Below are 72,089 nucleotides of genomic sequence, written 5' to 3'. Positions count from 1 at the left end.
TACATCATCCGTCAAGGATTCAAAATATTTAATAATTGATGGGGAATCATATCCAACATATATTCCTAACCTCTTTTGAGGATCCATCTTAGTACGTTGTGGTGGAGCAATTGGAACATATGTTACACATCCAAAAATTCTCAGATGGGAAATATCTAGCTTATGGCCACAAGCTAATTGTAATAACGAGTACTTATAATAAAATACTGGCCTAATGTGTACAAGTGATACTGCATGCAAAATAGCACGTGCCCATACAGATGTAGGAAGTTTAACTCTCATAAGCAATGGTCTAGCAATTAACTGCAGACATTATATGAATAATTATGCTAAACCATTTTGTGTATAAACATGAGCTACATGATGTTCAACACTTATCCCAATTGACATACAAAAATTATCAAAAGCTTGTGATGTAAATTCACTAGCATTATCAAGACGAATGGTCTTAATTGTATAATCAGAAAATTGTGCTCTTAACTTAATTATTTGAGCAAGTAATCTTGCAAATGCAAGATTTTGACTTGATAATAAGCACACGTGTGACCATATGCTTGTTGCATCTATTAATACCATAAAATATCTAAATGGTTCACTTGGTGGGTTAATAGGTCTACATATATCACATTGAATTCGTTCTAAAAATACAGGTGATTCAGTCCCCACTTTGACTAGTAATAGTCCAAACATCACATGATAATTCATTATATTGAAGAATCTTTTGGCTTTTTAATGGATGTCTATTTGAATTCTCAATAATTCTTCTCATCATTATAGATCTTGGATGACCTAATCGGTCATGTCGAATTGTAAATATTCTGGATTTATGAACTTCAGGTTCATTATTGCATATATTTCAATTACTCATATATGAGTATAATATAATCCAGAAGATAAAATAGACAACTCTTCTAGTATACGTTTTTCATATGAGACAGTAGATATGATATAAAGATACTCCATATTATTTTTTCAATCAATCTCAATATGATAACCATTGCAACATATATCTTTAAAACTAAGTAGATTTCTCTTTGATTGACTAGAGAATAATACATTGTCAATTGTAAATTTTGTTTCTCTAGGCAAAATAATATTTGCTTTTTCATACCCTTCAATTAAGTTTGCAGAACCTGATATTGTATTGACTTTTGCTTCCAACATTGTCAATTTGGAAAAATATTTTCTACTTGTAAGTATTGTATGTGTAGTTGCATTGTCTGCCAGACATGAATCTTCTTTACTCATTTTTTAGTCACCCAACGTATAAAAATGACCTAGGTTTCTTCATTAAGAGAAAATAATTACAATAAGAAAAACAACATCTGAAATATACAAAGGTTAACATCTACCAAGAGAAAAAAACATGGAGATGAAGAAAAAAATAACATTAAGTCTAGATATTTTCAAAGTTAAAGGAAACACTTGATGTTCCATCAATTTTGCTAATTTTCTCTTCAGGAGGTTCAAAGTAGTCCACCACATCCAAATGTGTCATATGGAATGAGTTAAATATATCATTATCCTGGTATGCAAAATTTGCTTTTAACATTTTTGTCTTTTTCCTTCAGGGATGCTTGATAGAGATCAACTAAGTATTTTTGATGTACGACAAGTACGTGACCAATGTCCAATCATTCTGCATTGGAAGCATTTATTTTCAATACTTTTTAACTCTTATCTTGTGGAGTTTTTCCTTTGTGATCATCATTCTGTGTGGTTATTTTGAAATTTGAATGATCAGAACGACCATAATGAAAATAATAATTATTTCTTCCTCTGCCACGACCACGACCTCGATCACGACCACGACCTCGACCACAATTAGTATTAAAATTCACAGCATTCACTTCAGGGAATGGTATCGTCTCGATTGGTCGAAATTCATAATTTTTCATTAATAACTCATTATTTTGTTCGGTCACGAGAAGACATGAAATTAGTTTAGAATATTGTTTAAAACAGAATATTGTTTAAAACCTTTTTCTTGATATTGTTGTGGCAGGAGCATGTTTGAGACATGAAATGTAGAAAATGTCTTCTCTTACATATTAGCATCAATAATTTTCTCTCCGCATAACAACAGTTTCAAATTGATTTTAAATAATGCGGAGTTTTAATCACTTACTGATTTGAAATCTTATAGTCTCAAGTGCATCCACTCATAACGAGCTTTATGAAGAATAATTGTTTTTTGATGATCATACCTCTCTTTCAAAATTTTCATAAGATACAGGGATCTTTTATTGTAAGATACTCTATTTTCAATCCCCCATGGAGATGATGATGAAAGAAAATCATAGTTTTTGCTTTGTCCGGACTAGATACCGTATTTCTTTTTTTAATAGTCTCTCTGAGATTCATAACATCTAGGTGGATTTCAGCATCAAGTACCCATGAAAAATAATTATTGCTGTTAGTATCAAGGGCGAAAATTTCTAATTTTGTGAGATATTTCATGGTAACACTATCATAAAATATTGTATTTATATTAGAAATTTAATAGATATTAAATATGCAAAATAACGTTAAATTTATCAATCATAACGAGGAGGAAGAAACCGACATACCTTTAGCGAGGAAAATGATAGGAGCGTCATACTAATAATGTGTTGTGAATTTGAGGAGTACAACGGCGCACAACGAGACACGGATATGGAGAAAATATAATTTGATAATCTAGGAAGCACAGATACTTCTAATTGGGTAGAGAATCGGTATCAGATACGGATACGTCTAGATACGTGGCAGCTACGTGATTTGGAGTATCTGATTTTTTTATTTTTATTTTTAATTTTCAGATACGCGTATCTACTTCCAGATACGTGAATGGGATACATGGGACAATTTTTTGTTTCAAATTTAAGCCTAACCTACAACCCATTTAATTTTAGTGCATGTTTAGGAGTGATTTTAAAATCATCAAAAATCAAAATTTTCATTTTTAAAATCACTCGAAAACACAATTTTAATTACTCAAAATTAATTTAATTTTCAATTTTACACTTTTAAATGCAATTTTCATATCATCAAAATTAGTTTTGAAGAATTAAACATGTTTCACGGTGATTTTGAAAATGACAAAAGTGATTTCAACAACTTTAAAATTACTTCCAAACATAAAAGTCCACTTAAATTGAGCAATCCAAAACAAAATAAAACAAAATAAATTAAAAATGATAAAACATAAAAAAAATTAAAAAAAACCCGAAGCGTAATTAAATCTTCATTCTTCCCTTCTCTCTCACTATTTAAATCATGATTCACACCTCCTTCATCCTCAACTTCATTATTCAATCTTCATCTTCCACTTCTTTCCTATCATCTACTCTAGTCACTCAACAATCAGTCGACGTTACTGGATTTTTTTTTAAGTTTTCACTCTCTTCTTGAATCTATTGTAATGTAACTTAAAATATGTATTATAGCAATTATATATATATATATATATAATACGTATCTTCAACGTATCCGTATCTTAATTTTTTAGAAATTAACGTATGGCTTTATCATATCATATTCGTATCATGTATCCGTATCTGTATATATGTTTCTTAGTTGGTAATAATATATAATAAAATAAATAAAGGGTTTTTTTTTTAAATATATAAATATGTTTAAAAATATTTACATTTTATAGCAAAAAGTTCCAAAACTTCAAGCACTTTTGGAACTTTTTTGTTATAAAGTATAAATATTTTTTAGATTTTTCTATTTATAAGAATTTTCCATAAATAAATATTAAAATAAATATAATATAATATATAAATATATAAAATAAATAAATAACAAAGAACGAATTTCTCCACTTTCTCCAATCTTTTTGGATTGATCACCGTGTCTTTCGAAACTCACACAATTTAGCAAATACGAGGTGGATTACATACATATGGATAATGATATATACATGTAAAAAATGTAAATGTCGCAAATGCCTTAACTACTGATATACATTTGATAATAATACACATACTTGTCAATCACACACTTATTTATATTGCTAATGAGCTTAATACATTTGACTGAAATATTTAATATACTTAATAACGATGCACTCTACTAATATATTATTAATAAATTTATTCGTTTATATCGGTGATAAACTTGATACACTAATTTATGGGTGAAAAATACGTGGCTCGGAATTCTTTCCTGGAGGGGAAGGCTGACTCGGAAGTCCTTTTTTCCGAAGAAATAAAAAAGACTGGAAGTCCTGAACGCGGTAATGGCGTAATAAAGTGGATTGACTTACAGACACTCTCCCATGGAAATGAAAGCGAAACGAAGGACCAATTCCAAGTAAAATGCCACTGTCTTTGTCTTCAACCATAACCCACAAACCACTTCCCCCAATTAACCATTTCACATTCCTTTCGAATCCATCATCATCATCTTCCTCGAAACTTCCTTTACATTTCCAACCAATCGATCCCCACTTTCTGATTCCTCTTCGTTTCATGATCCACACACAGGCTTCCACTCCGATCTCTTCCCCATCCACGCCATGTCCTGCATATGGAAGTGCGTTTGGACCCCAGCTCATTTTGAAATTTGTTCTTCACTCTGTTCTCCTAAATGTTCCGGTCTCTGTTTTCGCCCACAGCCACGCCCGCCGCCGCCTCTTCCTCTGCCTCAGCTTCCGTCTTCCACCGTCCCCCCCCAACCCCATTCCCGTTCCCCAGGAAGGACGACTTTACTTCTTCTCAGTTTGATCACTACAGCAACTCTGGTCGCCGCCATCTTCCTGGTTTGTCTTCTTTTCAAGAAATTTAGGGAGCATCGTAACTCAAGAAATAATCGCCGCCCGATTCTGTTCGATGTTCGAGGAGAGAATCTGCCCGATAACGATGAAGAAGGACCCGTTCTCGACCACCACGTATGGTACATCAATACCGTCGGTCTTCAGCAATCGGTAATCGATTCAATCACCATGTTCAAGTACAGGAAGAACGAGAAATTAATTGACGGATCAGACTGCTCGATCTGCCTCGGCGAGTTTCAAGATGATGAGAGCCTTCGACTGTTGCCCAAATGCAGCCACGCCTTTCATGTTCCTTGCATCGATACGTGGTTGAGATCGCACAAAAACTGCCCTCTCTGTCGCGCTCCAGTCCTGTCCAATTCCGCCGCCCCAAATTTAGCCCCCATCGAACTGATCACGACCCAGCCGGCGCCGATCGAAGAAACCCAAATGGAAACAGAGGCCATAGAGGAAGAAAACAGAGAAGTTGAAAATAATGGAGAAGTGGGTAGCAGTGGTGGAGAAAATTCTGAAATTCTCATCAAAGGGCTGTCTCGGACTTTAAGCAATTTGACTGAGAATCAAAATGGCGAGGCTGTGGAAGACGAAGGACAGGCAATAAGAAGGTCGGTTTCAATGGATTCAGTTTCTGCAATGGCGATTTATCAAGCCACGGCCAAAATACAAATTCCAGAAGAAGGGTGTTCTTCAAATGGGCCGATAGTGGAAGTGAAGAATTCAAGTTGTTCTAGAAATCTTCCATTTCCAAAGGGGGGAGTTGGAAATCAGAGCTTGTACAATCTGGTGAAGAGCATTTCATTTGGGCGTCCTATGCAGAAAGAGGGGATTTCAATGAAAAGATTCAGTTCGGGAAGAAGGAAGTTACAATGGGCCAGACATTACAGAAGCCAGAGCTCGGTCCTTCCGCTGTGAGAAATGAAGAAATCTTTTCTCTGCCGTTTCAAGAAGTTGCCCTATTCCTGTAGTATGTGTATGAAGCTGCAGCAAACTCTGGGCTGTTCAGTTCGGGGTTTTTAAGGTAGGATACGAATAGAATGAATAAAGAAGAAAGGCTATGATTTGAATTATGGATTATAAAAGATGGGTATTGCTGTTAATTAATAGATCAAATTATGAGGTTAGTGAGTTTGTATCTTTCCTTAATGGATTAATATAGTTTTGTTTGAAGTATATGATGAATGGATATGGTTTTTTGCCAATTGAATATAGCTTTTACTCTACTTTATATTTATTTATATATGTAAGATTTTCGAAGCGTGTTTGTATGCCAACATGGAAGAGGAGGAATGCTAAGTATGTATTTGTATTTGTAATGTATGGTGGTCAAGCAAATGATCTATTTAATTATTTTGGTACTTCTCCAGTCTAGTCAAATGATTTGTTTATTTGAAGTAAATCATACTCTTTCTTTCTTTGGCTGTTTGTGGTGTACTTGTAGATGGTTCTTTGCTTTTAGTAAATTTCTTGGACACAAACATTTGGATTAAAATCTATTGATATGGATCCAATTGCCAAACACAATCCGACTTTCATCCTCATACAAACGAACCATCTAAATTTGTAAATGTTTTAAGGATTATATGAGACATTTGTGTACTAATCTAGCCAAAATGCGTCGTAAACACCTTCCAATCCAAATAAAATAATTTTCTTGTGTCTTACTCTAAAATAGGTAGTAAAGTGAAGTACAGAGTTGAACCACAAGAAGCCACAATGATTCTTTAATTCGAAAGCTTATAGTATAGTAATCAAAGGGGAGATTGTTGATTGAAATTGTTTGCAATGGAAAATAAATTTGCATGAAAATTTACATGGGACTGAGAGAGATTTGTGAAATTAATTAAAAAAGAACTTAGCTCAGGTTTGGTGTTATGTTTTTCCAATTAGTTCAATTGGTCATCGAACTCTAGATCAAATCTCATGCTTAAGCTAGGCCAAATTGATTAGAATCCTAATCAATCCTCCCAATTTCCTTATTAGTCTAATTAAGTTAGGTGAATCCATACTAACCTAAGTGGTCTAATCGCATTAAGCTTTAGAAATTAAGCTAGATGAACAAATTAATTTTCATCATCCAATTAATGTATTCAATACGATTTTAAGTAAAGGTTGGTTAAAGTAATATCCATTGATGGTCGACTCATAACAAGCAAGTTAATCTAACCTTTTGCTTCTAATAAATTTATTACCTTAATCAAGGATAAATCTAAAGCATGGAAAAACAACATTTAAGCATTGGTTATCAATCAATGTCACACCCCCGTTCCAGATTACCCTACCTAATCTAAGATGTGGCATGTCGATAATGGATTCCAAATAAACAGATAGCCAAACCTTTCATTGCATATATCATAAGAAAAATAAGCTATACCAAATCCAATTTTATAAAAAATTCGGCAGAATTTTCCCTAAAAATTGGATAACATACACCTGTAAGAAAATTATACAACACTTTCCAATTATTTGTCTCAATCAACTATCAAGGGTGCCTCATCACACATTCTTCAATATAATCCAGATCACAAGATTTGAAACTTTTCATAAAAATTCAGTAAGAGAAACCATGCAAGTTTAAGTTTACAAAACATTCAAACTAAGGCTAGCCACTCTAATTACAATCCAAAATAATATTGACAAAATACTTGAAATATTGTTAAATCTAGATAAAGCTGGTGGCAGATCTCAACTCTCGTAAGCTGTTGGAACCTCAAATTCTACTTGGTGGAAACTCTAAGAAAAAGAATGAGCTAAAATGCCCTATGAGTGGTAAGATATTTAATAATAATAAAAGTAATAATAATAGTAATAATTTCAAGTAGCTCTTCTCATTCTAAAAGGAACTTCAAAACTTTGTAAGAGAATATAAATTATAAACGATTTAAACTTGAGATAAAAAGTTCATAGAGATATTATATAATATTAGCTCATGTAAACATAAACATACTTGGTAAAAATCATCAACAAATCTGTACCCAAATCTCTAATCATATTGGCATTGAGAAGTTTTGATATGCACAACATAGTCATCTCTAGTCATTTTATGCATCGAGCAGTTTCAAGATACATAGTAGAGCAAATCTCTAATCATACTATGCATCGAGTAATCTCCAGGTACATAGTAGAGCAAATTTCTAGTCATACTATGCATCGAGTAGTCTCCAAGTACATAGCAGAGCAAATCTCTAGTCATACTATGCACCAAGTAATCTCCATGTACATAACAAAATAAATCTCTAGTCATACTATGCATTGAGTAATCTCCAGGTATATAGCAGAGCATATCTCTAGCTATACGTGCACGCAGAGTAGCGCCAAAGGGCAAAACACTCCGTCACACGACCCAAAACCTATGTGTATGTCGAAGTGGATCCTAAAGACTTCATATGTATCATATCCACACTATCGAAATACATTCACATGGGTATATTTGGGGAATCACCATGGTGTTAGTGGTTTGAAAACCATATTCATCTCAATCATTCTAAAAACTATGGGTCTGTTTGGTTTGTAATCCAAATTTTGTTTTATGTTTTCAAATTCGATGAATTCAATGAATATGTATTTGGCAGACATCTCGAATTCTATTTCTGAAAACTGTTTTCGAATTTTGTGATCCAAAATAGTGTAAAATCTGAAAACAACATTTTTTATGTTTTCATTATATTCAAAATTTTAATTTTAAAATTTAAAATGTAGAATTATATATGTCATGTTATAATTCAATTCATTTTTCAAAAAGTTAAAATATTTATTATATAATATATTATTATTAAAAATAAAAGAGAAGAGAAGAGAATGACAACACAGTTACGTGGAAACCCTAGTACAGGGAGAAAAACCAGGATATAGAGATCTTTTCTTATTATTTTAATCTGATATACTGAATATATGGGGACACATTGTATAAATAGACAGTAGGAAACCCTAGGTGTCTACATAATTACATAAATGCCCCTAGGTTAATAACCCTATTTTCAACACTCCTCCTCAAGTTGGAGCATAGATATGGACAAGGCCCAACTTGCTTACACAATAATCAAAGCTCTATCTCAGTAACCTCTTTGTAAGTACATCTACAGCTTGTTGATTTGAAGGAATATAAGGGATGCATATGTTTCCACTGTCCAATCCCTCCTTAATGAAATGTCTATCAATCTCTACGTGTTTAGTTCTGTCATGTTGAACCAGGTTATTTGCAATACTAATAGCAGTTTTGTTGTCACAAAACAATTTCATCGGAAGTTCATTATCTTGCTGGAGATCAGATAACACTTTCTTCAACCAAATTTCTTCACAAATCCTCAGACTCATGGCCCTATACTCAGGCTCAGCACAACTTCTAGCAACAACTTCTTATTTCTTACTTCTCCAAGTGACTAGATTACCCCAGACAAATGTATAGTACCCAACGTCGATTTTCTATCAACAACAGAACCTGCCCAGTCAGAATCAGTGTAGGCTTCAACATATCATTTATCGGTCTTTCTGAACATCAGACCCTTGCCAGGAGTTCCTTTCAAGTACCGGAGGATACGTTCAACTGTTGTCATATGATCCTCACAGGGAGCTTGCATAAACTGACTGATAACACCTACTGCATACGAAATATCTGGCCTTGTATGAGACAAGTAGATCAACTTCCCGACTAACCGCTGATACCTTTCTTTATTAACAAGAATTCTATCATTCTTATCACTGAGCTTCACACTATACTCTACTGGTGTGTCAATAGGTTTACACCCAGTCATGCCTGTTTCCTTTAGTAAGTCCAGAGTGTATTTTCGTTGAGAGACTGATATACATTCTTTTGATCGAGCCATTTCCATTCCCAGAAAGTATTTTAGCTTACCGAGGTCTTTAATTTCAAATTCTTCAGCCATCTTTGTTTTGAGCCTCATGATCTCTGCATCATCATCCCCAGATAAAACAATGTCATCAATGTAGACAATAAGAACATCTATCTTCTCTAATGTCGATCTTTTTGTAAAGAGAGTGTGATCAGAATGCCCCTGAACATACCCCTATGCTTTCACAAAAGTTGTGAATATGTCAAACCAGACCCTTGGAGACTGTTTCAATCCATATAGCGACTTTCTCAATCTACATATCTTGTTTTTGAACTGGCTCTCGAACCTAGAAGGATGACTCATATAGACTTCCTCTTCAAGTTTCCCATTCAAAAAAGCATTTTTAACATCAAGTTGGTGTAGAGACCAATCCTTATTTACAGCAACTGACAAGAGCATTCAGATAATGTTAAGTTTGGTCACAGGAGAAAAAGTTTCAGAGTAATCTACTCCATAGGTCTGAGTAAAGCCTCTTGCAACGAGTCTACCCTTGTACCGGTCAATCGTCCCATCTGACTTGTATTTTATAGTAAACACCCATTTGCATCCAACTGTCTTGTGCCCTTTAGGTAGAGCCACTTGTTCTCAAGTTCCATTCTTCTCGAGAGCTCTCATTTCTTTCATAACAGTAGACCGCCATTCTGGTTTTCTCATTGCAACACTTATGTCATTTGGAACCATCTCAGTGTCCAAACTGGTAGTGAATGCTTTGAACTCGGTTGCCAGATTACTATACGTCATGTAACTATACATAGGGATTTAGTACATGAACGAGTGCCTTTCCTCAGAGCTATAGAAAGATCAAGCGATGCATCAAATTCCTTCAACTTTCCAGGCTCCTCACCATAACCGACTATCTGTGTATTAGAGATTTTAGTAGTATCTTCCACATCATCATTAGCTAGAATCATTTCATTCTCTGCTTTCTCCCCTTCCGCCATTCTTTTAGTATTACTACTTCCTTCTTCCTTATCTTGCCTGCATTCATCAGTCTCCATACACACATCAACATCATTAGTTTCAGGAATGTACGTACCTGGATCTGATGGCGGGTCTGACTCATGCACTGGAGCCGATGGTTCTAGTTTGACAGGTGACATTGCTTCTTTCCTGAGATTCTTCCTATAGTAAGTTTTCCAAGGAACTTGGTTGGTAGGAAGGACCAGATCGTCATGCTCAGAACTAGGTTTAGACGAGATATGAATGGGAGCTGACTCTAAGGGAATAGCATAAGATGACCAGTTAGTCTCTTCATTCATGTTCTCCCTCTGAAGATGACTTAACAGGAAAGAACGGCTGATCCTCGAGGAAGGTGACATCCATGGAGACATAGTATTTACGAGATGATGGATGATAGCACTTATATCCATGTTGATGAAGTGGATATCCAACAAAGACACACTTCTGAGCACGAGGAGTAAATTTTGTACGGTTTGGACCATGGGAGTGAACAAAGGCAACACAACCAAAAACCCGAAGAGGAACATCGAAAATTAAACAAGTGGTTGGGAAGGACTCTTTAAACAATTCTAAAGGAGTATGAAGGTTAAGAATACGAGAGGGCATTGGATTAATGAGATAGGCAATAGTAAGGACCACATCCCCCCCATAGGTATGACGGAAGAGTGGCAGATAACATAAGAGACCGGGCTACTTTTACCAGATGATGATTTTTTCACTTAGCTATTCTATTTTGTTATGGAGTGTAAGCACATGAGCTCTGGTGGAAAATACCCTTAGAGACAAGAAAATCCCTAAAAGAGGTATTAAAGAATTCTTGCCCATTATCACTTCGTAAAATTTCAATCTTTGTTTTGAACTGAGTCTCAACAGTTGTATAAAATTATTGGAAAATGGATGACATGACACCTCAGATTTGTCAGTGAGGAGGAAGACCTAGGTAAGGCGAGTGTGATCGTCTATAAACATGACAAACCACCGTTTACCAGTGGAAGTGGTAACCGATGAGGGACCCCATACATCACTATGAACAAGAGTAAAAAGACTCGAGGGTTTGTAAGGCTGAGACCGGAAAGAAACACGACTTTGCTTGACACGAATACACACATCACAATTCAAAGAGGAAGTATTAACATTACGAAATAAATGCAGAAACAAATACTTCATATATTGAAAATTCGGATGTCCTAAACGGAAATGCCACAACATAAAGTCATTTTCATAAACAGAAAAATGTAACGATATAAACCCAGTTTGATGATCATCTTTAGAGGAAGCTTCTTCAGAAAGGAAGTAAAGTCCTCTATCGTGCCGGGCAGTACCAATCATCATGGATTTCAGATCCTGAAACAAAACGAAATCAGGTGAGAAAATTGCCTTACACTTCAAATCCCTTGAATTTTACTGACATACAACATATTATAAGAGATTTTAGGCATATGTAAAGTATCACGCGAATTAAACCGTCAAACGGGGAGATATGGCCTTTCCTTGCAACAGGGACAAAAGACCCGTCTGCAATGCGAATACGCTCATTTCTAGCACTTAGGTTATACAACATAAACAGTTTTGAAGAACTTGTAAGATGATTTGTGGCCCCTGAGTTCACAATCCATGGTTTTTTACCATTTATACTAATAAGGCCAAATGAAGGGAAATTACCTGATTGTGCAATAGCACTCACCCCAACTATACTCAAGTTGTTCTTACTATCAACGGAAGACTGCTTTTGAGTATGTTCATCTGCTGAGTCACTTATTAGGGCACAACCAGTATTAGATTTGTCATGAGACTGTCGTCGCCTGCTGTTTGGAGGTTTCCTGTGCAATTTCCAACACTGGTCCTTTGTGTGCCAGATCTTCTTACAATGTTCACACACATATGGGGTTTTTTATCGTCATTAGCGCTAGACGACTTTGCAATGAAGGAAGTTGCATCAGTTGTAGTAATGGGATTATTCATGGCACATGACCAATCCTCTTCCAGTCGTATTTCGGAGCAAACTTCTCTGAGTGAAGGAGTAGGGCGCTGGCCCAATATTCGACTACAGACACCATCGAATTTAGGATTTAATCCAGCCAAAAACACATACACACGGTCTGCCTCATCAATTTTCAAGTATTGAGCCCCATCTTGTGCACAGTTCAGACAATCTCTCGACACAGGTCCATCTCTTGCCAAAGCATTGATAATTTGTTAAAGTAAGATGTAACATTCATGGATCCTTGTTTGCATTCATGGACTTACTTGTGAAGCGTATATAGTCGAGAGGCATTTTGTCTCTTTGAGGACAAATCTCATGCAGCCTCCCAGATATCCTTGGCGGTTGCAGCATATAATAATGGTTTGCCTATTTGAGGTTTCATACTATTCATGAGAACAGAGCATAACAGCGAGTCTTCTCCTTTCCAGATTCGTTCTTGTGGATTTCCTAGTGCTAGCTTCGGAATCTCCCCCATCAAGTACCCAAATTTGTGACACCCTTCCAATGGCATTCGGATTGATTGGGACCAGGAGAAATAATTCTGGCCATTTAATTTTTCTCCTACAAGAAATCCTGCAGGTCGAATGGATCTGGTGCGGAAGGGTCGACCGGCGAGAAAACGACCAGCGCGGAAGATTGTGACGGCCTGGAGGATTGCGACGGCGCGGAAGGCAGCGACCAATGGCTTGAAACGGCCGGATCTGTCTGTCCATCAAGAATTCATCTGGGTTCAACACGGAAGAGTTCGATCGACGCTTCTGTCTGGTGCGGTGGCTCTCACTGATGACGGCTCTCCGTCGAGTGTAGCTGGATAGCAGAAAGTAACTCCGGTAGGGCTACTTGAAAACACTCCTTCACGGCCGCTCGAATAGCAATTTAACTCGAAGTTCCATCAACAGAAGATGACTGTGGTTGGTTCTCTTCCATAACGGCTAGGGTTTCGTTGCCTAGCTCTGATACCATGTTAAAAATAAAAGAGAAGAGAAGAGAATGACAACACAGTTACGTGGAAACTCTAGTACAAGGAGAAAAACCACAATATAGAGATATTTTCTTATTATTTTAATCTGATACACTGAATACATAGGGGACACACTGTATAAATAGATAGTAGAAAACCCTAGGGATCTACACAATTACATAAATGCCCCTAGGTTAATAACCCTATTTTCAACAATTATAAATTAGGTTAAATTCCAAATGCAGTCTCTATGGTTAGTATAAAGTTAAAAGTTAATCCATATGGTTTTAAAATTTAGATTTTAATTTCTATAGTTTGATATAATTCATATATAGTCTCTATGGTTTGTTAAATCATTTTAAATAATCCCTACCAAAGGGACTATTTATGAAACTTTTATCAAACCATATGGGGTAAATTCTAATTAATCATAAGGCCTAAATTCTAACTTCTTCCAAACTATAGGGACAAAAAGTTTTCAATTTATCCTATAAATTATATATTATTACAAAACAATACTTTTACAATTTTTTTTTTTTTTTTTTATAAAAACCATGTTCATAAATAAATTATTAATAGTTCATTATCAACTAATATTTAGTAGGTAACTACAACTAGTTTGTAATTGTTTAAATTATAATCTAATTTCTGAATTCTGCTATCAAACACATCTCTGAAAACATGAAATATAACTTCGTTTTTATTTAATCCTTTGTTTTCAAAATTTTAAATTCTCTACCAATCAGACTATATACTAACACATAATTCTCAATCATTCTAAATTTATATCCTTCATTATAAAACAACATTTCTCAAAGTCACAATACTTGGACTAATTTTGCCAAAAGGTTAAATCCAAGAGATTTCTAGAAATATACTTCTTATAAACTTCAATAATAGAAATAAGTCACTGTAGCTAAAATTGTACACAAACATATATCCCTCAAAATTCAATTATATTAAACCAAGATGGCATAACATAAGTTTCTTTCAATAGTAAACAATTAAGAAATGAGGGCAAGTCCCTTGAAATCTTAAGTCAAATCAGTGGTAAGAATATCAATCATAATTTGTTTCAAAAACCCAAAAGAAATGATAAATTGTTAAAATAGTAAAATTTTTAGCGGAATAACCACTCACTGTTATGAAAATTGAGGAGCGCAACTCAATACGAACATTAAAAAAAAAAAAATTTATATCATAATAATAAATAAATAAAAACTAAAATTATAAAATAAAATAACTATAAGTAAAATTATGAAATTGGTGGAACTGAAATTCTCACTAATATTGGTGTGTTCTTAATATCCACAAAATGCCACTATTTATAAATAAAGTGACAAGTAGGATGTGGACTTATATGAACATTAAGTATGAATAATTATATGACGCATGGACAACATAAATGGTCACGCATGGCCTTTAGGATACTAAGCAATAACCATCTATTTTTTTAATTATAATATTCATAATACTCATCACATCATAGACGTGATAATTCCAAGTCTAATTAGTAATCTCCATTACTCCTCCTATAATTAATTTGAACTTAACATTAATAATTCCCTTATTTTCAATCAAAATATCATTCTCATGAATTTCCAATAACCCAAGTTTTTCCTCCACGTGAACTTGTTATTTCTTCTCTTCCATTGTATAATTTCATATACTTTTCGATTATCGCATAACCTCTCTCCCTCTTTACAAGTAATTGTACTTCTAAAAGAAACCAGGTCTCTCACATCACACTTTTATCGTGGATTAATATTTTATGGAAAATGGTCCGAACTCCGAAATAATACTATCAATTTTTTACTTTTTAAAATTAACACGTTTTTTAAAATTTTTTAAACTAGTTTTTTTCGATCCAGTGTAACGAGATTGATACCGAGATTTAGTTAAAAAATTATCTTTTTTAAACTTATTGAATATTTTAGACTTTCTTGATGAAATTTCCGGCAGTATTAACATCGATATTTTTCTGAGTTTTCTAAATATTATATAATATTTTTAAATCTTATACCAAATCTTATATTTTTTTTCCAAATTTTCTCCAGATTCAATTATTTTTACCAAATCTTATATCAAATTTTTACATAATTTTTCAAATCTTTACCTTAATTTTTGTTTCCACAATTTTATGAATTTCCAAATTTCTAAATGAAACTACCAATGGCACTGTGATTTTTCAATTTTGTAAAAGTTTAAATTTTGCAAATAAAAAATTAAGATTTAGGAAGTGTTAGAATCTTGGTCTAAACTATTCAAATTTAATCAAGAAAGCCCAAAACAAGATAAATTAAAAAAAAAATTAAATTTTTAAATAAATCTCAGTGGTCGAGAAAAACTGCTGTAACGAGTTTTTGAAAAAAATGTTAATTTTGAAAGATGAAAATTTGATGAGGTTATTTATCACAATTTACATCTCTTATTTTATTTCTTACTATTCATCTTCTTCTTCTTTTTTTCTACAAACTTTTTTCTCATTTCCTTCTTTTCACCTTTTCTCTTCTTTCATTCAAACACTTGTCTTCTTTTTAGTTTTTCTCATATCAACCTCAAATAATAATTTTTCAAGAATGAAGAACTTCATACAATTAATTGGAAATGAAAATAGAATTCCATAAAACTTAATCTCTCAATTTACATGAAATCCAAACTTGCCCCATTGCTAATCGAAGTTTAGAAGGCAAATGAACCAACCAATTTATCTCGCCAACTTTAAATTCTAAACTTTATACTTGTCACAAATTTTCTGCAACCTTTACGCAAAAACACATCCAACAAAATCTATAAAAAAATTTAGTACCAAGAAATCAAAAAACTCACATTATGTGTCTAGATTTTCCAAAACTTTGAAGAAAAATAGCTTATTGGGCTCGAAAGAAAAACACATGTCAAGTCACTTATGGTCATTTTGGTGAAATGTAAGTATTTTCTAGCAATAGTGTTATAAAGAGAGACTATGCATTTTGTGATTTGGTCTTATACAAACTCTTTGTATGTGATATCCATGCTCACGTGTTTCCACATGAATGATCAGGATCAGATCATTTATAGCACTTTAATACAATTATAACAACTACAAAGCTAGTTGTATCAGTAGTGCTACCAGGATAAATACCCAACCTTACTATAGACAATATAGATTATCACTTAAACTTGATCCATCTGTATGTCTCTACGTACATGTTTAAATCACAATAGATAATTGTTAGCAACCTCTTTCTAGTGTCGTTTAATTCCCTAAAAGAGCCACGAATCAATTTACAATACCAAACTACTCCTATCACTACAAAGACCTAACAATAGTGGTATGTATCAGTCGATCCGCAAGGAAGCGCGATTTGTTTCGTTAAGCCAATTTCATAACTAAAGCAGTAAATGAGGGGTTTAGTGTGAAAGAGATAAACATGTGAAACATAAAATGCAAGGGTAAATGTAATCTAGGATAGGTGTTTATCTAATTTCTAGAGCAAGAGAGAGAATCCTATGCAATTTCTATAATGGAATTCAATAATTAAGCAAACATTCCATTCTAAGCATACACAACAACTAAATCAATTCGATTTAACTAGTCTCTACAAAGACCGTCAACTAATTAAAACCAAATCAATCATACGTCATAAACATTAATTAAGGTTAGAAAGCTAACCCTAACTAAACTATATGATCTTAATTCTACTGGGTTCTCAACGATCATATAGAATTAAAAATCATATGCATGAAGATTGAGGATTCAATTGTGTCGACTAATTGATTGGACAATCTAATTCAATTAATCAATTTGTTCTTTGAACCTAGGTTTAACATGCATTGCTAAGATTCAAGTCTAGCCTATAAATCTAATCATTCACACTCAATCATATGCTACCGGGATAAATTCAAGCATAGATAAACACAAAGAAATGCGCGAGCTCGAAATTAACTAGCAGAGATATGCAATTATGATAATGTCTTTAGTCCAACACATAAACGCAAATCTAAATTACATCAAAATTCAAAAAAGACATAGAGTTGAAGAACATAAAATTCAATAAAAGAAATCTCAAGAAAATTACATTGAACCTCTTACTCAAAGAAATTAGATGGAATCACTTCTTAATTCCTAGATAAATCAAGAAAATCATCCAATCCATCAATTACAACCCAAAATTAAACATAAATCTAACCTATGGATATTGAAAATACAAAGGGAAAGGAAGAAAACCATGCCTCTCTTCGGCCTCTATAAAAATCAGCATCCCCTCTTTACCTAATTAGGAAAGAATCCTTTTATACAACAGACACAATGTTGCAATGCTAGGAAGAGCATCGCAACACTTTTGTCGATAATAGCCCTCGAGTGTTGGAGTGACGTTGCAACTCAGGCGCGATGTTGCCTTGCACGTGCGCGTTGGTGGCGTTCCGTTACAAGTCGTAACATTACAACGCTCTTGAGTAGCATTGCAATGCTACCCTGCATCCATGCCTTTTGCCTTTCAACGTTGCACTGGAGTGTTGAGCGAGGGTTGCGACGCTTCGGTTTAGGGCGTTTTGGTCATTTCTCCTTCTTTGAAACCCGGATGCTCAAATCACCTCCAAATTGCTTCAAATTAACCCCATTTGACTCCAATTGCTCAGCTCTACCTCTTGGGCATTCAATACCTACAAAATAGGATAATAACATTAAAAGGCCATTAAAGAGCCTAAATTAAGCTAGGAATAATAGCTCTTTTTTAGAGCTATCAATAATCTTGAATCTTTGTATAATAGATTATTACATATAAAACTAATCAACCATTGGTTCAAATAACATATAACTACAAACCTTTAGGGTATATATCTCAACAATCTCTCACTTGCACTAAAGCGAGGGAAATATAAGCCTGTGAGACATATATCCTGGGCATACTTTGATGAATACGAGACATACGCAGAGAAATTGGGACCTAATTACACTATAATTGCTTCTAAATTAAAGGAAAATAGCATGTAATTGAAGGAAAAACAGTGAATTAAAAGTATAGAGATGCTATCTTTGAAGCTCCCGAAAGCCGTTTCTCCTTATCGAATCTCGAACCGAACTCTTTTGGACCACTACTAGAGTTGACCTACTATCCTCTGGACTCAGAACCGAGTTGTGGGACCTGGTGGATGAAGAGAACTGAGAGAGAGAAAAGAGAAGAAAATAAGGAATTGAATTTTGAGTAGGTTTGGGTGTTTCCTTTGTTTTTCACAAAGTTGTAATTTTCTAGCCCAAATATCAAAAAACTAATTTCCAAAATGGCAAAAGTATTTTAACTAAATTGAAAAGCCCAATTTATAGAAAAAAAAGCATGCAACAATTGCATGAAAAAACTTCACAAAAACTCAACACCTAGAATCCACTCACTTAGTGGACTTAATGTCTCCACTATAAGCCAACACCTAACCCACTATTTTGTTAGTGAAATTATCCAACAAAAGTTTGGATTTTCCCATTAACTATAGTCAAAGGGCAAAATAGTCATTTGGTCAAAGTTAAACTTTGACCAAAAAGTCAACATTTTGACTTTCAAAGTTTGACTTTTCAAAGTAAAAAACACAACTCTTTGACTTTTTACAACTTTGACCATTTCCATTATTTCCGAGCTTTCGAATATGAACATATTCATATTCTTGATATTTAAATCATATTTAAATATTAAAGTTGTATTTCTAAGCTGAAAAACCCGACCACTATATCACATATACTTGTCAGTTTCTCTCTCTCTACCTAATTCGAACAATTCGAATTATTCTGTCATACTGTTATAAGTTTATTCCATATGAGCTAGTAGGGGAACATAACGGACCTATAGATCATGGGCTCCAACGATCCGAGATTAGCTAGCTAAACTTTTTAGACGGAGCTCATCAACATTCGTTAACTAACTGGTCATTCCACTAAAGTCCTGTAGTTGCACTCCCCTCACTATAGATATATTTGTGTCCATTTGATATAACCATGATTAGTAAGTTAATCCTTCACAGGTTGTTCGTAATCTCGGCTGGGTCATAAAAATCGTTTTACCCCCAAGACTACATCTTATTCCTTAAGTTCCACTGATCCTCTAATGAACAATTGGTTTAAGGTCCAACCTATAAACCGAATCCCTCTCGGGCCAAGGAGAGGGTGGGGCCCCTTGTTCAAGACCTGGATTCAGTACTAAAGGGAACAACCTATCTACTATCCCTATAACGGGTAGGAGTGAATTTCGTCTTGCACCCTATGTTCCCAGCTATCCACCCGATCTTACCCCTGAAATGGGAGGCTTATTGGGCCAGCAATATTGAGCTGCCCTCACCTATGCAGATCTAAGGATAATTCTGAGTGAACAGGAGTTCATAGTTAGCTCAGGATTAAGATTAAGTTACCTAGGCCATCAATTAACGAAATAGTCAGTTTTATACATAAAACAGTATTTAGAATGTAAAAAGTGACTATTTCATGGTTCAATCTTATGTAAACTCTTTACATAGGATGCCCCCACTCACATATCTCTATATGAACGATTCAGGATCACATCGTTTGTACTAACTACAAAGTGGGCCACATCCATAGTGTCCCTAGAATAAGGCGCCCAACCTTATTCATATACTATAGACCATTTTGGCTATATATTTGAACTTGATCCACCTTTATGTCACTACATAAAGTTCAAGCTACATTAAATAGCCTCAGGACCTTAGTTTATTGGATTCAAGATTACAATTTCAATAACAAATTTATCGGAAAAAAAAAACATAATATATTTATTAATTTACAACTACAAGTTTTAGGACATAAAATCCAACATACTCTATACCCTATATGCTCTCCCATTTGCCTTAGCACACTAGAGACATGTCTCATAGTCCCAGACAGTCTAGGGGATCCTCTTACAATTTAGCCTAGAAAATCCCTTTATACAATTCAAATTGTTATGTCAACAAAAACTATCTATTCACCAATAAGATGTTTCTTTTATTTTGTTTTATTCCTATAACTTGGTAGTTACATATGTCTTCAAACTCAATTGAGTAAGTTTTATCTCATAGTAAGTTTTATCTTATAGCTTTCAAATATCTTAGGACATACTTGACTTATGCACATTAAGTAAGTTTTAATTTTCAAAACTCAATGGTCATACCATCAACTTTACCGATTTAACTAACCAATTATATATTAAATGTTAATTAAGTACCATGTAAGCTTTACAGCCCCTTAATATTTGAGGTGTCTTAGGAAACTTTTCCCTTAGACATATCAACTTCATTGTAGAATGGTACATTACCATTCCATCTGAAGTAATTGCATCGAACATTAAACAACTATTTTGTAAACGTAAGATGCATGAAACAAATTTAATATAATGTCCTATACATCTGTACGTGAATTTTTAATATACAAAAATACTTCAAATCAACTATTTGAAATTGGTTAAATAGTCAAACTTTCAAATTGATTTCCACTTCATTCCTAATGAGCAAATATCAATATAAAATAGATAAATACCTATGCTTCATTTTCTTGTCTATACAAGAACATCATCATTGTTCATAGTCATTGGTTATGATACTAATTCAAACCATATTCTCAAGTATCCCAATTGAGAAATTTATTTCTCAAATGAACATCACAAGTTTGCAAAGCTTTTTGCAATTGAATCTTTGAAAATTTTCTTGAAATGGTGTAGATGCATCAAACTCATTTTCATAATATATATATATATATATTCATCTTTACATATCTCATATGCAACAACAAATTAAATCATGCATAAATACTCTATTATAGAAACTAGTTAGAAAATTGACTCACAATCCATTTTCACCCCATAGTTTTAGCATTGGTTTTCACCTAATGCCAAGAGTCTTACTTTGAAGATCCCTATCTCCTAGTACTACATTTTTAAAACTCCTTTTTGTAAATCTATTCATATCCTTTATGATTGCCCCCATCAATGAAAATATATAAAAAATACTGAGATTAAGCACACTACTTTATCTCAAATTTCTGACTTTAACAAAATTTCTCTTTGTCAACTTCCTTCCATTTTTGTCATCCAGTATGATAGCTTTGATTTCCAATAGGCTATAACGAAGGTTGAGTTAAGACATAACTCTCCCACTACTGTAAGATTTATAAGTTTTCATTTTGTCATCTTATATGACAATAAAGACTTCAAGTAAGGCTTTGCAAAGGTTGAGTTATCTCATAACTCTCCCACTACGATGAAGACTTATTTGTTTGACAATCAGAAATTGACATTTAAATGAAAATAAATGGTTAACAACACTTATTAACTATTACGTGGTTTTATTGAAACTAATTCATCAACACAGCTTGACCTTTTTTACAGGTCTGCAATCTTTTACTTTCCAAATGAATCAGTAATTTTCACACAAATACATCATTATACTTTGGAATGTCCAAAAGTTCATTTATTAACTCCTCAAGGACTGCCTACAACTAGGCATAATCTCATCTCTATCAATTAGAGCTTAGTACAACAAATATCTTGTACTAATCATTATGATCTGATCATAGTATCACAATACGCTTGCCTAAATGATTTAAACTTTAGTTTAATTTCTTTTGAACATTTCAAAGAAAATAGGACTTCAGTTGTATTAGAATAAGTTACATTTATTCATAAATACTCATCAATCATATCAATGACTTATTTATGAAGTTAGACTTATGCTTTCAATCACAAGACCACCTGAGTCAAAGAAAGTCCAACATTGGTCAGGCAACCTTATCTAATAAGGTGCTAAGGCTTTTAACAGGTAATTAACTCTAACTCTTAGAGGATTACATGTAAGTGTCATTTAAAAGCCAAAGACATGAATCCCTTTAGGAGAATAGAATCCTTCTTTCTTTTTGGATTTATTAATCCTTACACTCTCTCAGTTTAGTACGTAGATGCTTTAACCTTTAACATAGAAAAATATATTTATTCAAATCTGAACATATTTTCAAAACAACTTTTGAAAGCATGACTTATCACTAAAACTATTCATACTCTATGAAATATTTAGTAATAAAGTTTAGAGAAATTGAATTTATTTTATGGTGATAAAAACACCACATTCAACATAAATAAACAACACTTTAAGGTTTTCCACTACTTTAACTGAGATGAGCTTCCCACTGCTAACTAGTAGAACTTTTCCACTTAATTAAGTATTCCAAGATTTACAATTTAATTGTAATAGAGAAAAATTCTGATAGTGAATCATTATTTAAGTATCAAGATGTGAATTTGTGTTCTCTACCCAGAATTTAGTAAATCAAATTTATTTATTCTTATTTTTTTTCCTTTTGAGGTATTTCTAAAATTCCTCATCATGTGACTTTCCAAACTAATTTGGAAACACTTTCTTTACTAGCTCTAGTCATTTTCTTGGACTTAGATAATACTTAACTTTGGAGGTCATATAGCTTCCATTGACTCAAGCATACAACATGTTTCATCATGACTCTACCTTATAGTCCAGACACATCATATGTTATCTAGACAATAAGAATAGGCTATCATTGTAAAGATAATTCATGAACACTTCATGAATTGACAACATTTTCTTTTGAGAATATTTTCTAAATAAAAGACAAAATTACACTGTCGTTATGTGTTGATGACATTTTTCAAAGTAACATATTTATCAAACTCTTTGACTTATATTGGTAAATAAAAAATTAAAACCTTAAAATAAAATGACATAACTTTGAATCATATAGACATGTTAATTGTCTATATTCAATCTATTATCCATTTTTATTCAATATAGAAATTAAAAGAATGAACCCAATAGATTTAATACGAACCTCATTCATATAAATTCAAAATTTCTATTGCTATGATACTCTAGTGAGTTAGAATAAAAGCCACCTCAGGGTGTATTTTTATTTCTTCACCGATTGAAATGATGTCAACCAAATACTACACTTGAATGATTCTTAGTTCTATAGTATTTAGTTACTATTTTCGATCAAGAAACCATTAACTAACTCAATGTTTTTTTTTTTTGTAAGTATAACCCTTCATTTTAGATCCTATAGTTTCGCCCGAACAAGTCTGCCTCAAGGAAAAATCAATATTTGTGCAATTAACTATAGCAATCTTATCCATTTCTAGAGCTTACCATGATATTAAATCCATGCACAATGCCTTCCTAAGGGAGGCCACACCTAGGGTAACACAAGGCCGGGCATGAAGTTTCACGTCGTCCACCAATGAAGGAGACCGTAGGATATGTTGACACATGTCCTTCTCCTACTTACTATAAATACATTCTCCATTCACCTTAATATTGATCCATACAAACACCTTCCTAAGGGAGACGCTCCTAGGATGCCACGAGGTCGAGCATGAATCTCATAGTGTGAACTATCACGAAGAGCGTAAGTGGAAAAATAACATATCATATACATCTTTTTCCTTCCACTAAGTATTTTACAGACGAGGGTTCATAACTTAGGTAAATTAGGCTAATAAATTTATCTAAGTGAATTGTTAAATTGACTCAATATAACTTATATTTTGGATAGTTAACAATATATGATTCTTGTTTATTAAATACTTTAATAAACCTAATAATTTATTGCATGCTTATAACTTTATTGTCTAATTCACATTCAAAGTCGGTTCCCAAGTAGGGATGTTTCATTTCTGTCAGCTTAAATACCCAAGCCTTAGACAAAACCTTTTTTAGACAAAGGTCCATTATAGATAATTATGTTATAAATTTAATCTTTAATCCAATTTAATCATATTAAACAGAAATTAAAAGATTAAACCTATTTCTAATCATATTAGGAATATTATTAACATAGGTCTAGATGAAATTAATTTTAAACCATTCAAAATTAATTTAACCTATATTTGCATCAACCCTTTAATATGAATTTTAATTCTAATTTTATTAAACTTTTAACACTTATAAAAAATTAATGAAATAATTAAAACCTATACATGTATCTCATGACATACTTTAAAAAATTCTAACAATTATAATATTACTAAAATGGTGTCATGCTCCATGCATCTTCATTTTCATTGCATTATACATAACCTAAAGTAATTAAAAAAAATTATAACATTTATCCATCTATCCATACTATATATTATAACACTTATAATATAAAATGATGCATGGATATATTATAAATACATGCAATCATATAATATAACAATTATATTAGTTATGATACATGTGCATGCTTAATTAAATCATGCAACTATATAATATAATATTTATATTAAAATGATGCATGAAATAATTTTTATCCTATGGTGGAATTCTTATACTATATGACATACACTATGCAATATTATAAATAAACCATACATCACATATATAGTAAATATAAAAAAAATATTGGATCGAAATTGGCATCTTAAACATTAATTAAATTAATATAACACTTATATTAATTTAATTAATGAAAAATAAATAAATAAAATTAATTATTACAAATTAATAAATAAAAATCGAATAAATTCGAAAAAAGTCCCAAAAAAATGCTCCAATTGTTGCACAACAGCCTCGAAGCCACGATCATGAATAGTCCTTGACGTGCACACAAACTTCCAAAGCGTTGCAACGCTCTTTGCCAGCTTTGTGACACTGGCTTTTTGGGTTATTGTAGTGTCATAATGCTTCACACAACGTTGCAACGCTACGGCTGGAGCCTAGCGACGCTGAGCCTTCTGCTTTACAGTGTAGGGTGAGCGTGCTTTCTTCCTTATAGTGTAGGATGAGCGTTGCAATGCTCTAGCCTTATGCTCTATGCAGAAAACTTCCTCTGCTTCGCCCGTTCATTTGATTTAATCTGTTCTTGCTCTAAAATTCTCCAAATCGAAGCTGAAACCTCAACAACATGGACAACAATATAGACTCGATTACAAGAATTAAATGCCCAAAATTACAATGGACCCTTACAAATCGACTCAATAAAGCAGTAAATTTCTATGCCAATTTTGAAAGCATCCAATGTGCAAAAACCTGAACATTCAACATTCAAATTGCATAACATTTACCCACCAATACTCTGAATTAAAGATAAAAAAAAGAAATTTAAAGATTTGAGATGGCTCTGATACCAAATGAAAAGATTGGAATTCCCTAGTGGAAGTAATTGGATGTCGTTGTCTCTTAATTCTGTTTTACAGAACATACAACATATTTCAAAGTAATAAAAACACAAGGATAGAAATACTAATCTAAAGCATGCTTGAACTATGAAAATGGAGAGAGGAGAAGAGGGAAGAGATATCATACTTTTGAAGCACCGTCTTCTTGCTTTCTCTCCACAACACATCTTCTTCTCTCGATCTCACGAACCCAACACCATGAACACAACAAGAAGAAATGGGACAACACCATGAGATCTTCCTCATTATTCTTAGAGACGAGAATCATGCAGAGTTTCATGGCTTGCACCTAATATTGGTAAGAGGGGAGAAAGAGAGCTTGAGAAACCACAAAGAGACTAAGAGGAAGAAAAGATCGTATCTCTCTCTCCTATTTTTTATTTATATTTTTTCACATTTCTTGAGAGGTTGAGGGGGTTGAGGGAGTTATCAAAACAACTCCTTCCGCCTTTTATTTAAAAATATAAAATTCAAATAATTTAAAATTTAATAATATATATATTAACTAACTTAATATATATAAATATTGAACTATATGTTTTATCATATTTGACATACCTATAGTTTATATTATATTACATATAATATAACCTATGGTTTATATATATATAAATCACATTCATATAAATTAATATTTGAATCACATTCAAATAACAACCTCTATCATCAAACTATATAGTTTCAATATGAATCATATTCACATTAATTTTAACATAGAGTTTCTATATTAATCATATGCATATAATTAATATTTGAATCAAATTAAAATATTTATTTCTCATAAAACTATATAAATTTAATATGAATCATATTCATATTAATTTTAATATATAGTTTTTATATGAATCATATTCATATATATAATATTTTAAACATATTCAAATATTTATTTCTCTCATCAAACTATATAAAGTATCAACGTACATTATACTTTATAATGTATCAACATACATTTTACTTTATAACGTATCAACATACATTATTTAATTGTATCTTATACAATTAATTTCCTTTAATTAATTTGAACAATTCAAATTGAACCAAAATTAATTTGATTCTCATTAATCCTTATTGAGCTAATAAAGGGACCTTATGGACCTATAGATTGAAGCACCAATGATACTCGATTAATCAATTAAACTCTGTAATTAAATTAATCGACCTTCATTAACTGTCGACACTCCACTAAAGATCGACAACTATACTATTCACACTATAGATATTTTTTTTTTTATCCATTAGATATAACCAATCAACAACGCGTTGACCCTTCATAAATTGCTCATAAGTAAAGTTGGATCAGATTACTATTTTACCTCTAGAGTTACATTTAAATTCTTAAGTACCACTGATCCCTCTAATGAATAATTAGTCATAGTCCAACTATAATTGAACTCCTCTCAGGCTAGGAGAAGGTGATGCATTTCATTATTCAAGCCCTGGAATCAACCCTTAAGGGAGCAATTTATCTACTTACCCTAACAATAGGGAAGGAGTGAATTCCTTCTTGTGTACCTGTGTTTCCAACTCTCTAATTAGACGAATCCCCAAAGTGATAGACTTATTGAGTTGGCGAATCTTGCTACTCTTACCCATACAAATCGAAGGACCACCCTCATAGGCAGGAGTTCACAACTGACTCAGGATTCAAGTCAAGTCACCTATGGTCATCTTGGTGAAATGTAAGTCTATTCTAGTAACGGTGTTATAAAGAGAGACTATGCATTTCGTGGTTTGGTATTATACAAAATCTTTATATAGAATACCCCCCTCACATATCTTCACATGAATGATCTGAATTAGATCATTTGTAGCACTTTGCAACAATTGTAACAACTACAAAGCAGGCTGTATTAGTAGTATTACCAAGATAAGACACTCAACCTTATCCATATAATACAGACGATTTAGATTATTACTAAAACAAGATCCTCTTGTATGTCTCCATATACATGTTTAAGTCACGTCATATAATCTTGGATCTTTGTATAATGGATTATAGCATATAAAACTAATCAACCATTGATTCAAATAACATGTAACTACGAGGCTTTAGGGTATACATCCCAACATCTAACAAGCTCCATAATGGTTCTGGTGAGCCTTTCAGCAACAACATTTTGTTGTGGGGTATATCTCACAGTCTAGTGTCTTGTAATGCCATTTTCTCTAAAAATTTTGTTAAACTCTTCTCCACAAAACTCCAAATCATTATCAGTTCTAAGAAATTTAATTTCTCTTGAGGATTGCTTTTCAATCATAAGTTTCCATTATTTAAATTTTTCTAGAACAAGATCTTTAGTGTTTAGGAAAAATATCCAACTTTTCTAGAAAAATCATCAGTAAAAGTTAGGAAATACCTTGAATCACTCAATGAGGGAGTTGGTGATGGTCTCCATAAGTCAGAATTTATATAGTCAAGTATTCCCTTGGTTGTATCTTGGTCTTTTGTGAAACTTTGTCTTACAGTCTTGCCAAGAATACATTGTTCACAGAACCTCAGATCTTCACTAACATTTTTATGCAGAACCCCTTGTTTAGAGAGAATTTATGAACCTTTTTGGTTGATGTGAGACAATCTTTTGTGCCATAAGTCTTTTTCTGTAGGATTTACATTTGTATCAACTAGGGCAGTGTGAGACATTTCCACACCATTAATGATGTAAACACCTTTCCTTTCTCTCTAGTTAGAAAAACTTTGGAGTCTTTTATTATTTGAAAAGTGTCCCTTATTCCTTTGTTTTCACAACTTATAGCATTTAGCATACCCAATGAGAGTAGATTTCTTTTCAAGGCAGGAACATGTCTTACATTTCTTATGAGCTTTTCTGATGCATCCTTCATTTTGAGAAAAATGGATCCAATGCCTATGATCTTGCAAGCATTGTTGTTCCTATGTAGATAGATCCTCCATTATAAGGCTTGTATGCTGTAAATCAGCCCTTAGAGGGTGTCATATAGAATGAATACCCTGAGTCTAAGACCCAATCTTGAACTCTTTCCTCAATATTCTGAGTTTATCTCTGATTTGAGGTTGCAAGTATTGAGGTTGATGCCCTAAATCTTGTGTTCTTGTAGTTTATAATTGGATTTGTACAAACAATTTATTTAACTAATAAAATAAGAGGTATTTTATTTGACATTTAGTTGTATTAACCCAAAAATCAATAAACTAAGATCCAAGGTTATCTATTGTAACTTAAACACGTGTGTAGAGATATACAAGTGGATCATATTTAAGTGATAACCTGAACGATTTGTAGTAGTTGGATAATGATGGGTACCTTGCCTTGGTGACATTACGAATACGACTCGCTTTATTGTCGTTACAATCGCTGTAAACTACTACAAATGATCTTATCCTAATCATTCATGTGGCGACATATGAGTGGGGGTATTCTATACGAAGAGTTTGTATAAGATCAAACCACAAATCAATAGTCTTTATATAACACCATTGTTAGAAGAAACTTATATTTCACTAGGATGACCATAGGCGACTTGACCTGAATCCTGAGTGAGTTGTGAACTCCTATCTATGAAGGTGGTCTTTTGATCTACATGGGTAAGAGTGGCCAATTTTCTCGACTCAACATGTCTAGCATTTTAGGGATTCGTCTAATTGGGGAGCTGAGAACGCAGCTACACTAGAAGGAATTTACTCATTCCTTAGTGTTAGGATAAGTAGAGAAATTTCTCCCTTATTGTAGCTTAAACATGTATAAGACTGGATACATTATCCTGATGTCACTACGAGTATGGCTAAAAAATGTGCGGGGTGTTATATTCTTCCCTCCTCAAAGAACTTTCGTCCTTGAAAGTTCATTCTTGAAAAAGCTCTGGGTACTGGGCCTTCATCTCATCCTCTCGCTCCCAGGTAGCTTCCCTGAACTGGTGATTCTGCCATAAGACTTATACAAAAGTAATTTCCCAGCAGCGCAACGTTTTTACCTCTCTTGCAAGGATCTCTATAGGCTTCTCCTCGTAGCTCAAATTGTATTCAACTATAAGGGCTCGTAGTTAAATACATGGAACGAGTCTGTCAAATACTTCCTTAACATTGAAACATGGAAGACATTATGAACTGAAGACAGTGCTGGGGGTAATGCCAACCGATAAGCTATGGGGCCAACTCGTTCCAGGACCTCGAAAGGTCCAATGAATCTCGGACTTAACTTTCCCTTCCTGCCAAACCTCAGAATACCTTTCATGGGTGCCACTTTTAAGAACACTTTCACACTAGTCTCAAATTCCAGGTCCTTACGTCTTACATCGGCATAACTCTTCTGTCTGCTCTAAGCTGTTTGCATACGAGCCCTGATCTTTTGTATTGCCTCATTCGTGGTCTGCACCAATTCAGGTCCTAACAATTTCCTCTCTCCTACTTCTTTCCAACACACAAGGGACTTGCAACTCTTCCCATATAGAGCCTCAAAGGGTGACATCCCAATAGTGGACTAGTAGCTGTTATTATAAGCAAACTCCATTAAGTGCAAGTAAGCATCTTAGCTTCCTGAAAATTCTATGGCACAAGCACGCAACATGTCTTCCAGTATCTGATTCAATCTCTCTGTCTGCCCATCAGTTTGAGGGTGGAAAGCTGTATTGAAGTCTAACGGGTCCCCAAAGCTGCCTAGAGAATTTTCCAGAAGTTAGACGTGAAACGAGGGTCTCTGTCCGACACGATAGACACGGGCACTCCATGCAATCTCACCACCTCCTTCATGTATATCTGTGCCCACTTATTCACTGAAAAAGTGGGCTTCCCAGGTATGAAATGTACTAATCATAAGTCTGTCTACAACGACCCATATCACAGTGAAAACTTTGACTGTCCGAGGCAACCCCACGATGAAGTCCATAGACACATGCTCTCATTTCCATTTTGGTACAATCAATGGTTGTAACAAGTCTACTGGCTTCTACCTTGGGGCTTTCACTTGCTGGCATACCAAGCACTTACTGACAAAATTTGCAACCTCTTTTTTCATATCATTCCACTAGTAATAACGTTTCAGGTCTTGATACATCTTGGTACTGCCGGGGTGAATCGAAAATAAGGAACTATGAACCTTTGACAACAACTCATCTTTAATATCACTAACTGCTGGCACGCACAAACGCCCTTGATAAAGAAGGCCACCTTTCGCTGAAACTGAGAATTCGCCATCCTGGCCTGACTCCATCCTATAAACTCTCTCTTCCAGGTAAGAGTCGTCTCGCTGTGCATCAATAATCTTCTGCCTTAGACTCGGTCGCACCGACAACTATGCTAACTGTGCAGTAACCTTTCCCACGGCCACTGCAATCTCTGCCCTCTCCAGTTCCCTGCACAAGTGAGCCTGTCTGGTATTGAGGGCTGCTGAATGGGCCACCTTTATGCTTAGAGTATCTACCACTACATTTACTTTTCTCAGATGGTACGAAATTTCACAGTCATAATCCTTCACCAGTTCCCACCACTTTCTTTGCCTCATGTTTAATTCTTTCTGAGTGAAAAAGTACTTCAAATTCTTGTGGTCGGTGAAGATCTGTATCTTCTCTCCATATAAGCAATGTCTCCAGATCTTGTGAGCAAAAACCACTGCTGCTAACTTCAAGTCGTGTGTGGGATAATTCTGTTCATGCTTCTTTAGCTGACGTGAAGCGTAAGCAACTACTCTACCCTGCCGCATCAATACGCATCCCAACCCCTTCTTGGATGCATCACTATAAATGACAAAACCACCTGATCCATTCTGGTACTGTAATAACTGGGGCTGAAACCAGCCTCTGCTTGAAGTCCTGGAAACTGTTTTCACAAGCCTCATTCCAAACAAATGGTGCTCCCTTTTGGGTCAACTGAGTTAATGGGGTGGCTATGCGAGAGAAGTCCTTTATAAATTGTCTATAGTAGCTTGCTAACCTCAGGAAACTGCGCATCTCACTGACTGTGGTTGGACGAGCCTAACTCGTAACTACCTCAACCTTTGCAGGATCCACAGAGACATCTTCCTTCGATACTACATACCCTAGGAAGGACACTTGCTTCAACCAAAATTCACATTTAGAAAAATTAGCTTATAGCTTATTGGCCCTCAACGTCTCCAAAACTTTCCGCAAATACTCCTCATGCTCGGCCTCTATCTTGGAATAAATCAAGATGTCATCAATAAAAACAATCACAAAGGTGTCAAGGAATTTCTTGAACACCCTATTCATCAAATCCATGAACATTGCTGGTGCATTCGTTAGACCGAACGACATCACTATGAACTCATAATGTCCATACCTCAAACGAAAAGTTGTTTTGGGTATGTCACTGTTCTTTATTCTCAGTTGGTGGTATCCTGACCGGAGATCAATCTTAGAGAATACCGTAGCTCCCTGCAACTGGTTAAACAAATCATCGATCTTGGAAAGAGGATACTTGTTCTTGACGGTCACCTTGTTCAGCTCTCTGTAATCAATGCATAGACGTAACGATCCATCATTCTTTTTCACAAACAAAACACCCCATGGTGACACGCTAGGGTGTATGAAACCCTTGTCCAACAACTCCGGCAATTGGACCTTCAGTTCCTTTAACTTTGTCGGGGCCATGTATGGAGCCTTCGAAATAGGGGTTGTGCCTGGCTCCAATTTAATGGAAAAATCTATCTACCGCTGCGGGGGGCAGTCCGAGAAGATCTTCTGGAAAAACGTCTAGAAAATCCCTCACTACTGGCTCCAAAGTCAAGGTGACTTCATTCTCTCTAGTGTCCACTACACTGGCCACAAAGCCCAGGCTCCTTGGTCGAATAGTCTACTGGCCTTCAATGCGGAAATCACTTTGGGTAGGACTATGGTCCCAACCCCGTTAAACTTAAAACTGGCTCTGGTAGGAGGGTTAAAGATGACCTCCTTACGGGAGCAATCTATGCTGGCATGATTAGCAGCTAACCAATCCATGCCCAATATCACATCAAAATCGCGCATATCTAAAATTATCAAGGTTACATCTAATGCATGATTGGCTACCTCTAACTGACATGCTTTTATCTTTTCTATAGCTAACATGATCTATCTTGATGGAGTGGAAATGGACAATGCAAATGGCAAAGGTTCTGAGTCTAACATGGCATGCCTCACAAATACATCAGATATAAACGAGTGCGAAGAGCCAGAGTCAAATAAAACAAGAGCATGGCGTCCCAAAATGGGCAGTGTACCTGTCACCACGATACTTGACTTCTCGGCCTCACGCCGAGTGGTAGAAAACACCCTATCCTGCTGTTGCTGGCGGCTCAGGCCTCCTTGGAACGAACTTACGGGCTAGCCCTTATGATTAGACGCATTCCTCCTCGGGCACCTATCTTGACATATGCCCCTTCTGGCCACATCAAAAATAGATCCTAGAGCCGGCTAAACAACGTCTCCAGTGTTTCTTACCACAAATGGTACATATCGGCCTATCTTCTCTGCCAGTCACAGCCTAGAAACCCTGTTGTCCCCACTGACGTGAAGCATTCACTGTGTTCTAGTTCCTCTGCTGATGTTCAGAAGCCCTGTGTTCAGCCTTCCTTTTCTGACCTACGGAGGTCCCAATCCTAAGCGACCTCCTGTATTTCTCTCCCACCTGGGAGTCAGCATCAATCCTCACGGCGGCCCGTAGTGCCACAGCATACGTCTTGAGATCCAAGGCATGCACCATCCCTCGCAGTCCACTCCTCAAGCCCTGGATGAATCTCTCTCACTGCCTCGGTGGCTATTAGTTCAGGAGTATAGCGAGACAGCTTATCGAATTATTGCTCGTATTCCTCCACCGACATAACCTCCTGCCTCAAGTTCAAGAATTCTACCTGTTTATTGTATCGGGTGTTGGCCGAGAAATACTTCTCATAAAAGCGTTCCTTGAAATGCTCCCAGGTTGCAAGTTCACCACCAGTATCAATCATCTTTTCTACTGAACACCATCAGATTTCTGCGTTACCAGTCAACATAAAGGCTGTACATTGAAGCTTGTGCCCTTTCGGGCACCTCATAAAATGGAATATTGTCTCAATAGATGACAGCCACATCTCTGCATTGATGGGGTCCCCCAACGATCCATCAAAGGGGCGAGGGTCATACTTCTGGAAATCCCTCAAGTGTTTAGCCTCAAGAGACAAGCCATGCATGTCTCTGTCCTGCGGTTGGGTTTGTCGTAATACTTGGGTGGCACCGGTTCCTCCTGAGCCTGGGTTTGGGCAGTTTGTCCTTCCATCGTGCTACAGATCAGTTCCTGCAGCTTTTCCATTAGAGCAGATGCAACAGCTTCACTAATTCTGGCTTCCTTCGCCTTTTCATCAACTTGGGTCACAGGCAGATTTGGAGCTGCCGGAATAGTCTGGCTACTCTCAGCTCTCTCTGCTTGCATTTCTTCTCTAGTTGTCTTTCTTGTTCTAGGTTTAGGTGTCATGTCTTGTCATAAATTCGTATGTTAACTAACTATTTTTGGGTCTTTCTCAGACATCATGCATTTAAAACACTACATCACTGTTCTCATATATGCATTGAAACTTTCATTAGTAGAACGTACTTGACGATGACGAGGGATCCATTACTGGGCCACAGGGACTATTAGACTTATGTAGTAAGTCAGTCTACAGAACCTAAAATATGGGCTCTGATACCAACTGTAACGACCCGACCCCCTAGGACTTAAGTTAGGCCGTTACTAAAATACATGCATGCATGGAACTTAAAACGACACTCCTTTATGATGAAATAAATGTTAAATAGATAAGGGAAGTTAGAAGTCCTTTATTAAATGTAAATGTTAAAAATAATAGTGGAATACCCATAAATCATAAAGGTTGATAAATAAATATGAAAAAAACAATTCTTAATAATAAGTTTCAAACATCAAACTAAACATTAAGAGAAGCATGAAAAGAACTCTAAATCTCATGATGCGGAAGCGTAAAAACTAGTCCTAATGGCTCGATCACGAATTCTGCTTGTCTATCGCTGGTGCATCTCTACCCTTACTTGAAACAACAACATGAGAAAGAATTAGTATAAAATACTCAGTAAGTAACCCCACTACTAGAGTCAGGCTGGGCATCTATGTCCTCTAGATACCCACCTCTGGCACATATACACATGAAACAAGAAGGAGATTGAGTCCTATCCTACTGTAGTTAAGTATGCCCACTACCTCTGGTGAATCTCGAAGGAGACACAAACTGGTGAATCCCAAACGAAACACAAACTGGTGAATCCGGAAGGAAACACAAATTGATGAATCCCAAAGGAAACACGAACTGATGAATCCCAAAGGAAACACAAACTGGTGAATCCCGAAGGAAACACAAACTGATGAATCCTAAAGGAAACACAAACTAGTGAATCCCGAAGGAAACACCAACTGGTGAATCCCGAAGGAAACACAAAATCTAATGGCCGTCTAACTAATCAGTAAGGACATTCACATAGTCTCAACATCAAAATCATCACTGTACGAATCTATGACATACATATAATCCTCACACTATGGCTCTATCACATACACATATACCTCAACATCATGGTTCTGCAATATACATATATACCTCAGATCAAATACAATCATATGGAAGTACATACCATCTCATACTAGCATTCAAGTGTCTATGTGCATATTTAAATAATTCAGATCTCATGCCAGATCATACTTTGATTCAGATCAACCTATCAATTTATCATGCTAACATTCTGCCATAACATACATTTATCATACTAGCGTACAACAAAAGCTTGGCCCGTAGGAAGTTTCAGTGGTAAGATTACTTGCCTTAATCGAAAATCCACAGATAAAATCAGACAACCAAATGATGACAGCGGTTTGAAGTAACGACCCTAACATACAAATACAACCATTAAATTTCAGTCCAACAATAATTGTGAAACCTCATATTCAAATCCAAAATATCCAAAAGCTTACCCCAAGAAACTTAATCAACAACCACTCCCAAGATTTCAACTCCAAAATCTTCTCCTAACAGATTCTAATTCCAACAAACAACGATTTAGGACCTTCAAAACATGAATTAAATGATTATTTAATCCAATAATCAATGGGTGTCAAAATCCTTCAAGAAATCCATCTCACAACATTGACCTTGCCTAAATCTAAGATCTGTTCAAAACCAAGAGTCGGCAGCGAAAATTGGCGAAGGGAGTTGAATGGCGGCCCCGTGACAAAAACTCGAGTAGTCCATTGGACAAATCTAAGGTGGTAGACCGGCGGCGCGAGGGTTTGCAGGGCTGGATGGAGGAGTGGCGCGCGACTGCGAACGGACGACTCCTCCAGCTAGGAGAGATCGGCGCGACTCAGACGGATGGCTCCTCCGGTTCAGGCTCGAAGAAGGCGACGGTGCGACTCAGACGCTGGACTGAGGAGGGTATGGGGGAGGTTGCACGGCGAGGTCTGTGGTGGCCGAAGGGAGAATCGTCAGCGAGTGATGAGTAATTGGTGTTTGGGCAGTGAGGGAGGCGACGAAAACTGGTTCAAAGATGAGGGTAGGGGTTTCTTTTGCGAGAGGAAGAAGGAGAAATGCTTGATTTTAAAAAGAATAATAATAATTATTATTATAATAACTAAAAAGGAAATAGTATAATTATATTTAATTCATTTCCTTATTCCACTTTATACTATTAAATTCTTTTCCTTTTCAAAAGAAAATTAATTCCTACCATTAATTTTCAAATTGAATTTCAAAATTGAATAAACGCCAGCACTTAAATTCCTACACTTATACTTGAAGTCCAAAATTCTAAAAAATGTCCTCCAACTAATTACAATTACTGAAATTCCAAATAATAAAGTTACTGAAATTACATTATTACTAAAAAATGTGCAGGGTGTTACATAGTTCATGCGGCAACTTCTTGCCCGTGAAATGACGATGTGGGTTAGAACTGGGCACACTGTCTCGGTTCTTGCAAGCAATGGGAGGTCTCTAGTTAACTTTATAGAATAAATTCATTTTACTAGAAAATATGTATGTAATTCCTGGTTTAAAAAGGAATCTAATTTCTGTAAAGTGTTTACTTGAACAATCTTATTGTATCAACTTCCATGTAAATAAAGTGTTTATTTCGAAAAATGGCATTAATATTTGTTCTGCTAAACTGAAAAGCAATCTTTATGTGTTAAGACTGTTAGCAACTAAAGCCCTCCATAATACTGAAATGTTTATAATTGTTGTAACTCAACATAAAAGACTTAAAATTTCTCCTAAAGAAAATGCCCAACTTTAGTACCTAAGATTAGGACACATCAATCTCAATAAAATTGAAAGATTGGTGAAGAATGGACTTCTAAGCGAATTAGAAAAAAATTCGTTACCTGTGTGTGAGTCATGCCTTGAAGGCAAAATGACTAAAAGACCATTTACTAGAAAAGGTCACAGGGCAAAAGAACCTTTAGAGCTGGTACATTTAGACCTCTGTGGTCTGATGAATGTTAAAGCAATGAGAGGTTTTGAATATTTCATCACTTTTATTGATGATTATTCAAGATATGGGTATGTTTATTTAATGCAACATAAGTTTGAATCTTTTTAAAAGTTCAAAAAATTCAAGGCTAAAGTTGAAAATGCATTAAATAGAACTATTAAGACATTTCGATTTGATCGAGGTGGAGAGTTTATGGATCTGACATTCCAAAAGTATTTGATAGAACATGGAATTGTATCCCAACTTTCAGCACCTGGTACACCTTAGTAGAATGATGTATCCGAAAGGAGAAATCGAACCCTGTTGAACATGGTTCGGTTTATGATGAGTTACGCCTCGCTTAACTTTGGAGTTCTTATGATTGAGTCACCGAAAAGAAAGGTGCACCTTGTTGGTATAGGTAGTAACTTTCAATTCTTTTAAGCCTTTCTTAACCATACTTTCATGTTCTCAGGATCTCTCTCATTCAGATGTGATATCGGTTCATTCATATACCCCTCCTGAACTTGGGTCGTTACATATACTTTGTATTTTAGTTTGACTTTTACATTGTACACCCCATTAGCTTTAAGTCAAGTGGGAGATTGTTGGGGTTGATGCCTTAAATCTCGTAGGGTCCTATAGTTTGTAATTGTATTGTACAAACATTTTATTTATTTAATAAAATATGTGATATTTTATTTCAAAATTAGTTGCATAAATCACAAACCAATAAACTAACATCCAAGCTAAAATTGTAGCTTAAACATGTATGTAGAGACATAGAGGTGGATCATGTTTAAGTGATAACCTAAATGGTCTGTAGTAGATGGATAAGGCTGAATACCTTATTCTGGTGACATTACAAGTATGATCCGCTTTGTAGATGTTACAATTGTTGGAAAGTGCTACAAATGATCTAATCTTGATCATTCATATGGAGATATGTGAGCACAGATATTCTATATAAAAGAGCTTGTATAAGACCAGACCACAAAATGTTTAGTCTCATTATATAACGTCGTTCATAATAGAGACTTACATTTCACCAGAATGACTATAGGTAATATGACTTAAATACTGAGTGAGTTGTGAACTCTTGCCTATGAAGGCGGTACTTTGATTTGTATGGGTGAGAGTGGCCAGATTGTCGCCTCAACAAGTCTACCATTTTTTAGATTCATCTGATTGGGAAGTTGGGAACACAGTTATACAAGAAGAAATTCACTCATTTCTCAACGTCGGGGCAAATAGATAAATTTCTTCCTTAAGGGCTGATTCCAAGGCTTGAAAAATGTGGCGTCATACCCTTTCCTGACCTGAGAAGTGTTTGGTCGTAGTTGGACTATGATTTATTGTTCATTAAATGGATTAGTGACACTTAAGGAGTTAGATGTAACTACAGGGGCAAAATGATAATTTAGGTCCAGCTATACTTGAAGGGTCATTTTTTTTAGTACGTCAAATAATCATCCTTATTTATTGAATAAATATATCCTAATATGTTAGAGTGATTGATGTCATTTGACTTTTAAAAATTACTTTTTTTTTTTTATCAAACTATGAGATAATTTTAAAATTAAGATTTCATTAATAGCAACAAACAACACACGTAAATAATTTTAAAATAATCAATATTTTCAAAATAAATAAATTATAAATGATTTTTTTAGTCAAATTTGTGGCTAATAAAAAAAATTGCTAAGATAAATTGATATGATTTCCAATTAAAAAAATTTGAATTTTCAACATTTTCTATAAAATTCATAAAAACGTGTATTGGTTGTGATTCCTTAATGGTAATTATAAATCAAAGAAGTTAACAATAAATCTTTACTAAAATAAAACCTTAATGACTAAAAGTGATTTTTAAGTCTTAGTATTTTCTCAAGAAAGAAGTGAAACTCTTAAATTCAGCTCTCACAGTGGATTGGTGACAGTAAATGTGAAAAGCAGAAGTTGTAAGAATTAGAAAGGTGATAGAAAAGTGAGAAGAACTATTTTGATTTGATAAGAAGAAGATGACGACGACGACGGAATCTGGGCGAATAAAAAATTGGAAGAAAATGGCAATCCTCACCACCACTAAGCTAAAACCTTTTGCGCGTTCTGGCTTCTACACGACCATATGAACATATTTCTACTGTTACTCTTTTCCATTTCTTTGTACTCTAAAAAATTGTTCTTTTCTTCCCATTTGATTTTAATGGGTTTGCTTCTGTCTCCATCATTCACTAGATATTATCTAAGCATTAATTTAATGCAATGAGATTGGTGAACCCTTCTCGGTCTTTATGCTAATTCGCCCATCTCAATTTGGTATTTTCTGAGAGATACGGAAAGAATCGCCGAGATTCTTCTACTCAATGGTGCTTTGGATCGGAGCAACCCCTTCTTTCTTACCTGCGTATTCTTAACTCTCCTACCAATCTCTTCCAAATGGTCACTATATTTTCGGGTTTCTGATGTTTTCTTTGCTGGCATTGCTTAATGGAACTTGTTTTCACCAAATGGGTGTCCGGGTTTTTCCTCTGCTGTTGTCTTATCTCCTCTCAAGCATATTCAGGTAGGCCCCCAATGATTTTAATTTATCCAGTTTCGGCTCAGTGCTCTAACATGGTTATTCATCATTTTATCTTTGATTCAAGTGGAGGGAATTCTTGGAGATGATAAAATCAGAGGAGTGAACTTGGGAGGATGGTTGGTCATTGAAGGTTGGATTAAGCCTTCACTTTTTGAAGGCATTCCCAATGGGGACATGCTAGTGAGTTTCACTTTTCTTTTTGGTCATGTTTTGTTCTGTTGCATCGTTGGATGCAATCCAAGTCTTCAAGATAGCTCAGTTGGTAGGCTTGTGGTATTATACAGGATGGAGCTGTTGTTCAATTGAGGTCAGTAACATTGCAGAAGTTTGTTAGCGCTGAGAATGGAGGAGGAACAGGTGTTACAGTCGATAGAGATGCAGCATCTTCATGGGAAACCTTCAGGGTCAGATGCACAATCAGATTGTTCTATCTAATTCAAACTCAATATTAGTATTTGACAAGAGAACTGCGTTAGTTGTTAGTTATATCTTATTAATATAGGCTAATTATAAATGTAGTTCTTGAATTTTGATAAATGTAGGTGTGAATTTAATCCCTATATATTTTGAGAAGTTTCAAATTTTGAAGTGTGATTCTAGGAATTTTCTGTCAAAATGAATAAAAAAGAGGGTCTTCTTCGGCCTGAGACTTGTTGATCATGAGAGATATTGAGTTCACTTGAGAAAGATGGGACTATTATATCGATGAATAATTTTAAAGAAGTTGTCTTAAATTGGGAAAGGTTGAAGATTGTTAACCAACACTAGTTTTCAATTTTTATGTCGGTGCAATTCCAAGCCACCTTATATCTAGCCTTTGGAACTAGTTCATCTCTAACAACTGCCAAAAAACAAGGTGGGTTGGGGTTTCTTTCTCAATCTTAATGATGTTAACTAAATGGTGAATGATGTGACATGTCTTTTGGTTGATTTAGATAGGTGAGAGCTAATATTTAGATGAATCATTTCCTAGAGCCCGTGGCAGAGAGTACATTAAGTGGAGCTAGAAAAGGTTGTTATATATGGAATGGAATTTGGGCATCCAACCACCTTGCCTGTTGCTTCTAATCCTCAATATTCAACAACCAATTTCTTGACTCCTATGTTTAAGATGCTTAAAATTTTTTTTACATAGAATCAATTCAACAAAACCTGAACCAAACTATGTTTGTTTAATACAAGAAATTCCTTTTCCTTTGTGACCTGCAAGTGTTATCCCTTTTTTCTTTCTTGCAGTTATGGAGAGTCTCTGCATCAGAATTTCAGTTCCGTACTTTCCTTGGGCAGTTTCTAACATGTGATGGGCTGGGATGCTCGGCAGCAGCTCAATCACCCAGGAACGCTGCAACTTTTGTTGTTGAAAGGAACGGCAATAGAGTGCACCTAAAACTTAAGAGTGGAGTCTATCTACAGGTATCATATATCATATCTATACTTTATTTTAGGTTTAAGTATGAACATGTTTATTGTAGTTTCTGTGTATATTTCTGTGTGGTTTCCATGATTTTCAGAATAAAAGAATTGCAAAAGTAGTGATTAGTGAAGCAACTAGCAAGGCTTTATAACGAGCCACTCAGCTTCCACAACTCATGAAAAGATATACTTCACTTTCAATTCTTGTCAATAATTTTACTTTATATTTTAGTACTCTACATCTTGCCTAATTGCCTGCTTGTACCTAATCTGAGATTCTAATAGTTCAACTGGATTGCATATGCTCTACTTTTAGGCTATGATAACAAATCAGCTGACAGCTGACTATCCAGGGAAGCCAGGATGGGATGACAATGCTGCCACTTTTGAAATGATTGTTTCAAACAACCTGCATGGAGATTACCAACTTGCAAATGGCTATGGAAAGGATGAGGCAACTCGTGTTTATCAGGTAAATTCTATTGTTTGTAGCAATCTTAAGGTCTGTTAAACTTTTATTTTTGTTTGGGATTATGACTTTAGCAATAATAACGTGACATGATCTACAAACAGTATGTATGGAAAAATACTTGACCGTACCTAATAGAAGCTCCTGGGTATTATTCTCAATCATTATAAACTTCTTCATGCCAGCTTTCCAATAGATTGATCCCCATATATGGTCTTTCCTTCTCGTTGATGTAACTGCAGAGACATAGAAACAATTTCATCACTATAGACGACTTTAAATTTTTGTATAGACATGGAATAAACACAGTGAGAATTCCTGTTGGTTGGTGGATTGCTTTTGATCCTGATCCTCCTGCACCATTTATTGGTGGATCTTTGGAAGCGCTAGATAATGCATTCTCATGGGCACAGTAGGTCTTGTTTTCTAATTACTCTTTTCAGACTGTTTATTTTTCAGATCCACATTCTCTACTTAATTGTGCTGCCTGAAACCTGCGGTGCAGAGCCTATAACCTAATGTGCATAATTGACCTTCATGCTGCTCCTGGCTCCCAAAATGGGATGGAACATAGCGCAAGTAATGATGGTACAATAGGATGGCCCAATTCTCCTGCTTACATTTCTAAAACATTGGATGTAATAGACTTCTTAGCTTCAAGGTATTTTTCTGTCCTACTTTGAATTCTTTGGCACACTGATCCTTGTTACAATCTATCTGCTCATTTTACCCATACCTCCAATTCATACTTGAGAGTTCCCCCTCCACGTTATGCCTTTATCTCGAATGAGGTTCTTTCAAAAACCTATTGCAATGCTCTGCAGCAAATTCAACATAGTTTGACTTTGGTATGGTTCTCTCCTACATAATTAAGAAGACTTTTTTTTCTTTGTAGGTATGGAAAACATCCAGCCTTGCTTGGAATCGAACTCCTAAATGAACCGTCAGCAGATTTAGTTCCATTTGACACTGTGGTATCATATTACAAACAAGGATACAATATAGTCCGTAAATACTCTCCAACAGCTTATGTAATAATTTGCCAAAGAATTGGCAAAGCAGATCCTATGGAACTTTATCAGGCTAACATAGGATCTCATAATTTAGTGGTTGATTTGCATTACTACAATCTCTTTGATCCTTTCTTTGATCACTTGAGCCCCTCGGAAAACATAGAAATCATATACAAGAACAGGCAAACTCAAATACAGGCCTTAAACAGCGCAAACGGTCCCCTCATCTTCATTGGTAAGCCTCAGACCTCAGTCTCTTTACTTTTCATTTGTTTCTGATATCAACTTCCAAGATTTAATCTGAATGAAAGTATTTTTAATTTTTCACAACTTTTTTGAGTTTTTTGCTTTGTATATTACATTTTTCCCCCTAATGTACCATGATTTTCCTTTAGTTCCGATGTCAAATTTAGCACTTATTTTTAAGTACTTAGAAAGTCAATCCAAATGTACTGTTTAAGGTACGAAAGTAGATTAGGAGTCAAGAATAGTGATTTGTAAGAGATGAATATGATTAACAGGAGAATGGGCAAATGAGTGGAATGTGACAAACGCGTCTCAGGCTGATTATCAAAACTTTGGGAGGGCCCAGCTAGAGGTTTATAATGCAGCTTCTTTTGGATGGACTTATTGGACTCTCAAGAATGACAGGAAGCACTGGGATTTTGAATGGAACATCAAGAACAATTATCTTCAATTTGGTAGGTGATAACCAAGAATCTTTGTTTCAACTTTGATTGACAAATAAACACACCTGTGTTATATCCGGTCGCTCGATACTGTTCCCCATCCTGCATTTTGCTGCTTTTGAGTTACATCAATCATGTAATATGTCTAAATGGTGCAGGTGATTCACCCAACAGGGTTATTTTCAACTGTTGCTTGTTGGTTGCATTAGCATGTGGCTGGTTCCCTCACCTCCTGTTTTTGCTCTGAAATAAAACCATTGAATTGCAATTGCAGTCTTCAGGATCACACATTACCATTCATATCTTTTCTTTTTTTTCCAGAAGGAACATTTAAGTTCGCCTTTTTGCTTGCTTTATTTTATTTCTTCTTTTCCCACGTTGAAACCGACGGTCAATTGATTTAATATTGTAACAATGCATTCATTTTTTCTCCCCTTTTTTCCTTTTGATTCCTTTCTGATACATATGAACATGGAAATGGGCCTTCACTTGATATTCTGTTGCTTGATAAAACTTTGGAATAAGGACAAGAATTGATAAGTATGAAAAATTTCCCCAATGGCCCTATGATTCTCGGATTATATAGTTGATTTGTTACTGCTCAATAAATTAGTAAAGCAAGTAAAATGAACATAAATAAGCATGGAATATATTACCCTCTTTTGATTTAAATTCATACTTATTTTCAGTTCATGTAAATAGTCCATTTCTAGAGACTCTCCTTATCGTCACTTTTTGATGAATTCTCCTCGAATCTCCCTTCGACAGATTTATTAAAAAATTAGAGTGATTCTCAATTCATGGAAACTCACACCAAAAGATGAGAATAATTTCTATTAATTTATTTGCTTGGTATATTTATTCTCACCAAAATAAGAAAATATAATCCATCTTTTTGGTAGGTTCCAACACTTTTTTAAAATAAAGTAGTTTCTCTATATCTATTTTTTTGGTGAGTTCCACATCAATTAATTTTTTATTCTCATTGTACTCAATTTTTTTTATTCTCATTGAAATACAGCCGAACACTTGCTCCGAAATAATTTTAGTAAAGTCGAATTTATAATTTTTTTGTTCTACTAGTTTTCATTTTTATTGAGTAAACAATATTAGATTAATAAAAGTGTAAGTAATCATTCTAGCAATTGCAGCATCATTACAAGTCAAAGTACATTGACCAACAAACAATATTCAATATTTAAATATTACCTTCGTAGAAAACTAGATTAAAAGGGAAAATATGTATGGAACAACCATTACTATTCATTATATATTATAAATATCATAAAAATAGATGTTCAATGCTTAGTGTCTTAAAAGTCACATGTCATTTTTTATATTGTTTATTTACTTTGTAATAATTCATGTTTGGTGTCCATGTAAGTTCACATCCTACTTGTCACTTTGTCTATAAATAGTGGAATTTTGAAGTGGATTTCTCACCAATTATTTGTCATGGGTACTCGATGCCGAAATTCACCTGGATGCTATGAACTTAAGAGAAACAATTAAAGAAGGAAATACAACATCCAGGACAAAACAAATATTATGATTTTCCTTCGTCATCATCTTCACAAGGGATTAAAAATGAAATATCTTACAATAAAAGATCTCCATATCTTGTGAAAATTTTTTAAAGAAAGGTATGATCATCAAAAGACAGTTATTCTTCCTAAAACCCATTATGAGTGGATGCATTTGAGGCTACAAGATTTTAAATCAGTAAGTGACTACAATTCCGTATGATTTAAAATCAGTTCAAAATTGTTGTTATGCGAAGAAAAAATTATTGAAGCTGATATGTTAGAGAAGATATTTTTTACGTTTCATGTCTCAAATATGCTCTTGCAGTAGCAATATCGAGCGAAAGGTTTTAAACAATATTCTGAACTAATTTCATGTCCTCGAACAAAATAACAAGTTATTGATGAAGAACCACGAATCTCGACCAACTAAAACAACACTATTCCTTGAAATGCATGGTGTGAATGTTAATAATCGTGGTCGAGGTCATGGTCGTGGTTGTAATCGAGGTCATGTGGTAGAGGAAGAAATAATTATTATTTTCGTGGTGGTCGTTCTAATCATTTAAATTTAAAAAAAAAAACCACACAAAATGATGATCATAAAAGAAAAGCTCCACAAAATAAAAGTTCAAAGAGTGTTAAAATAAATGCTTCCGATGTAGAAGGATTGGGCATTGGTCATGTACCTGTTGTACGTCAAAACACTTAGTTGACCTCTATCCAGCCTCCCTAAAGGAAAAGGAGAAAAGCAAATTTTGCATACTAGGATAATGACATATTTGACCCATCTCACATGAAAAATTTGTATGTGGCAAACTTTTTTGAAACTCCTGAAGAGAAAATTGACACAGTTGGTAGAACATCAAGTATTGCTTTTGACTTTGAGAATATCTAGACTTAATGTTGATGTTTTCTTTTATTTAATTTTTTTATAGTAACTTTTGCATATTTTATGTGTTTTTTTTCTTATTGTAAATATTTTCTTGTAGTGAAGAAACATGGATCATTTCCATATGTTGGGTGTTTAAAAAATGAGCAAAGAAGATCTATGTCTGGCAGACAGTGCAACTACACACAGAATACTTACAAATAAAAAATATTTTTTCAAATTGACAATGTTGAAAGCAAAAGTAAATACAATATCAGGTTCTGCAAACCTGATCAAAGGTTCTGGAAAAGCAAATATTATTTTGCCTAAAGGAACAAAATTTACAATTGACAATGCATTGTTCTCTAGGCAATCAAAGAGAAATCTTTTAAGTTTTAAAGATATACATTGCAATGGTTATCATATTGAGACTTATCGTAAGAATAATGTGGAATATCTATATATTATCTCTACTGTCTCAAATGAAAAATGTATATTGGAAAAATTGTCTGCTTTATCTTCTGGATTGTATTATACTTATATACAAGTAATTGAAACATATGAAACAATGAACTTGAAATTCATGAATCCAGACATATTTATAATTTGGCATGACTGATTGGGTCATCCAAGATTCATAATGATGAGGAGAATAATTGAGAATTCAAATGAACACTCATTGAAGAACCAGAAGATTCTTTAATCTAATGAATTATCATGTGATGCTTGCTCTCAAGGAAAATTAATAATTAGACCAGCACTAGTTAAAGTGGGGACTGAATCACCTGCATTTTTAGAACGAATTCGTGGTGATATATATGGATCTATTAACCCACCAAGTGGATCATTTAGATATTTTATGGTATTAATAGATGCATCCAATAGATGGTCACATGTGTGCTTATTATCAAGTCGAAATCTTGCAAGATTACTTGCTCAAATAATTAAGTTAAGAGTATAATTTCCTGATTATACAATTAAGACCATTCGTTTTGATAATGCTATTGAATTTACATCTCAAGTTTTTTATAATTATTGTATGTCAATTGGGATAAGTGTTGAACATCCTGTAACCCATGTTCATACACAAAATGGTTTAGTAGAATCATTCATAAAACGTTTGCAATTAATTGTAAGACCATTCTTATGAGAGTTAAGCTTCCTTCATCTGTATGGGGACATGCTATTTTACATGCAGTGTCACTTGTACATATTAGACCAGTAGTTTATCATAAGTACTCACCATTACAATTAGCTTATGGTCATGATCCAAATATTTCCTATTTGAGAATTTTTGGGTATGCAGTATATGCTCCAATTGCTCCACCACAACGCACTAAGATGGGTCCCCAAAGGAGGTTAGGAATATATATTGGATATAATTCCCCATAAATTATTAAATATCTTAAACTCTTGACGGGTGATGTATTTACTGCACGATTTGCTGATTGTCATTTTAATGAGACATATTTTCCAACATTAAGGGAGGAATTAAGAAATTGGAAAAAGAAATTACCTGGAATGTATCGTTATTATCTCATTTAGATTCCCATACAGATCATTATGAACTTGAAGTTCAGAAAATAATTCATTTGCAAAATATAGAAAATCAATTACCAGATGTATTTATAGATGCAAATAAAGTAACTAAATCACATATACCAACTGGAAATGTTTCATTAAAAATTGAATCCCCAATACAACAAGTTGTCGCTAATGAGTCTAGCCAGAAGCGTGGTAGACCAGTAGGTTCTAAAGATAAAATTTCTCAAAAATGAAAAATAATTAATAGTAAAAAAATACTTGGTTGAGAATGTAAATACTCAAGAAGAAATCCTCAACATGACTAGTGAGAAAGTGAAATACTTAAAGATAATAATGAGATTTCAATAAACTATGTTATGACAGGAAAAAGATGGAATCGAACTAATGTAGTTATTGACAACATTTTTGCATATAATGTTGCTCTTGATATTATATCTGAAAATGAGGATCCTGAACCAAAATCTGTTGAAGAATGTCGACATATAAAAAATTGGCTTCAATGGAAAGAAACAATCGAGGCAGAATTAAATTTACTTTCAAAATGGCGGATTTTTGGACCAGTAGTTCGAACACCAGAAGGTATCAAACCTGTGGGGTACAAATGGGTTTATTGAGAAAAAGAAATGAAAATAATGAAGTCACAAGATATAAAACAAGACTAGTGCACAAGGTTTTTCACAAAGACCTGTTATTGATTATGAGGAGACATATTCTCTAGTGGTGGATGCAATTACACTAAGATATTTAATTGGCTTGACTGTGCATAAAAGTTTGGATATGCATCTTATGGATGTAGTCATAACATATTTATATGGTTCTCTTGATAATGATATTTATATGAGAATCTCAAAAGGATTTAAGGTATTTGAAACATATACATCAAATTCCCAGGAATGGTATTCAATAAAGTTACAGAGATCATTATATAATTGATCAGGACAGATGTGGTACAATCGCTTGAGTGGATATTTATTGAAAAAATGATATCAAAATATTCCAATATGTTCGTGTGTTTTTATAAAGATATCACAATCAAGATTTGTTATTATAACTATATATGTTAATGACTTGAATCTAATTGAAACTCTTGAAGAACTTTCAAAGGAAATAGAATATCTTAAGAAAAAATTTGAGATGAAAGATCTTGGAAAAACAAAATTTTGTCTTGGTTTGCAAATTGAGCATTTAGTAGATGGAATATTCATTCATTAGTCAACTTATACAGGAAAAATTTTGCAAATATTTTATATGGACAAAGCACATCCATTAAATATTCCAATGAAAATCCGTTCAATGAATATAAATAAAGATATGTTTCAACCTCGAGAAAATAATGAATAACTTCTTGATCCTAAAGTACTATATCTTAGTGCAATTGGTGCACTTATGTATCTTGCTAATAATACAAGACCAGATATTGTATTTTTAGTAAATTTATTAGCTAGATATAGTTATTCTCCTACAAAAAGACATTGGAATGGAATTAAGCATAAACTCTGTTATCTCCGAGGAACAATCGATATGGGCTTGTTTTATTCAAATAAATCAAATTTTGATCTAGTTGGTTATGCAGATTATGGATATTTATCTGGTCCACACAAAGCTAGATCTCAAACAAGTTATCTGTTCACATGTGGAAGAATTACTATATCATGGCGATCGGTGAAACAGACCATAACGGTCACTTCCTCAAATCATATTGAATTTTTTGCAATTCATGAGGCTAGTTGAGAATGTATATGACTAAGGTCAATAACTCAGTACATTCGTGAAAGATGTGGTTTGTCTTCTAATAATAATCTTCTAACAATATTATACGAAGACAACACAGCTTGCATAGCTCAAATCAAAGGAGGATATATTAAAGGAGATAGAACAAAACATATTTCACCGAAGCTTTTCTACACTCAGGATCCTAAAGAAAATGACGACATCACGATACAACAAATTCGTTCAAAGGATAACCTAACAGGTTTATTTACAAAGGCATACCAATCGAAACTTTTGAAAATTGGTACACAACATTGGAATGCGGCGACTCAGAGATCTTAAGTGATGTTTTAGTGATGGGAGTAAATATATTGTATTCTTTTAGAAGTATGTATTATATGAAATATGTATTTTTTTTCCCTTCATTAGGGTTTTTTCCCATTGAGTTTTTCTTAGTAAGATTTTTACGAGACATATTTTATATATGAGCATCTAAGAGAGAGTATTATAAATATCATAAAAATAGATGCCCAATGCTGAGTGGTCTAAAAGCTATGTGTCATTTTTCATATTGTCCACGTACCTTATAATAATTCATGGTTGGTGTCCATAAGTCCACATTCTACTTGCCACTTTGCCTATAAATAGTGGCATTTGGTGGATCTCAAAAGAATGCACATTGGTGAGAAATCCACTTCAAAATTCAATTAATTTTTATATTATCTAATTTTATAATTTTAGTTATTTTATTTTACATTATATTATATTATATTTATTATTATTATATAAATATTATATTATATTTTCTTTATATTCGTGTTTTCGTCGCATTAGATATTATTTTGACACAACATCAGCATGTCACTGAAATTGTAGATAATGATGGAGGTGATCAGACCCCACATGTCTACAAGCCTTCAAAATAATAATAATAAAAAATCTTTGTCGCATCTCATTATCAAATATATCACCTACGCTACTATACAAAATAACAAAATTGAAACAAACTTTATTTTTACGAATAATTGTTCCACTTCTTTTTTTATTTCCCCTTTTATAAACAAACTTGTAAAAGAAAAACAGGGGAAGAAAAATAAGAAAAAGATGGGGAGAAATGGATTAAAAAGGAAAAAGAAACTTTCCACGTTTGATTGTGGAACACCACAGCGGCCTAATGTCTGGAATTTTGCTATGTGAAGACATGAGGAATCAGAAACAGCTCATGCACCCACATACCCCATTTTGGGCTATGGGCCCTACGTTTTTTACCCTTTTTATTATTTAAAAAAAAAAAAAAAAAAAAAATTGAAAAGGTCCCAAACGGCATCGTTTTGTCAACTTCACTAGTGAAAGATTAGGTTAATTGGTCGTGTGTCGTGTCCGGTTGCCATAGGCCCGCAAAATCGATCGCAATCTAAGAAAACCCGTTTTCAATTCAATTCAATTCATGCATGCACCACTTCATTACGACATGACGTTTTAACTTTGCCTTCCCTCAACCTTCATTTCATTTTCTTCTCTACCACTATTTTATTGTTAATTATTTCTAATTTCTACATCTATCATTCTTATGATTGATTAATTTTAGCCTATCACCTATCACAACTTATGTTTTTTATTTGCCACAAATGTGCTTTTATAATATCTATTATTAACTTTGATGTTAAAAATCGATTCTTCCACTTTATTATTGTAAAAAAAAAAAAAAAAAAACCATATGTTTTTGTTAAGAATGTTGGATTCATTATTACTATGATTTCCAAATTTGAGATTCACTTAATTCATTTCAACTTCTATTCACGTTAAATAGTAATGATTCAAAATATCTCATTTTACACTATTTTAGAAATCGACGTAAGGATATACACACTGTCTTAGAGAGACTCGATGAAATAGACATATCTATAAGCAAATTCATTTTATATAGTTTTTCTTATCAAACTAGAAGTTACCAACATCATCATGATAGAGGTTGTATAATGCAAGAGAAGAATCATGAGTGAAATGCATCAAGGAGTTGAAAATAAGCTTACATCTAGAGATTCTCGAATAAGTCAATCTTCCAAATGGACTAATCGTATTCTAAGGTGCAGTATTGAAGCAATTAACCTATTGGTAGTGGCTTTTTTTTTTGGCTAAAACTTTCAAGCTTTTGTTGTAATTACTAGGGTTAAAGTTTCTATTGGATCCCAATTTAAAATTTTCTACTAACACCTAACCTTTTGGGAGGGGAAAAATGTAAGATCTCCAATAAAAATTGTTGTTTTTAAAAAGTAGTGTTGTGAAATCGGTTAGATATATATATTGAATGAGCTAGCTATATAATAACAAAAACCAGCTAGGTGGATGGTGAACTAATTTTAATCAGCCTCCTACTTGTCCCTAGCTACACGAACTCCCTAGCTACTTGGTCTAAGATAATTATATTAATCCTAGGCCTTGTGTGCTTCAATTCATTGTTAAATTGGTTCATATTGTACTTTCAAATAGTCAACCTCACACAGTTACTGTTTTTTTTTTTTTTTCCTTCTTTTTTTTTAAGAACTCCAAAGCTCCATATATAGTTGATAAAATTATCAGTTGAGTGTTATGAACTTTAAGAGGTTCTACCTAAAAAAAAGTTTCTAAATATATGTACCCTTAAACTTTTACGAGTATTTGGATGACTACAGTAAATATTATTTCAAAACTCTTAATTAGCTACAGTCAACACTAAAATCTCATTTACTACAGTATTTACTATTTGCCATAGTTTTTACTATTTTACGTTAATCAATTTTTTATTCTTTACTATAGTGTTTACTATTTCTTTCTAAAACTAAAATAATTTATACCTCAAATACATACTATTATAACCAAAACTAAAATAATCTACACCCCATATACAAACTATTATAACCCAACTATATAATAATTTAGGACTATAATAGTCAACTTTTTGCCCCAAACGCCCTTAAAGTTGTATGTAAATATTATTATAAGTATTATATGTCTTAACAAAAGTTTGGTATTTAATGGGTATATTGTTAACTCCATCAATTTAATATTTATTTATCTTGCTAAATATATTATCTAAAAAATTAAAAAGCAAAATGACTTTAGGCACAAATCAAGCTGGTGGTATTATTCGAAGTATAGGACTAAACAAATACAACTCCCAAACTTCTAATTTAACCTTTTAAAATATTAGTATTTTTATATGAAACATTAAGAAACTTAGTCAAATGCTTCAAATTATTTATATGACCAAATAATAGAAAAGTAGGCATAATTTAACCATACATTTTTTTAGACATTGATATAAAACATTATTCCCCAAATAAATTATTACTCGTGGTTCACTTACTAAAAACTCTCTTATTATCTTTATAGTTCCAAGGTAATTCAGTTGTTTAAGGTTGATTTCACTTGAAAGACCTCAAAATTATTAGAAATAATTATATATTGAAAAATCCAATTTAAGAAAAGATAAAAGACAAGAAAACCATAAGAGATAATTATGAGAGTTACATTTTAGTACAAAAATCACAGGTATGTAGAGAATTGAGCCTCCAACTTTCATGGAAAAAGTCAATTAATCATTGAGTTAAACTCGTTTCGACGAAATTCACATATTTTGATTTCATATAAACATCCCAAAACATAAATACACAAATATATATATATATATATGTAATGTTCATCAAAACAACAATTCCAAGCTGGTGGTAATACAGGGCCAATATAAGCATCAGCAAAAAGCTGAAAAAGCCCTGCCCAAAAAAACACAGCTCAAAAAAAAGAAAAAAGGAAATTAATTTATTTGGAGCGGAAAAAGAAAATACTGAGTTCTTGACCAATGCTTCCATTTGGGTCTCTCAAATGAAAGGACTCAGAATCTCCCGACGCCCCACAAACTCTATCGAAATTCCCTCTCAAATACATCAAATAATCATCTTCACCTTCCATAATTCCGGCGCCTTCCGCCACCGTCCCCAACCGCCGCAGCGTCTCCACCTCCGCCGCCGAAGCCCGTCGCCTCAAGCCATACCCAACTTTCCTCCCATTGAAATACATACTCCACGCCGGCGAAGACAGAACCGACCGCCCCCCGGAATTCGCGGCGGCAGTGGAAGTGGATTCGAGTGCGATTCTGAGGACGCCGCCTCCCATTTCCCTGGCGAGAATGGCGGTGGGGACCGCCAATTCGAGGAGGAGAATTGGGTTGGTTGACTTGGAGCTTGTTTGAATACAGAAGTTAACTTTTCCTCGCCGGTAACCGAAGATGGTGCCGGTGACGGAATTGGCGGCGGAGGAGGAGATGGAGGGGGGGAACATGGGTTTTGAGGAATATATGGGTTGTTGTTCTTGATCTTCAGAGAAGGCGCAATTACAAGTGGGGATGAGGAATTCGATTAGAGATCGGAAGAGCTGCCATGAACGGACTTGTTTCTGGCAGTCCACGGCGGCGACGTTGACGGCGGGGTAAGTGGCCATATATATAAAAATATATGGTGGAAAAACGTTTTAAGTAATCAGAGAGGAAAAAAGAAGAAAGATATAGATACAAGTTTTGAGGGTATAGTGTGGGAGTGAGGGTTTAAAAATATATATATAGTGAAAGGAAAGGCATAAATGAAAAGGGAAAGTTTTATTTTTCATTATTATTCAACATTTTTCTCTCAAATTGGATGATGCCCCACGTTCACATCGACCTTTTCTGCAAAATCCAAGGATTAATGCCTCGACGTCTAAATTTTGGGTCAGAAAAAGCTACCTTTTTCCCTTCCTTTATGTATAAAATAAAAAAACATATTTGTTATTTTGGAGGATTTAATTATTTTGTTGTTTAATTTTTAAGTTAAACTATAGTAAATTGTCCTTAACTTTATACTTCATTTGAAAAATATAAATAAACTTTCGAAATTTTCTATAATAGAGTTTTAGAGAAAAGTTTGAAAAATAAAGGCTTACATTTTGTTAAGAACAATATTACATCATTCCTTAAAACATTAAAACAGCAAACAAACACATCAAAATTTCGTAATCTAGTGCGGTAAAATACTACTTGCATCTGGGACAGTGTGCCCAAGAAAGATAACTTCACTAATATTAATATTAAGTAATTACAATGTTGTACTTATCTATAAAAACAACACAATTATAGTAACATCCATAAAACTTAATCACTCAAATGATCTACTAGGCTTCCCCTAGATGTGAGACTTTCTCTCATTGAAGGCTCCATCTAAGTGTGAGTATTAGTTAAAGATTATTTAGGCTCCCCAGAATGTGAGACCTCTCACAAAAACTTTTATCTTTCCCTCTCAAATGAAGACTTGAATAACTTAGGCTCCCCTAAGCTTGAGGATCCATTCTCAAGATGTTAAGGAACAAATCGATATGGCTCGAAGTAAACCTCCAAACTTACAGTAGCACAACCTTCGTCTCTTCAAAGATCGACACACATTTGTGAAAAATTCTTACAAGACAATGACACTCATAATTCTCATGAAACGACCAACATTTGATCACTAATAAAAATTCCTTAAATATGCATAGTTGAAAACCAAGAGTGCTACCTTAGTTCCCAAAACAAATGCGGTCACGAAAAGTAGGAAATCTGCAAAATAGAACTACCAACAAATTTTTTCAAATAATGAAAATATATTTGGTAGGATTAACATTTCTAGAGTCAATCATATGCCTGATATAATAGATGCAAAGACAATCTGAGTAACATCTACCAGACTTAAACAAATATTGCCAATTACACAACATCTCTAACAAAGTTTTAAAATACTCTTGTTGTTAGTTTTGGAGAGAAATGATAGTTAGTATTTTATTTTAAAAATACCTGTAAATTTTCAAAACTTTCAACAATATTATTAAACTTACTTTTTTTAAAACAAAAAAGATATTTACCTTAATCAAAGGGATAGTTTTAGAGACCGAAGAATAAATGAAAGAGGAATAACTGTGTATGGAAGAAAAGAGGAAAAAATAGGAAAAATAAGAAAGTTTTAGACACATTGAAGCATATGAGAGAGAGAGAAAATAGGAGAGGAATATGATAAGTGTAGTTAAATATTTCCGTCCATATATAAATGGTAACAACATTTGTATTAAGTATTAATATAACTTTGAAAGTTAAATATATTTTGAAAATGAGATACTAACCGTTTCAATCTATATATTAATGAAAATACCTTCTTTTTTTTTTTTTTTTTTTAAGTTTGAGTGCATTATTAATACATTTAAAAGTTTGGAATATTTTTAAAATAAAATATTTAACGATTTCCATTTAAACTAATAGTAATGATACATTGTATTTTTTTAAATTTTAAGAATATTATTGAAATCCTTAAGGAGTATTTGTTTTAAGGATTTGGAATGTGGGTTAGGCATCTAAAGCTCAACCATTGTTTTGGGCAAAGGTCTAGGACACTCTTTTTTATTGGTTTGAATAGTAAACATTATTCAAACCCATATGTTACTTTTTTTTAAAAAAAAAAAAAATTAATTTAGAAAGTTTATCGGCCAACTTTCGGACACTCGTGATCGCCTCCGACCAACGCCGATTGCCACTCCGATAATCGTTGTGGGCCAATCTCCAATCGCCACTTCTAGCAACTCCGCCAGCAAACTTCTGACCACCAATCCCAGTGACTGTCGCCAACCAACCTCCGATCTCCACCGGTTAACATTGAAAAACTTTAATAAAAACACTTTTAGTATATAATAATCCAAACAAATTTGCATAAAAAATACTTTTAAGAAAGAGTTGCAAAACACATTTATGTTTTTATTTTAAGAAGTTTTTATCAAAAGTGTTTAGAGAAAATAAATTTTTGAAAAATATTTTTTTCTAAGTCATTCCAAACAAGGCCTTAGTTTAATTACAATAATATTTTTAAAATATATTTTCTCTTTCTTCTAATTTTTTTCTTTTGAAAAATTTTAATTATCATTATTATTATAGATTATATTTTTTAATTCTCGCTCTTCTCTTCTTTGTTTAAAATTAATATTTCCTTTATTTTATGAGATTTTATTTATTTTTTTCTATTTTTCCTAGCTAAAAATCAATTACCTATCATTTCAAGTATAAGTCAAATATGTTGGTAATATAGTGAAAATGTAAATATATATCGCATATATATTGGTTTATTTTTTTAATGTATTTATAAATATATTGAAAAATGTAAATATACATTGAATATATTGTTCTAAGACAATATATTGTACAAATTATATTGTTCATGCACTTATCAAATATATACTGATTTAATTCCAGAAAATTCAAATATATAGTGTCATATATATCAACTAAACTTTCATTACATGCTTCTTTTGGTATTATTATTATTATTTATAAAAATTGAATAGTAAGAGAGCTAAAAAAGTAAGTCATGCTAGATTTTTGTATAAAATAATAGTCCATTAGACTGCAATTGTGTATTAGGTATAGTTATTTAGACTATATGTGTAGATAACTCAAATTTAATTTAATTTAATACATTTTCATTTTTTTTCCCATTTGTCGATTTAATTAACTCGAGAACTTAGAATCATTGTTTAAACTTAAAGTATTAAAATTTTGTAAACAACTTAGCGGCCAAATAAAAATTAAAATTCAAACTTTATGATTTTGTTATTTTTGAAATCGAAGTTGATTGAAAAAAAAAACTATAATTTTTCAAGAATTGAATTTAAGATTAAAATACTAATTTATTTCGATTTGGAATTAGCATATTATAGTTAAAAAAAATCATTTTCAAGTTAGTTAAATTGGCAAAAATCTATGAAATTTTATTTTAAAATATAGTAAAATTAAAACATCAAATTATTAAAATAATAAATTAAATAAAATTATAATTTTAGTCAAATATCTATTTTAAAATTTAAAAGATATATATATTCTTTTTAATTTTTTAATTCACTTTAAATTTAACTATATCAAAATTTAAACTAATCTAAAATCTAATAACGGATTAAATATATATATATATAAGATTTAAAAATCTGCATTTGGAAGTCTCGCTCCAAACACAATTTTCTTAAATCCAAACTATTTAAATCTCTCTGCCTAATCTGAATTTAACATTTTGAAATTTAAGATTTTAAACTTGCGCTTCAAACGTCATCGCAATTTTTTATTATTATTATTTAGACGAAACTTAATTTGGAATGATGAGTCAAATTTTAATGGTTTTGATGAACCCACGTTGGAACCCTCATAGGCGGCCACATTTTAAAAATCAAAGGTTGTCATTTGATTTAATTTACTCAATTACTCTATTTTTATTGGTTGTCCAAAAAGATGCAAGTAATATCAAATGTTACGCTGCATATCAAATGGATATATATATGATTTGATATTTTGTTTCCAAGTGGATAAATAAATATGTCTCGCTTAGACGGTAACCCTAAAAACATCATCATTTGCTTTTGACTTCCTTTTCTAAAACTCATAATTATTTTATAATCATTTTCTCTTAAGCTTTTCTTTAATACTGGGAAACAAAAAGTAATTCATGTTCCTACTTTTCTCGAGCAATTATTTTTATATATATTTGTGTATTTGTTTTATGATGTCACTCTTCCAAGAAAACAATGCTTTTAATGAAATACAGTTCAGATTACTATCAAAAAGTCAATAATTAGGCAAACATGAGGGTGATTCAGTAGTTAATTATGACATTAATGATATTCTTTATCATAAAAAATATGGATTCTTACAAAAGTAAGTAATTAATAGTGGACCATATTGATTAAAATATAGTTCAAATTAAAAGAACTAAAACAAAAATTATTAGAAAGGGTTTGGAACAAAACTAAACCCAAACACAATTCTATATATTAAAATATAAGATAGAATACAAAATACAGCCTAAATTTGTAATATTGCTTCCATTAAAGATCTATTATGAGATTCCTCATCTTAAAAAACAATAATAATAAAAAAAGAAAATTGTAGGGATGAGAATTCCGTACAAGAAGAACCTTATCATGTAATGATTAGTAATTTTGGAAGACATTGATACATGTAAACCATACAATTCCAAATTAAAAAAATACAACCATTCAACTACTCTTTTCTCTAATGAGTGACAAGTCTACTTTATTTTTTAGATAATAAAATAAATGTAAACCCAAAAAGAAAAAAAACAAAAAAAGAAAAAGAAAAGAAAGAAATAGAAAATGTGGGTCTGAGCAGACACCCACATACCAAGCACTAGATTTTCTTGCTTTGTTGTTTATGGAAATAAAATATGAGAGACAGAGAGTATTTTTGGAGGGACTTGAAGGCAAAAGCCTGCTGCCAGGGAGCAAGATAATTCAAATTCCCTTCCTTTCACTTTTATGCCTTTTTTTTTTTTTTTTCCACTAGTCTCTTGAAAATGACCATATCAATCTCACATAGTGAAATATCCCCCATTTTTCCTTTTTTTCTTAACACCACACTCTTATCGTCTTCGATACGACGATATGATGTCGGGTTTCATGTATAGATATATGTATATATTTAACTACTATTAAATATGCTTACATATTTGATTCACCAATTTCGTAAGTTGATATTGACCCACCAGTTTCTTTGAAGGATTTGTTTAGGAAGTTTATGGTGTTTTGGGGAATAGTGATTTGAAACAGGAATAGGCTTTTTTTTTTTTTTTTTCCATATACTTTTCTTCCCCACATTTGAAAAAGAAAATAATGTTTAATGATGCTTTTTGGAATATAAAATGGGAACTTTTTGGTAGAGTTATTGAACAAGAAAGGGACGAAATAGAAAGTGCGTGGCTAAGACAAAACTCAGTGCGCCATCTCACACTTTGGGTATTCCACCATTTTCTCTTCTTCATTTTCCACATACAATTTCATCTTAAAATAAAAACGTTTTCTATTTTATTTTATTTTTTCTTCTTGTCTGTTTAAGTGTTTGATTTATGTGTGGTGGAACATTATTGGTTATATTTTCCACCACTACCAAATATAAAATAGTCGGTACAACATAACTCTAGATTTGTCCATTAATTAGCATATTTCATAATTAATATTTCACATTTACAACCAAATTAACAAGGTCTCATAAAGTCTTATTTAACATCCTCTAAATCTAATACCATTCATAAATAGATACATCAAACAATAACCTTACACCATTGGCGAAAAGTCTATATGATTTCAATCTTGTTCAACTGTGTAATGCAAGTTAGTATGAAACGCTCACTTATTAGATAGAGAATAGGAGACTAAAGGAATAAATTGTCGATAAGGTTTTCCACAATCCCCTAAAGTCAATGAGTTGGTGTATACTCAATGGGCCACGCCTCTAATTGAAAATTAATGGGTCTTAATTAGACGAATAGAAATATGACTAATAAGAAAAATAATATTTTTCAAACTTTCATTTTGAAGAATAGCAAAATGTTTTTAGGTTAGGAAAAATAACCAAACAAATTTGAATTTAATAAATTACTAATTATTATATTACAAAAATACCCAAAATAGTATCTTCATTTAATTTATTCCAAAATATATATTGTTTAAAATCGTAACAACCTATATCTATTTTAAAAAAATAAGATTTAATCTAGCTTCTAAAAACTTAATATATGATTCAATCTCTTACATCTAAACATTTCAAATAAATGGCTGATCTAACAATACAAAAAATATGACGATTGACATCATAAAATAAATTACAATGTAGTATTTCAAGATTAAAACATAAAAATTGCAAATTAATATTGGTTGGTAGAAAAAAATTAATTAATGTAAATCTTAGGGATCTTATTTTTTCTGCTTGAGAGCTACACAACAAAAGTTGGTGAAAACATGATATATGCTACAACATGATATTTTTATATATATATTCATCTAAACATAGAATCTACATAATAAAAAAAAAGTAAAGGAAAAAAGTGAAACAAGATGAAGAAATGTGATTTTAAAAATTGTTAAATTCAAAAGAATGGGGTTGTTTCAAATCTTTGAATATATTCAATTACATTGAAATTAAATATAGTGTTTAAGGGCATTTTTAAAAGAAAGTCATCATCATGTGCAAATGATGTTTATTAAAATTGTACTGTAATTGATGATTATTTGAAAATTATGTGATGTTCATTAGTTAATTACATTGTAATTTTAATATGTTGTTGAAGAAAAATTGCTCAACCACAAAAGAAGCCTAACCACAAAAGAAAGAAGCAAATAATGACTACTTACGGAATAGTTGATAATTATGTTAAATAAGGCAATGAAATTTTTGAAAATAAAAAAATATTTAACTGTTAATTATAAAACAAATATATAAAAAAATATTTAAAAATATTTATATTTTATAGCAAAAAGTTTCAAAAGTGCTTAAAAAATATTTAAAAATATTTACACTTTACAGCAAAAAGTTTCAAAAGTACAAATACTTTTGAAACTTTTTGCTGTAAATATTTTTGGGATTTTTCTATTTATAAGAATCTTCCTTAATTATTTCTCTTCATCTTCATCTTTCGATTTCAAATTCACAATCTCTGTTTTGCCTTGTCAAGCCTCCATCATGTTATGTCCCTTCGAAGAGCTTGTCTAGCAAAGACATGTTGTTTTCTCTAAATTTCTCCATGATCAAAATGACGAGTTCAAAGTGATACGATGCCCATATGACTGAAGAATCACAACAACCATAACTTCAATCATAATTTGTAGAAGTTGATTAAGAAGGACAAATACCACCATGCAGATTTTTTTTGGTGTTTAAAAATAAAGAAAAAACTAATAACATATTGAGTATTAATGAAATCGACAGAGTTTTTTATCATTAGGAAGAGAAAAATGAAACTCTTAATAAACTCTAAACGTACCCTTTGTATCTTCCACCAAATAGATTTGCAATTTGTTGATAGATACGTAGTATAGCAACTTATCTCTCCAAGAAACAAAGTAAAATAAATATCAATATTGGTATCAAATTCTACCCTGTTTGATGTGTACTCATAACCATGAATCTATCTAATTTATGAGTTCTTTGTAGCTATCGTTTTGTAGATGACTTCGACTGAGTTTTTTTCCTTAGATTTTGACATGAGTCTTCTCCAAAATTTCTAATTAGTATGGTTACCAAGCATCCCTATCGACCAACACATAACTAGGCCGACAGTATAATTTTTTTTTAATAAAAAAAGAATGAATACTAGATCTAGTTTTGATATTTGAAAAAGAAGATTGCATCTATTATTTTAATTTTAAAACGATATTGGGAGATAATTTAAGAAAAAATCGGCATCTATGCCAAAAGATCGACATGACTAAATTAGTTACATTGAATATTTGGTTGAGGCCATTTTGAATAATATGAAAGATCAACATCACGTGCAACCAAGAGGTTTACTATAACTTTAGTTCTTCCAATATATTCAAAGGAAAGTTAAAATAATGTTATATGCCCCAATTTCCTATAGAAATACTTATAATTAACGAATTAATTTAGTTAATTCCAATAAAATTAATTCAAGTTTTTGTTTGAACTAATGAGTTCCAAACTAACAGAACCATCCACTTCATATCTTATATGTTGATGCAAGTTGTGTTGACTAGATGCATTTTAAATTTATAAAATAATTCCTTGATTAAAAATAAATCATATGATTGAAATTTTTTACATAGTTGTAATTTATTATGTTGTAAAAGAGAAAGGACGTTTGTATGAGAAAGCGACAAATGTTAAACAATCAGCTACACTACCATGGCAGACAAAGTTTGATATGTATGAAATTACTGATAAGGACTGGCTTTTCCAAAAAAATATATGATAATTTAATTTTAAATTGTTAACAAAATTTAAAGATATTAAATAATTGTTTATTTTCCCCGCTATGTTTTAAATAGATTAGAACGAACCAACGGTCTTGTCAATGTGCAAAAAGGGCTACAAACGGGCCGGCCGCAGCAGTTTGGTCGGGCCGTCCACTTGTGAAATAATGCCCCTTTTCATCCAAGTTAGCCCAATCTCTTCCTGCTACAAACAAGGTCCACTTCTCCCAATAATCTTTTGGGCTTTATACATAAAAAGCCTTCAAAACAGGGGCATTATATAATAAATATTAGTTTTTATATAAGAAGGAAAAACTAATTACAAATATAGAGTTTTTATAATGCAATTTTAGGTCCAGCTGTCTGAAAAGACAAAAATGGATATCATGGTCTAGCCCATTTTGAAGAGAAGCCATATTTCGATAATCATCCTTTTTCCACGTGCATGGTCCATTTTCAAGCCCTACCATCCTTTGTAATTGGGGAAGGCAAATGACAGTAAGCGATACTTCTTTGTCCATTCATTTCACTCTAAAATTCAAAAGGTACGTCTCTTCTTCTTCGTTTCTTCGTCTCTTCTTCCTCGTTTTTCGTATCTTCATCACTAATAACAAAACTTTGAAACCATAGTGTCACATCCCCTCAGAAACCCTTTCTATCTTAGGAGAAGATGTGAAGACAACTGATGGCAACCTTCTTATAACACTAACCGCTCATCTTTATCCCTCTATCTGCTCAATAGAAACTTAAGCACCTGATAAGCAATTAAAACATTATTTCCTTAAACAAACTAACTAAACAGATTCAACAGATGCCAAATTCATACGTATAAACAGTAATATACTTAACTACAAACTGTGCTCTCATCTAAAAACTAGTCTAGGTCCCTATTATGTACATGAAGGACAATCGTTACAAAACAACTTAACAACCTATATTAATTTCACTTCAACCCTTGATTATTAAGTGACCGACTCGTAGAACAGCTATCCTCTAAGATGTTGACCATTACTTGGGGAAAAGAAAACATTGGAAAGGGTTAGCTACTAGCCTAGTGAGTGACTACATTAAAACATAATTATTGAGCATGTAAAAGAAAACACGAAAAACATTCAAATCCTGAAACTCAAGCATCAACATTTCAATGAAAATTCCCTTAACTAAACCTTAGTTGGGATAAAACCCTTTTGCTTAATCTCTCAACATCAATCCTTAGCTGATGTCAAGTAATCCCAATACAATCAACATCGATAGTATTGAAAGAATCGATGAAGGTTCGCAGTGGAAGGGGATCGTCCCTATTTTACAATTTTCACATAATCACAAATTTACAGAACAATCAAATTATGCATTATAATAAAATTACAGCATACTTTTAAGAATAATTAGGAAAAAAGCAAACATACCCTTGAAGATAAAAAAAAATCTTCATGAATTTCTTCAAACTAGACACGGACACTTCGTACCAAAAATCAACAATCCAAAATGGCTATGGCTACCACCACAAACGAAACCTCCTGTATTCTCTTGGGATTGAGAATTTAGCAGGAGTAGTGGGTTCTGCTTCTTTTGAAAGAGGGAAAAATTGAGAGGAGGAGGAAGAAGAAGATTTCTTCTATGTGAATTCCAACGAGAGAAAAGACACAGAAAGCTTTCTCTGTCAATTTAATTCCTCTTTACCATTTATGGTATTTAACATAAATAATATTTATATTAAATTTAATTATATGAAATTCATTCATATAATTAGTATTTGAATCATATTCAAATATTTAATTTCTCTCAAAGTAACCTTTATGTTATAATGTATCGAATACATTATAGTAACTATATCATATATAATTAATTCCCTCAATTAATTTGAACAATTTAAATTAATCCAAAATTAATTCTCAATAATCTCTGCTGAGCTACATAGGGGACCTTATGGACCTGTAGATTAAAGCTCCAATGGTACTTGGATAATTAATTAAACTCTTTAATTAAATTACCTAACATTCATTAATCGCGATTACTCTACTAAAAATCGACAACTGAACTCTTCGCGCTACAGATATATTTCTATGTCCATTGGATATAACCAATCAACAGTGCGATGACCCTTCACAAATTGAGTAAGTACAGTTAGGCCAAAATTACCGTTTTGCCTCTGTAATTACATCTAACTCCTTAAGTACCATTAATCCCTCTAATGAACAATAAGTCATAGTTCAACTATGACCAAATTCCTCCTAGGCCAAGAGAGGGTATGACGCCACATTGTTCAAGCCTGGAATCAGTCTTTAAGGGTGCAATTTATCTACTTACCCCGATATCAGGGATTGAATGAATTCCATCTTGTATAGCTGTGTTCCCAGCTGAAGGAACTCTAACAGGGAGAGAACCTTGAGCGGAACCGGATCGACCAAATTCCATTTCATTGAATACAAAGTTTTACAGTAAACAAGTAATAAGATATGCATTTAAATCTAAATTACAACATGCTTTAGTAAGGGTTTCAAGAAACCTCACCTTTGAAGACCTTTCTTCACGTTTTCCCTCGAACAAGTCATGCACTTCTTGAAGACCTTTTTCAAGATTAACCTCGAACAAAATTGGACACTACCACAATAGTTAACTTGGTATTCTCAGGGTGAGAACCCAGGTATGGTGGGCTCTGACTATTTTGATTAAGAGGAAAAACTTAATGTAGAGGAAGAAGATTGAGAACTCTAAAAAAGCCCAAGACAAAACTCATAGAACACTTCTGTATTTTTCTTTCTCAATCGTCCAACCAACAACTTAAAAGAAGATGAAGAAAAAATTTTCTTTTATTCTCCTTGCCATAAAAAATAGCCACCATCCACTTACATGGGTGGAGAGAAAAGAATGGGAAGGGAGCTGTAATTCCTTTCCTTATTATTATTATTATTATTTTATGTTATATCAAATATAACATATAACCTATAGTTTTAATATTGTATCACATACAACATAAACTATAGTTTCTTTTATCTTTAATATGACATTTAATATAAATCTTATTTATATTAAATTTAACAACTATGAATCCAATTCATAGAAACTATATTTGAATCTCATTATTTCCAACCATTAAGCTATAATGTATCAAATACATTATGACAATTATATCACATATAATTGAAACAACTTAATTATATTATATATAATTAAATCGCTCTATTAATTTTAATAATTCAAATTAATCCAAAAACTGATTCTCAACTAAATCCTATTGAGCTACTAAGGGGACCTTAAAGACCTGTAACTTGAAGCTCCAACAGTACATGAATAATTAAAGAGTTTAATTAATTATTCACCATTCGTTAACTATGGGCACTCCACTAAAGACTGACAGCTGCACTCTTCGCACTACAAATATATTTATGTATCCATTGGATATAACCAATCAATAGTACGATGACCTTTAAAAAATTTCTCGTAAGTATAGTTGGGCCAAATTACCGTTTTGCCCCTATAGTTATATCTAACTCCTTAAGTACCATTGATCCTTCTAATGAACAATTGATCATAGTCCAACTATGACTAAACCACTCTCGAGCCAGGAGAGGGTGTGGCGCCACATTGTTCAAGACTTGGAATCAGCCCTTAAGGGTATCTACTTACCCCTGCCTTAAGGAAGGAGTGAATTCCATTTTGTGTAGCTTTGTTCCCAGCTCTCAATTAGACGAATCCCCAAAATGGTAGGCTTGTTGAGTCAACGATCTAGCCACTCTCAGCTATACAAATCAAAGGACCGCCCTCATGAGTAGGAGTTCACAACTCACTCAAAATTCAGGTCATGTTACCTATGGTCATTCTGGTGAAATGTAAGTCTATCTTATGAATGGTGTTATATAATTAGACTAAACATTTCGTAGTCCAGTCTTATACAAACTCTTTTGTATAGAATATCCCTGCTCACAAGTCTATACATGAATGATCAGATCAAATCATTTGTAGCACTTTCCAACAATTGTAACACCTATAAAGCGGGTCATACTTATAGTATCACTAGGATAAGATACCCAACTTTATCCATCTACTACAGACCATTTAGGTTATCATTTAAACATGATCCACCCGTATGTCTCTACATATATGTTTAAGTTACAAAGATAACCTTGAATGTTAGTTTTGGTTTGTAGTCAATACAACTAAAATATCATATAGTTTATAGACAATGAATAAAATATCAAATATTTTATTAAATATATGATGGATTTGTTCAACAATGTTTACAAACTATAGAACCCTATGAGATTTAGGGCATCAACCCCAACACCAGCTCCCAATCAGACGAATCTCGAAAATGGTAGACATATTGAGTCGGCGATCTGACCACTCTCACTCATGGAAATCAAAGGACCACCTTCATAGGCAGAAGTTCACAACTCACTCAGGATTCAAGTCACGTCACCTATGGTCATTGATAACTTGTAGAAATACAAGTTATTTATACCCTTTTTATTTAGATTATACGGTGAAAAGAAGAAAAAGTTGCGTTGACCGTATAGAAATCGGCTTAGAAATGCAAAAATTGTAAAGTGTCGTAAGCACACCCGCTAACCCCATTGTGATGGTAAAATGGAATGTCTAAGTCTTTGTTTTGTAGGAAACAGGTCACCGCATGCGATAATCGCTCAAGGACAAAAATGAACAATGCATTCATACTACATGCGGCAATCGATCAAGAACGAAAAAAAGAACAACGCAATTACAACGCATGCGACGATCGATCATGGACGCAAATGACCAACGCATTTCCATCGCATGTAGCAATCGATAAAAGATCAAAGCAATTACATTGCATGTGGCGATCGATCGTAGATGTAAAGAGCAACGCATTTGCAAGGACTTCTGAAATTTTACAGCTTTTCTGTTGTACGATTCTAAAAAATTAAATGTGGAGTAGAGTGGATGTTTCCACTAAGCCATGGCATGAATTATCAGCTTTTCAGAGCGGGACGACTGATGCAGAAGGGCCAAGGTCTATAAATAGCTACATGGAATTCAAAGAAAGGAGGCTGGTCTGAAGAGACAACTTAGAGAAAATCTGGGGAGAAAGACGAGACAAGACCGAAAGGTAAGTCTCTGGAGCAAGCAATTATTTCCATTCCCGAAGAAGAAGCTCTGTGAAAAAGGTCACTTCTACCTGGAAAACAAGCCTGAGAGGGAAGTTTTCCACTCCATTCCTACCACATGCCGACAAGCAAATTGTCTCCGATCGGGATCCGTGTCAAGACATTGACACTCTTTCCGTATTTGTTCTCATTTTCTATTCATCTATTGTGTTCATCTCTAATCTTTCATTCACTATCGTATTCATCATCATCTCTCTGTTCTTCACCATACATTCATCATTCATTTCTTTCATCATGTGTAACTAATCCACTAGGGTAAGGGGGAAGGGTTAAGCAAGTAAGTTAATCCTTGTTGAAGAAATCGGCTGAGTTTGGCTAAAGCATGCTCAACGACATCTTCACCTGTGAGAGCAGAAGTGAAGATGTTATTCCACCTCTCAAAAGAAGGTGGAGGAGAATGCAAGATTCAAAATTAAGCCGGTCATGCTACAAATGATTCAAAATGTGGGGCAGTTTGGAGGTCTACAAGGAGAGGACCCGCATGCCCATTTGACCCGCTTCGTTGAAATGTGTAATACATTCTCCATTCCTGGCGTGACACTTGAAGAAATAAGATTATATCTCTTCCTGTATACACTTTGGGATGAGGCAAAGAGGTGGGCTCGTTCATTGGAGCCAAATGAAATCAACTCTTGGGATCAGTTGGTTGAGCGATTTATGAAGAAATTTTTCCCATCCACAATCAATGCAAGAAGACGAAGAGACGTGTTAAATTTCGAGCAAATGGAGAACGAGACTTTGAGCACCGGATGGGTGCGATTCAGAAGATTGGTGAAGAACTGTCCGCATATCGGGATTCCCGATTGCATTCTTATGGAAACCTTTTATAATGGCTTGGACAGATCGACGCAAGTTGTTGCTGATGCCTCCGCGGCAGGAGGATTTATGGACAAAACGTACACTGAAGCCAAGGTCATCTTAGATTGCATTTCGCAAAATACAGATGACTGGGTAGATGATGGGTATGGAGGAAGAGGCCCGAAGCAAAGAAAAATAGAAAATGCCATTGTACCTATTGATACAATGACCACATTGGCCGCCCAAATGACCGCAGTCACCTCGCTCCTCCAAACGATGGCGAAAATCAAGGAACCCTCTCCCAAGGTGCAGTGCAAGCCAATGCGCTAACACAAGTGGCAACGATAAGTTGTGTACAATGCAGAGGGGGTCATTAAGTAGAAATGTGCCCATTAAACCCATAGATAGTGTACTCAATTCAGAACAACCCGTATAGCAACACGTATAACCCAGATTGGCGGAATCGCCCCAACCTCAGTTGGGGAGGGAACAACGACCAGGGAGGCCAAAGGAATCTATTGAATAATTAGTTTAGGAATCGAGAAATCCACCGGCTTTTCATCAAGGTCTGAATCAGAGTTAGTACCAAAATAGGCAATCGCACAACCAACCTTTCTCATCTAACACCTTAACGAATTCATCATCCTTGGAAGCTCTGCTCAAGCAGTATGTAGAAAACATTGATGCGATCATGCAATCACAAGCATCTTCCATAAGAAATTTGGAGGTCTAGGTCGGGCAACTGGCAGTCGAGCTTAGAAACAGAACACCTAGAATGCTACCCAGCAACTCAGAAGCCCTTAGATCGAATGGGAAGGAACAATGTCAGTATTGACATTGGGCAGGCAACGCAGTTCCAAATGAAGAAATGGCTAGCAACGCAGTTCCAAATGAAAGATTTAGGAAATGCGTAGTATGTTCTCGGGATTTAGATTATTCGGAACCGCAAGAACAGAACACTAGCCATGTCTCAAGCAACTTATATAGACAAAATGTTGTCAGTTTGTTACCTTACAAATATGGAATTCATTTGTCAAAGGATCAATGTCCTAAGACACCTTAAGAGGTTGAGGATATGAGACGCATTCCCTATACTTCCACAGTAGGGAGCCTGATGTATGCAATGTTATGTACTAGACTTGACATATGCTACGCAGTAGGGATAGTCAGTAGGTATTAGTCCAATCATGGATATGATCATTGGTCTGTTGTTAAAAATATCCTTAAGTATCTTAGGAGAATAAGGAACTACATGCTCATGTATGGTACTAAGGATTTGATCCTTACTGGATACACTGACTCTGATTTTCAAACTGATAAAGATGCTAGAAAGTCTACATCAGGATCAGTGTTCATTCTGAATGGAGGAGCAGTAGTGTGGAGAAGTGTGAAGTAAAACTGTATTGCGGACTCTACAATGGAAGCTGAATACGTAGCTGCTTGCGAAGCAGCAAAGAAAGCAGTATGGTTGAGGAAATTCTTGATAGATTTGGAAGTCATTCCAAATATGCATCTGCTTATCACCCTATATTGTGATAATAGTGGTGTAGTTGCAAATTCAAGAGAACCAAGAAGCCACAAGCACGACAAGCATATTGAGCGAAAAATACCATCTAATCCGGGAGATTGTACATCGTGGAGACGTTGTAGTAACCCAGATATCTTCTTAACAAAACATTGTTGATCCTTTTACAAAGGCCCTCACTGCTAAAGTGTTTGAAGGTCACCTACAGAGTCTAGGTCTACGAAGTTTGTAAACTAGGACAAGTGGGAGAACTTTTGGGTATATGCCTTAGTTTATTGTATTCATATGTTTATTGTACTCATATGTTTCTCACTTAAATTCAACATTGTAATACTCCACTAGGAGTTTTAGTCCAAGTGGGAGTTTGTTGGATTTTATATCCTAAAACCTGTAGTTTGTAAATTAATAAATATATTATGTTTTGTTTTTCGATAAAGTTGTTATGGAAATAGTAATCTTGAATCCAATAAACTAAGGTCCTGAGGCTATTTAATATAGTTTGAACTTTATGTAGTAACATAAAGGTGGATCAAGTTCAAATATATAGCCAAAATGGTCTATATTATATGAATAAGGTTGGACGCCTAATTCTGGGGACATTATGGATGTGGCCCACTTTGTAGTTAATACAAACGATGTGATCCTAAATTTTTCATATAGAGATATGTGAGTGGGGGCATCATATGAAATGAGTTTGCATAAGATTGAACCATGAAATAGTCACTTTTTACGTTCTAAATGCTGTTTTATGTATAAAACTGACTATTTCATTAATTGATGACTTAGGTAACTTAGTCTTAATCCTGAGCTAGCTATGAACTCCTGTTTACTCGGAATTATCCTTAGATCTACATAGGTGAGGGCAGCTCATCATCGTTGGCCCAATAAGCCTCCCATTTCAGGGGTAAGATTGGGTGGATAGTTGGGAACATAGGGTGCAAGACGAAATTCACTTCTACCTGTTATAGGAATAGTAGATAGGTTGTTCCCTTTAGTACTGAATCTAGGTCTTGAACAAGGGGTCCTACCCTCTTCTTAGCCCGAGAGGGATTCGGTTTATAAGTTGGATCTTAAACCAATTGTTCATTAGAGGATGAGTGGAACTTAAGGAACAAGATGTAGTCTTGTGGATAAAACGGTTTTTATGACCCAGCCAAGATTACGAATAACCTGTGAAGGATTAGCTTACTAATCATGGTTATATCAGATGGATACAAATATATCTATAATGAGGGGAGTGCAACTACGGAACTATAATGGAATAACCCGTTAGTTAACGAATGTTGATTAGCTCCGTCTAAAGAGTTTAGCTAGCTAATCTCGGATCGTTGGAGCCTATGATCTATAGGTCCATTAGGTTCCCCTACTAGCTCATATGGAATAAACTTAGAACAGAATGATAGAATGATTCGAATTGTTCGAATTAGGTGAAGAGAGAGAAACCGACAAGTATTTGTGATATAGTGGTCGGGTTTTCAGTTTAATATTTAGGTAGGAGTGAATTTCGTCTACTATCCCTAAAAGTAGGTAGGAGTGAATTTCGTCTTGCACCCTATGTCCCCAGCTATCTACTTAATCTTACCCCTGAATTTGGAGGCTTATTGAGCTGGCGCTGTTGAGCCAACCCTCACCCATGCAAATCTAATGATAATCCCGAATAAATAGGAGTTCATAGTTAGCTTAGGATTAAGGTAAAATTACTTAGGTCATCAGTTTGAAATAGTCAGTCTTAAATAATAAATAGCGTTATAAAGTAAGAGTGACTTATTTCTTGTTCCGATCTTATGCAAACTCATTGCATAGGATGCCCCCGCTCCTTATGTCAATACATGAACGAATCAGGGTCACTTTGTTTGTAGCATTTTACAAACTGTAACAACTACAAAATGGGCCGCGTCCGATGGTGTTACCAGAATAGGGTACCTAGCCTTATTCGTAGACTATAGACTATTTTGGCTATTTACTGAACTTGATCCACTCTTATGTCTCCACATAAAGTTCAAGTATTCATATAATAACCATGGATTTTTAGTTTATTAGATTTATTCTTTACAAGTGCAATTTACATATTCAACAATAGCTTTATTGAATAACCGTCAATAACATCTTTATTTATAATAGAATACGTTTAATATTACAAACTGCGAGTTTTAGGTCATACAACCCAACACGATGCTAGTCATTCCACTACTCAACTCTGTGCTATAAGAAGATGGTTCAATCCAAGACTTTTCAAGTCTCCCAACTGATTCAGTAATCTAACCAACGAGGTCACTCAGATTCTAAAACTCAGTTCTAGCTTTGTGTCCGGAATAGAAGCTATCCTACTAGAAACTCAAGGGTTCTTGATAACTATAGGGATGTTCTTGCACAAATTCACCAGAGCTATTAGAAAGTTCCCTAACCCGATCTTCCAAAAAAATATCTAAACTGGTAGAAGAAGAATGCATCGGTAATAGAGTTTGGCTAGGCGTTGAAGGATCTCGTTTTAAAGAGAAACTATGAGCGGAAGCGGATCGTCCAAATTCCATTTCAATTGAAACAAATATTTACAGTAAACAGAACAAATTATGCATCAAAACATAAATTACAACATGCTTTTGAATAAGAAAACAAAGTTTAGAGACTATACCTTTGAAGAACTCTTCTTCGCATTAATCCCATGAACTTGCAAAAACACTTCATCCAGCAACTAAACTCGTTGAACAACAATCAAACTCGAACCAAATGAAGAAGTGATAGTGATGACTTGGAAAAATGGAGATGGAGTGTGGATGCTTGATGATGTGCTACAAGCTCATGTTTCTCATGCATATTTTCTGCGATACTACTTCTAGATATATGCGTTATTAACTATATGCTTGTAGTATGCTATGGAGTAATGCGTTGTCATAAGTTTCCTTGCACTGAAACCAAGTATAATTCCAACGCA

At 33.7% G+C, this 72,089-nt stretch overlaps 3 protein-coding genes and 1 long non-coding RNA gene across 5 annotated transcripts; 2 read left to right on the top strand and 2 right to left on the bottom strand.

The window, feature by feature from the left end:
• Nucleotides 1–4,070: 4,070 nt before the first annotated feature.
• LOC120074220 (uncharacterized) lies at nucleotides 4,071–5,961 on the top strand. The gene has a single exon (XM_039027274.2). The coding sequence runs from the start codon at nucleotides 4,505–4,507 to the stop codon at nucleotides 5,672–5,674; it is 1,170 nt and encodes a 389-aa protein (XP_038883202.1). The 5' UTR covers nucleotides 4,071–4,504; the 3' UTR covers nucleotides 5,675–5,961.
• Nucleotides 5,962–24,839: 18,878 nt separating this feature from the next.
• On the bottom strand, nucleotides 24,840–41,807 carry LOC120072559 (uncharacterized). Its single transcript, XR_005480526.2, has 3 exons — nucleotides 41,676–41,807; nucleotides 25,785–25,946; nucleotides 24,840–25,367 (listed from the first exon to the last, which is right to left on the bottom strand). It is a non-coding gene; the product is annotated as an uncharacterized LOC120072559 (long non-coding RNA).
• LOC120072558 (putative glucan 1,3-beta-glucosidase A) lies at nucleotides 38,977–43,680 on the top strand. Of its 2 annotated transcripts, none has more exons than XM_039024950.2 (10): nucleotides 38,977–39,644; nucleotides 39,727–39,842; nucleotides 39,947–40,066; nucleotides 40,899–41,075; nucleotides 41,392–41,547; nucleotides 41,787–41,956; nucleotides 42,050–42,205; nucleotides 42,440–42,792; nucleotides 43,079–43,258; nucleotides 43,405–43,680. In XM_039024950.2, exons 1-10 carry the CDS (start codon nucleotides 39,569–39,571, stop codon nucleotides 43,491–43,493), a joined length of 1,593 nt encoding a protein of 530 aa, XP_038880878.1. In that variant the 5' UTR covers nucleotides 38,977–39,568; the 3' UTR covers nucleotides 43,494–43,680. The 2 variants fall into 2 exon arrangements, with proteins under 2 accessions (XP_038880878.1, XP_038880877.1); XM_039024949.2 differs by having other exon boundaries at nucleotides 39,199–39,644; nucleotides 39,929–40,066.
• Nucleotides 43,681–52,538: 8,858 nt separating this feature from the next.
• Nucleotides 52,539–53,468, bottom strand: LOC120074134 (MIZU-KUSSEI-like protein (Protein of unknown function, DUF617)). Its single transcript, XM_039027150.2, has one exon. It carries the CDS (start codon nucleotides 53,369–53,371, stop codon nucleotides 52,694–52,696), a length of 678 nt encoding a protein of 225 aa, XP_038883078.1. The 5' UTR covers nucleotides 53,372–53,468; the 3' UTR covers nucleotides 52,539–52,693.
• Between the last annotated feature and the right edge of the window lie 18,621 nt (nucleotides 53,469–72,089).

The sequence above is a fragment of the Benincasa hispida genome, chromosome 3, assembly GCF_027475165.1.
Source record: "Benincasa hispida cultivar pf3 chromosome 3, pf3_genome.v1.1, whole genome shotgun sequence".
Taxonomy (NCBI): domain Eukaryota; kingdom Viridiplantae; phylum Streptophyta; class Magnoliopsida; order Cucurbitales; family Cucurbitaceae; genus Benincasa; species Benincasa hispida.
Note: the sequence above shows the minus strand (reverse complement) of the source record. Positions and strands in the feature narration are given on the sequence as shown.

Excerpts from the sequence above, each read along its gene's own strand:
- LOC120074220 (XM_039027274.2), top strand. The coding sequence starts at position 4,505 with ATGTCCTGCATATGGAAGTGCGTTTGGACCCCAGCTCATTTTGAAATT.
- LOC120072558 (XM_039024949.2), top strand. The coding sequence starts at position 39,569 with ATGGAACTTGTTTTCACCAAATGGGTGTCCGGGTTTTTCCTCTGCTGT. Across the intron at positions 41,076-41,391 it reads AGAGTGGAGTCTATCTACAG|GCTATGATAACAAATCAGCT; the intron begins GTATCATATATC and ends CTCTACTTTTAG. Across the intron at positions 43,259-43,404 it reads GAACAATTATCTTCAATTTG|GTGATTCACCCAACAGGGTT; the intron begins GTAGGTGATAAC and ends TAAATGGTGCAG.
- LOC120074134 (XM_039027150.2), bottom strand. The coding sequence starts at position 53,371 with ATGGCCACTTACCCCGCCGTCAACGTCGCCGCCGTGGACTGCCAGAAA.